The 64,155-nt window shown below is 35.9% G+C and overlaps 3 protein-coding genes, 1 long non-coding RNA gene and 1 pseudogene across 5 annotated transcripts; 3 read left to right on the top strand and 2 right to left on the bottom strand.

The window, feature by feature from the left end:
* Nucleotides 1–3,533: 3,533 nt before the first annotated feature.
* On the bottom strand, nt 3,534–10,517 carry LOC121257066 (phosphate transporter PHO1 homolog 10-like). 2 transcript variants are annotated; one of them, XM_041157935.1, is made up of 15 exons: nt 10,312–10,517; nt 8,853–10,131; nt 7,837–8,185; nt 7,680–7,728; nt 7,505–7,576; nt 7,045–7,174; nt 6,828–6,948; nt 6,462–6,720; nt 5,991–6,095; nt 5,872–5,916; nt 5,629–5,778; nt 4,677–4,955; nt 4,465–4,601; nt 3,915–4,130; nt 3,534–3,867 (listed from the first exon to the last, which is right to left on the bottom strand). In XM_041157935.1, exons 2-14 carry the CDS (start codon nt 9,439–9,441, stop codon nt 3,983–3,985), a joined length of 2,433 nt encoding a protein of 810 aa, XP_041013869.1. In that variant the 5' UTR covers nt 9,442–10,131; nt 10,312–10,517; the 3' UTR covers nt 3,534–3,867; nt 3,915–3,982. The 2 variants fall into 2 exon arrangements, with proteins under 2 accessions (XP_041013869.1, XP_041013870.1); XM_041157936.1 differs by lacking the exons at nt 3,534–3,867; nt 3,915–4,130; nt 4,465–4,601; nt 4,677–4,955 and adding an exon at nt 4,988–5,358.
* Nucleotides 10,518–12,657: 2,140 nt separating this feature from the next.
* Nucleotides 12,658–15,305, bottom strand: LOC121258473. Its single transcript, XM_041159997.1, has 3 exons — nt 14,919–15,305; nt 13,764–13,837; nt 12,658–12,956 (listed from the first exon to the last, which is right to left on the bottom strand). The coding sequence occupies exons 1-3, from the start codon at nt 15,177–15,179 to the stop codon at nt 12,869–12,871; spliced, it is 423 nt and encodes a 140-aa protein (XP_041015931.1). The 5' UTR covers nt 15,180–15,305; the 3' UTR covers nt 12,658–12,868.
* A 10,234-nt stretch (nt 15,306–25,539) lies between these two features.
* Nucleotides 25,540–27,323, top strand: LOC121258761 (annotated as a pseudogene).
* A 9,549-nt stretch (nt 27,324–36,872) lies between these two features.
* On the top strand, nt 36,873–38,751 carry LOC121256919. Its single transcript, XM_041157714.1, has one exon. The coding sequence runs from the start codon at nt 37,186–37,188 to the stop codon at nt 38,656–38,658; it is 1,473 nt and encodes a 490-aa protein (XP_041013648.1). The 5' UTR covers nt 36,873–37,185; the 3' UTR covers nt 38,659–38,751.
* Nucleotides 38,752–54,507: 15,756 nt separating this feature from the next.
* Nucleotides 54,508–58,775, top strand: LOC121257983. Its single transcript, XR_005939303.1, has 2 exons — nt 54,508–54,567; nt 58,290–58,775. It is a non-coding gene; the product is annotated as an uncharacterized LOC121257983 (long non-coding RNA).
* The last annotated feature ends 5,380 nt before the right edge of the window (nt 58,776–64,155 follow it).

Here is a 64,155-nt window from a genome sequence, read left to right as displayed (position 1 = left end):
TTCCGGGTTTCGGCCCTGATCAAATCCGGGTCGAAGTCCGGATTATAAAACCCGGACCTATACGGTCAGAATGCGAGTGTTTAAAGCGAGTTCTGGATTTCCAGAACTCGCATTTATACGATTCCATTTCTAATTTATTCGCTGTTTTCACTCTCTCTCTCTCTCTCAATTTGCCGTAGGAAGTTAGGTTATTGCCGTCCCTCTCTCACAATTTGCCTTAGGTCATCGTCGCCCCTCTCTGTCTCTCTCTCTCTCTCCTCTTCGAGTTTCTGTTTCTCATTGGCTTCGTCGTCTTCTTCTCTTCTCTCTTCGTTTCGAGTTTCTCACTTATGGGCCGTGGCTCTGTCGTCTTCTTCTCTCTCTCGTGCTGAAACCCTACCTCCTGTCACTTTTCCTCTGCCGATCGAAGATCTGTTTCTCATGATCGTCATCTTCTACTTGACAAAAACCAAATTAGATTATGTGTTAGTTCTTCTTGACAAACCGAAGGTTCGTATTTACACTTCCAAATCTCTTTTATTTATTTATTTATTTTTTTAACAGTGTTTTAGATCTGTAAGCATGTGGGAAATGATTAGGGTCTTTTTTGGGTTTGTTTTTAAACGTGGGTTATTTATTTATTTATTCGGGTCTGTTATATCCTGTTATTTTGCTAGATCTGCTATTTTTTCTAATCTTGGCTTGATTTCTTCGACTGGATTTTTGTTCTCTCTGTTGTTTTTTTGGTTTATTTTGATGTGAATGTTTGAATGAAGTAATCTTTGTGTAGTGTTTTTATGGTTTAGATCTAGATTTGTGAGACCTAGAAGGGAAAAGAGTGAAAATATCCATAACCACATAATCTTCTAATAATATCTGGATCTGGGTTTGTGAGATCTAGATCGTGGGCATAAGTTTTAGATTATGTTAAACCCATTTTCTTATAACAGATTTGATACTAAACTCGTATAGAATTTTATTTCTCTGTCTCTATTTTCTCCTACAAATACTGTTGAAATTGGTAATCCTAAGTTCTTTCTTTTATATTTCTCTGTTTCTGTTTTCTCTATTCTAATTATTCACAATAATTAAAGAGTTTAAGAGAGTGCTAACAATTTATGTCTGAAAATTCTTTATGTTAATACATTAATTGAAAAGGCATTAAGGAATGAGCCATTAATTGTCTACGACAATGGGAAGCAAACCAGGAGCTTCCAATACGTTTCGGATCTGGTAAGTGGTAATGCTTTTTTGTAAAATAATAATAATAATAATAAATAAATATCTATATATTGCAATATTCATATGGATATCCTCTTCAATATTTTTTGTAATGTGCATCATAAATTAGAAATTTGAATATGCACCATAAATTACAAAATTGAGAGGTCATATTGCAAAAAGCAGTCTTAAGTGATACGGTTTCATTAAACTTAAAATTATCCTTTCTCTCATGCCTGCCCATGAGCCAATTTTCTTTGCACGGATAGATTACCAGATTTAGAATTCGCAAATTAAAGATGTTATTCTTTTGATAGAAACAATAACGATGGCACTTATCACCTGTATGACATTTTTTATTTTTGTACTTTTGATTTCTGATTTTATGTTTGTAATTAGGTAACGTTTAAGGATCCCGATTCAGCCAAGAGAGCTTGTCAAGACTCAAAACCACCATCCTGTGATTGTTGGAAGAAGAGTTAATTGATGGAAAATTTTTTGATTTTTTGCATATAATTTGTTTAGAGTTTGATTAAAGTAATGCATGTGTTTTGTAATATTTTTAGCAAATTAGTTTAAATAATGTAGTATGTAGTGAGTTGTATGGCGCATGCATTTTATATGATGAATATTGAATTTTTTTTATACATGCATTTAGTTATAAAATTAATTAATTGTTTATAGACCTGTATTCAAGAGTTGAGTTTGCTCTGTTCCTTTAAAGGCCATTAACTGATTTTAATTCTCAGCCAAATGGAGACAAAATCTTTGGAACTAATAATAAATTATCATTTGTTAAAAAAAAAAAAAAAAAACCTGGTTAAAACCCAGAACCCGGATTTCCGGGTTTCAAAAACCCGGATTCATCCGGGTTTCGGCCCAGGCCTAACCCGGGATAACCCAGCCCGGGTTCCGGCCCGGATTTGGAATCCGGGTTCCGGTCTGGGTCTACCTGGGTTCCCGGGTCGGAATCCTGATGAACAGCCCTATAATCGATAAAGGATAATAATAGGTTTATTACTTCCTATCTAGGGATGTTATCCGCACCATACGGTGCGGGATAGCCCCCTTTTTGCCCCCGTCTACTTCAATAATAGACTACAAGTTCATTAGGTTCAAAATTATTTTTAGATCAAAAAGTGATAAAAACATATTTTTCGATCCAAATTATAATTTAAATTTACAATATGACTATAATTTAAAAATTATGAAACTTTTAAATTTGCTAGTTTATATTTTTAAATAAAGTTGTAAAATAATTATATAAAAGATTATAAACTTATCGTTTTTCGTAATTGTTTATGAAAACTCATATTCCCAAATCGATTTCTAGAATACACATAGTAAAGTACTTGTATAAAATAATTTGATTTAAAAGATAAATTTTAAAATTTGAATCTTAAAAATTGAATCTTAACATTTAAATGATGTAGATTGTATGTTTTACACACTAATTTAAAAATAAAATAACTCTCGATTAACAAGTCTTTTTTTTTAAAGATAAGAGTATGATATAACATATTTTTTAAATAAAAAATTATATTTATCATCATCACACCACACAACAAACACTACACATAATTATATATTACAGTGACAAATCATGGCTACAATCTATCACATTGGATGTTGCATCATAAATCAATAAATCATCAAAACCAAACTTATTCTTATATAAGAAAAAAATATTTATAATGAATATATTTGAATTGTTGCCCTCGAAGCTTCTCGCACCATATGTGGTAGGTCCTTCCAGTTCCAGCCATAGAAGATTTGAACCCTAGATTAGCCAAGCTATTTGCTACTACTTGATTAATCTCTCGAAATAATAAAGAATTATATTTACAAGCACGTGTCAGGATATACCCTCCACATCACTGAAAATTAAATTCTCTTATATATCAAATTACGGTATATCCCTATTGTAGAAAATGTATCTTCTACACTGACTTATAAATACTATTGCTTCGAAATAACACATCTTCTTTTAAGCGTTCCCATATCTCTTGGGAGTAATGTTACAAACTACGCTTTTATCTTACTTTCATTTTATTGTATAAAACGTGAAACTTTTAATCATCATTAGATCATCTTTTATGTTTTTAAAAGAAAAATTTAAAGATAATAAATGATATTTACAATTATGAAATGCGTAATTACGTAATTTTTTTGAAAGAAAAATAAATAAATACGAGATTCACATAAAAAATTTAATTTTTTAATAATAAACTCTACTATTTTTCAAAAAAATTATACGATATTTGTATACTCTACAATTGTCCTGAAAATTCTCAATCCCCGGGTGACTTGGTTGGTTGGCTTAAAGGAAAGATGATACTATTCCTGCGTTTACATATCTGCCAGAGACAATGTCCATTTATTGGGAGTTAGCAGTATTTAACACCCCCTCAGCCCTGAAAAAGGTTAAAGATTAGCATGCACTTTGACGATCCAAATAGGATTTTGTGCATTGATGAATGAAGAATCTGTGTACGGCTTTGTGAGGAACCATTGATACAAAACTTTCTCAAGCATTTTCTTCAACACCTTTTCAAGGTCAACCAACAAAAAAAAGAAAAAGAAAAAATGAAATGAAGCGATTTAGCCAGAGCCTGTGCAGTATTTGGACGAGCTAAGAACCACAGATCGTTCTGGCTTTTAGGGATTCTTCCTTCCAGTTCACCAGCATTATATCTTATGTAGTTTTCTAGGACTAGAGATCATTCCCAGAGCAAATGCATATTAGCTTCATGGCTTTGTATGTGTTCAATCAAGTTGATGCTTAATCATCCTTGTCATTGTTGTCATCATCATCATCCTCATCATCTTCTGTCTCATCACCATCTTCATTCTCATTGTAACTGAAAGGAAGTGGCACTGACTTGAATGCACGGTATTTGCCAACATTGTTTAGGTGCTCATTTTCCAACCTGATTGAATAAACCCCATGGTTTGAAGCACAAACAAATCAGGAACATAAACCTGGTTTGGCTATCCTTAAAAAGTGTAACCTATCAGTATGTCTGTCAATATTTTGTGCGAAATTGAATCATTGTATATATTAGTCCTTTAGCCATTTATCACTCCTGAGCTTAAGAGTAGTGGTTTAGATAATCTGTGTGTGCTTTAATGATGGCAACTCTTTGACCCTTTGGTATTTAGTATCCACCACATTCAAATTAAAACAAACTGATAACTTGGGATAACTTTAGATTAATGAAAGCATCCTCTACACATAAACACCCTGATCTTGGAGAAGGATACCTGAAGAAGCTCCAAATGCCTCGGCGAATAATTTCTAGGCATGACATTGTGGTTGTTATGGTCATCTTACGAAGGGAATGCAATCTGAATCCCAACACCAATTGCATCCAAGCAAGTCGCAGTACTATATTCAAGAACTGCAAAGAAAATTGGATTACTAGGAAATGACAAAAGAATTTACATATCTCTCACATCAAGAGACTTAACAATACCATAGCTGCAAAGTAGACACTCTTTCTGGAAATGAGAAGTTTATCTCTCAATAATCTGTTCCTTGATTGCCTTTGCAGAAGCCCCCAGTCAACAACTATATCCCAATATGTATTCATTGTTACTGCAATGGCAGAGCTGACTAGAGCAAACACCAACCAGGCTATTCTCTTCTTTAGCTCAAAAGCTGTTCTAATAATAACTGCAACAATGGTCAAGAAGTACTTCAAACCATTGTACCCGTGCATTGCATCTTTGTCTTCGTAGAATCGACGAATGCACTACAAAATGATGTTGACTATCTGTCAATATGTTGTCCATTTTTTTTAAAATGCAGTTAGTTGAATGTTACAATGTTGTAAAAAAAAAAAAAAAGTTTATAACTCTTCTAGTTATTTAGTCCTGAAATGCAAATGGATGCATGAGCACTACATAGTCGGATATAGATCCATTTTGACATCTGAATGAGATCATATTTTGAACAGTCTTTTATAACTTGGGGAGAAAAATGTTCTTAATTTGCTCCATCACCCTATTTATGTTTTCTAGGATTGAAATTATACAAGCTTCAATGGATACATGATTGATGCAATGATACTTGCAGTCTAAATCTGGATCATCAGATTGAGTGAATGAATGCACAAACCATTTAGGTCGCCAAAGGCCCAAACAGCAGTCCAGCCACTGTTAAGGACAAACAAACAAATTTGAATTGATGAAAGAAGCCAGTGGTGCAAGCTGAACAGAGAAATCAGCATGATGCAAGGATTTTCGTATCCCGGGAATAAAATTATCCTCTGAACTAGTCAGAAAATCACCAAAGTATGCTGAGAATAAATAGTACAGAAAGGAACTCAACAATAGTACTTATCCTAACCTCATAATTTTTGCAATCTCATGTACAGTTCCACCATACATGCTAAAAAACAAGGAAAAGAGTAAGTTTGATGTTACCTGTAGGAAGCGCAGCCAATATGGTATAACTGCAACAATGAAATAGAAGGTATTATAGACTTCATGACGGTGACACCTGTTTTGTCTTCTTGAGTATTCTCCCAATCCATAGTAACATATGTATAACTCAAAGCTCCTAAAGGCCTGAACCTGAGGTAAAACAACCACAAACAGCATAACAAAAATAGAAATTAATAGATCCTAAATTTTTGCAACCAATGAAATCATGGGAATGTAAAAAACCTGGCTGGTAAGCTGGTCTGCCAAGAGAAAATCTGGTAGGGTAACCTGCAAAGAAAGAAAATCAAGGATGGTGTCCAATTCATCTTAGCAATGTTATGAAGTTACTGACATTCTATTACCGGGTAGAGAGGGGCACATATACAGCGGAAAACACGTTTAATGAAGAAGAAGCGGCTTGAACGGTAGATAATGTTGAAAGGGCAGAAGGTGATCACAAGCACAAACTGCACACAGAAATTCTGAAGTTAAAATCTGAGGAAGTTTTATCTTATGCATGTAACTAGAGCATTAGGCTAAAATTTTGTAACGACCTAGCTAGAGAAAGTCCAAGCCACTTCTAGGCTTATACTCTAAAATGACTAGTTAATGTTATGATTTGAGCTTCTCAGAATCATTATAAACTGAAAAGCTCTTCACGCCTAGACAATGTGAGATCCTATTCACCACCATTTCCCTCCTATATAAGTATTACAAGTTTGGCGAGAAAGATATATAGGCAACAGTCATGTACTCTTGTAGCAGGAATTAGATGTAACAATCAAGTTCGAGGTACTCTAGAAGACAAAGCTTTTCTACTTTATAAATCTTACAGTGACCAAGCTCAGAGGAACCATTTTAGAGGCCGTCTTGTAGCCATGAGTACTTGAATCCATGTCCAGATGCAAGTTTGCTAGGAAACCAGCTGATGCAAGTACTGCAAGACCAGTGCTGAGGAGGAAAACTTCTCGGTAGCCCAACTCAGTCCCTCGCTTGAAACCAAATATAAATGGATAGTTGACATGATAACGCCTCCAGAAGTATATGTTTGCAGCATACATGAGCATATGTAGCACAGCATATGCAAATAAACTGCAAGCGAGGGAAAATGTATAGTGAGTAAAAATGTTTGAAATTTTTCTATGTTTGTTAAAATTTATGGATAAGTGAATAGACGTTTCAGGGAGGTCCTTGGTTACGTGTATAGTGGGAAAATGTTTTCCATGTACTGTGTTCCCTCCTCCTTATTCATCAGATTACCAGCGTCTATTCTTAAAGCAATAGCAACTAGTAGAGCAATTGAACAACCTGAAAAGAAGCCTAAAATAAACATGAAAAAAATAAAAGTTAGTCAATGCAGGCCGCAGAACCAGAACTACAAGTCATCCTTGCAAAATCATTTTTTGACAAACTTACCTGAAAGAAATGTCACACTGTGCTTTTCTCTTTTTGCTTTTGGCCTCAATGACTCCATGCCCTTTCTACGATTTGAGTTTGAAAAGTTCTTGATGAAGATACCTTCCGCCCTCTCCAGGAGACTAGTAACCTACAAGTAAATAAAGTGGTAACTCTATCCTTTGTAAATTGTTATTGAATTCTGCATGTGGATGTGAATTGATTAAACATTCTGTTCATGAAAGATATTCCAACCAGCAAGGACAAACTAAGGCAAAGCAAGATTTTTAACACCAGACCTAAATCCGTGGAATCAGTCAGTGGGCTATGCCTACTTTTCTCATTAATAAAGTTCTTCTTTACTGATAAAAAAAATTAGTGGAATGATCTGTGCATTCATTATGCATTTCAATATCTAATAAGTAGACATAGGCAAAAACGGGGGGAAAATGTTAGATGGAATAACTGAAATCCAAGAAACCTCATCAGAATTGCCAAGGTAAGAGTTATCCACTATTTTCATGTATGATCTGGCTGCTCTCCTTGATGTGATCTGCATCAATTCAATAAGTTAAACAGAAAACTAATTGTAATTGAAATGCAACCATAATTTTTAGTGTCTAAAAAAAAAGATACACTTTAAGTTTATGTCTGACCTTTTCGTACTTTTTCGTTATCTTGGAAAATGCTGAAAGGTTCATAAAACTGGTGCATCCATTTGAAAAAAAAAAATGAATAAGTACCTAAAATTGTACAACATAAAAGTCAAGAGTCAAGACCTTATCTTATGTGCCTGCACAAACAGTTTATCACCTGTAGTGCTTTAGAAGACGCAGCTTGTTGTAGAATTCAATGAACGCATGTCTCAGTTGTTCTTCAACTCTTCTTAGTTCCTCCTTATTAAAACTCAAGTCCTGTTCTTTGGAATCCTTGAAAACACCTCTTATGGTTGAAATTGGCGAGTCAAGTGTGTTGTTAATCTTCACGTGATCAAGAATTTTTAGAGGATCTTGTTGGTAGTCATGATTCCTCACCTGCTCTCCATGATCAGTACTACAACCGGTGGTGCGTGCTGAATTGAGTTCTTTCTCAGCAGTAGATTCGTCTTTTTTATGATCATAAATTGTATGTACTTCAGGAGTCAAACCCATATGCTCCTTTCCTGTACATTTGGCGGGCGGTAAGATTGTCCATTCAAAGAATCACATGATCTCTCAAGTAAACAGAGAGTTTATTGTGATTATGAATGAGAACTACATCACTACTAGAGCAAGTTTATTCTTCTAGCTGATGATTATTGCTCAAATGAACTCTCAGACTTATAGCCACAGGCCCAATTCACGTGCATTTGGCAGTAAATCGTGCAATAGGAATAACATGGCCTCCACACTTCACTCACAACGCTAGACGTTGTGACTTTCCAGACCAAGTTCACCAGTTTCGTAGGATGTGTAGCAGACTATAAAGAAGCAACAAGCTGCTTTTTAACTGCTCTGAATAAAGCACAATCCAAAGCTTTTGTGAACATGTAAACTTTGTCATGATATGTCAAACATCTTCCTAAAGGGATACCTATGTTACCTAATTGACGGTGTTCCCTAAACAGTACGATAGGTGTTGAACATATATCTTCCCCTTTAGGTACAAAACAGATTTCTTTATTTTACCAATTGATAATAACACACTTGCCGTGTAGAATCTTTCAATAGTGTTCCTCTTCTTTTTATTAATCCTAGAGATAAAATTGACATGGATCATGGATGTCTGTCTTCCATTAATATCTACGAGCAAAACATTCTCAGATGGTATTAGGACTGCATAGCATTTACCTGAACTCTTATCTCCCTTCGAAGTGATGTTAGTTGGGTGCATCCTCAAAGCAGCATTGGAAAGACTACGTCTGATCTTAAAATTAGAGCGATTAAGATGAGGTTTCCGCACCTTGATCCGCAATGCAATGAGAGCATCCATTTGTTTATTCAACAGTGTAGCTTCATGAATCAGAGCCTTCACCTTGTCCTTGTAGAAAGTGTTGACCTTGTTGAGCTGTTCATCAAGTTTTGCGAAAAACATCGTCTCGACATCTCTTCCATCCTCCGACCGACCGAGGAACATGGTCTTGTATATCTTTTTGGAACCATCTCGCTGTAACGTGTCAACATCTATAACTTGGTTCTCGACGTCCGTTTTACTTTGATTAAGATTGCTAGATTGCAGGTGTTGCGCACTGAAGGCAGTACTGTCCATGAATGTGATCTGCTTCTGCTGTGAGGCTCTTTTGTGCTTGAGTGCAGGATGCAGGAGGCTCTGCTTGTAACGCATTACCTCTCTTAGTATTCTTTTGAGGCCATTATAGTCCATATACGCTTCTGTCCACTCGGGCACCTTTTGTTTCTTGAACTCTTTCCCGAACTTCATCTCCTTTCTTGCAAGAGTTTGCTTTATTATCTCTGTTGAATTAAGAATATCCTTAATTCCCTTCAAACATCAATACAAAGAAATATATATTGATTGTCACGTACGTAAGAATCCACTTTAACAAAAGGAGAATCACGTGATGGTATCAAAGAAACTCTTTTTCCTGCACATTCAAACCAAATAATATTGAAAATTCTTGCAGAGAGTAGACGAACCAAGAACCCAAGAAAACGAGAGAGAGAGAGAGAGAGAGGTCTCAGTAGCGTCGGGGGAGTACCGTTTGGGAGTGTCTTTTTGTATGCATGCAGAAGAAGCACCCCTCTCTCAGTTAAGACAGCTACGCTGATTTTCGAGGTTGGTGATGCTAAAGAATCAAGTGATTCTGAGACCACGGCATGCTGGTAGTCTCTACCAATCCACGCTTTGGTTTGTTTACGAGATCCGTACATTTCTCCATCTCATCGGCAGGAACAGAGATATGCTCTGTAGGCTACTGAGCAGTGTATTTCATCCCGCATTTAGTGCTTGCGGTGTAGCACAGAACTACCAACGTAGGCTTGACGCGTGTCTTTCTTGAAAAAGAATATATATTTATATTAGGCGAAACGGTTATTGGTTGACCAGGTTTTCCGAAACGCTGCTGCTGCTGCCTCCGCCACGTATCCGCTGGGCTTACTTTGAAAGCTACATCTGTTAAAAGGTAACAAAAATGATAGACTTACCGCCTTATTTACAATTTATTTACAATTATGATATATTTTAAAATTAAGTTTGACTTTTGATTTGATATGATTTTTTAAATATTTAAAAAATATTATATTATTAATAGTAGTAATTTTAATTTAGGTAAATGGTGAATCTAGATCTTACCCTACTTCTCTACTACATAGTGCCTACGTGGGTTTTTTTTTTTTTTTCCCTTCTGCCTTTTGCACTCTTGAGGAACAAGTCTTGTCTTTGAGCTCTCCTCCGCGCCCAAAGCCCTCTCTCTCTCTCTCTCTCTCTCTCTCTCTTTAGAAAGGTGAAGAAGCAATCAATGTCTTTCGCAACTCCCCACTTGACCCATTCTTCTGATTCTTCGAAACAATCAAGAAAAAGAAAAATAGCAAATGCCCAGATTCAAACTCGATCCTGATTCCTTCATGTCCTTAGTCTCATGAATTATCAGACCCATTTGATCTGTTTTTCTAAATCCTCGATTTAAGAAATCAACCACTTACCCATTTTACTCGGTTGATTTTGCGACACCAAATCAGACTGACCCAATTTAGAAAACAATTTCAATGTTCAGACCTTAGCTCTTTGGTAGGCAAAGCTCCTAGATTCAGAGCTAAAAAAGAGATGGAACAAGGCTTGGGAATTCCTAATCCAAGTCCCAATTAATAAAAATTTATTTTTTCTTCCCGTAGGTTTTGTTCTTCTTGTTGTTCCATGGAACAACCATTACCAGCCTTGGTGCACCAAATCTTTGGCTTTGTCGTTCGTCGCTTTTGGGTGCGGAGGGAAGAGCTCGGGCGCGGAGGGGAGAGCTTCGGGTTGGGTGGGCGCGAAGGGGAAATGAGTCTGCTTGTGATTTTGAATCTCAACTGATAATAAAATGCAAGAAGTCAGAAGAAAGAACAAATAAAATAGAGCCACGTGAACTGAGCAGTAAACAAAATGTAATTACGCCGGTTTGGATGAGATAAGAAAGATTTTTAGATAAAAGTTAAATAAAATATTATATTTTTAATATTATTAATATTTTGATATTTAAAAAAGTTAAATTATTTATTATATTTTGTGTATAAATTTAAAAAAATTATAATAATAAAATGAATTGAGATTCCTTCCTAATCCAAAACTAAATGTTCAAGCTATATTGGCTTAATTTTCCTAGAGTCAAATTTGAATTTATCGTCAAGTTGCATTGTATAGTCATATAAGTTGGTAAGTTCACAAAGTGAAAATAGTAAGAATAAATTTAACTCGTTCGCTGTAGTAGTAGGAATGGAACCAAAAGAAGCCTAACAATTTATGATTACTACCAAGTTTTCGACAGGTCCCGTTTGGTTTGATTTTACAGATAGTTTCAATTTATTTTATATCATTTTATTTCATTTTAACATTTAAATACAAATATTTTTTAATTTTAATTTTTCAAATGAATAATGCTAGAGCCACATTGGGGACTCTCTCTAGACTCTAGCATATGTTTTTTTAATTCTTTTTTTATAAAGATTTTTTTAACAATTTTAAATATTTAAAAAAGAATTCACAACAGTATTAAAAAATATAACCACAAAGTAAAATAAAAAATTTTAAAATAAAAAAATATTTATTTTTTTACTTCATAATTAAGGAAGTGTTTTTTAATAATTTTTTTTTACTTTATTATTAAGGATGTGTTTTTTTTAATGATGTTCTAAATTTATTTTATTCTTTTAAAAATATTTAAAAGTATTAAAAAAATCTATATAAAAAATAACTTAAAAAAACACATGTTAGAGCCAGCAAGAGCCGCAAGCGGTGGCTCTACTCTTGTTCTTTTCAAATTTTTCATTTAATCATTATCTAATCACTACAACTTTTTCAAACTTCTAAACAAAACATAAAAAATAATTTAAGATTTTCAAATCTCAAAACAAAAATAATCTTAAAAAATGATATTATAATAATATCTTAATTTTATAATATTTTTATTTAATTTTTTTCTTTAATTTCTCAAAACCCCATAAAACATCTTAATTCAAATCAATTCACTACTATTCAAAAACTATCTCACTACTATTCATAGATTTTTCATATCATCTCATTTCATATCATCCGTGTAACCAAACGAGTCTTAAACCCCTTGAATTTTCCCGGATCCAAGAATTATTAAGTCTCTCCAGTTCAGCTTGAGTCATTTGCAAAAGATCATGATTTTCACTGGGCTTTTAATTCAAATGCTTTCTATAATTTAGAGATATTCAAATGTCTTTCTATAATTTAGAGATATAGACACAAGTGAATCCTATTATATTAATATTTGGACCCAAACTTTATGTCGACAACATTTAATATTGTAGAATCTGCAAAATCTGTCTATTTTTGTCTAAATTTAAAAGTGCTCCTAGTGTGAGTGCATATATATATATATATATGCACTCACACTAGGAGCACTTTTAGAGGGCACATTTGGAGGGCAACCAAATTTTATAAAAATACCCTCTATTTAAAAAAAAAAAAAATTGTAAAAACGGTTGTCTCTATCACAACTCATTGAATTATCCAGTCCCATATTCACCGGATGAGGTTCTCAGGATAATAAAAACATTTAGACGGGGGGTAAAAAAAAAGAACCGGCTCAATATAATCTGCATAACTACGAGAAGGAAGTATAAAAATCCAACCACTCCACTCCATTGGAAACTGGAAAAGGTTAAAACACCGGCTGAGAATTTGATCATCTGGTTGCATCATTTTGCTCATCGACACTTCCTCTATTTCCACTGCAACAGTAGAAGTGGGGCAGCTTGACCCGACCACAGCCCCTGCGACGGAGCATTATAAATTGGGAAAAATAAAAAGATGGATCGTCAATACAAACATACTTATTACATATCAAGCTCAGTTTATATTTACTTATTTAATTTGTCAGTAAGTGTTGGTCCAAGACAAGCATCAGGTGGCCGATTTACATAAGCACCTACGAAACTTCTACTGTTAATGTTATATTTGATCTATTGCTTATGTAAATAAAGGAAAAGGGGGGTGCACCACGTCTGTCCATATTACATATTTTCAAATTCATGTAAATAAAGGCGAAGGCTTTCAAGAAATGATTAGCTTGAGCTGATTTCCTTCTTCTTTATAATCAATGACCCCTCTCTGTTTTGTTGTGAACACCATGTCTCTGCCTCTCTATTCTAACATACAGAAAAACCATGCTAACCAAATGCTTTGTCAGCTCACTGTAGTGCTGCAAACTTAATCTGGATAAAAGTTAATAATTCATTTACTCACGTTGAGGCTTCTCAAGTTCAAAGACAAACCATATGAGGCTAAAAAATGGATGACGAAGCCAAGAATGTTCCTTAATTTAATCTTATCTAACCATAAAAAAAAAAAAAAAAAAAAAAAAAAAAAAAAAAAAAAAGCTCCTTAATGTAAGCATAACAGGACCTGAGGGAGAGACTAACTGCTGTGCCATAGCTCTAAATTATAACAAAACCTTGAAACTGCAGCCAGAAGGCAATTCCCAAGAAGATTAATTTGTTCAAGCAGAAAGGCAAGCAAACCTAATATTTATCCAAATATGACACAAATATTCACCAAAGTTAATCACATAAAATACTTACTTGCACCGTATTATCACAGGAATAGGTTTCAAAGCCTTTGGTCCATTTCTTATGCCTCTCTTATGGGGAGAAACCTGCATAATATACAAAGCCTTTTACACATCGTGTTCATACACACAAAAAAGAAGAAGCATTCCTTACATAAAAATCTCTATATGCAAACTAACGCAGTGAACACTAGCATTAAAGGAAGAGATACCTCAAACTAGTCAAGCACAAAAACCTACCAACCATCATGAATTGGAACCCAAGAACATGAAAATTGTGAAAGGACATATTCAACAGGCAAATTAGAATCATATAATTGTTCAGAGAAAGTATCATGAATAGTCTTCGCTTCAAAGAAAATTATTGGTAGTCCTTACTCCAATGCACACAAAGTTGTAGAAAGAGACTGATGAATCAAATGCCACTCATGCAGAACATATTGCACAAGCGAAATTGAATGTAGCCATAAAAAAAATTGCCATTGCCAAGATATTTCTGTCAGCAAATATTGCAAATACTAAAAACAAAGATAAAATGGTCAATACTTCCCCAAATACTCAGAAACAAAACACACTATCAGCAAAATTCATCTATATTGAAAAAATACGTGCACTATTAAAGCACATTAATGTAGAAAGAAAGCACACAATAAAATTTGAAGATTAGCAAAACACCTAATTGAAAGCTTGTCATAATTATGAACAACATCTATAAGTTATCACCTGAATTTCCACATAATTTAATTGTAGCTCTTAAAAGTTAAAACACATCGAAGACATACCCGATTGGAAACTGAACCTCAATGTTAAAGACATCTAAAAAGGTTGGATACTAATTTGGTTAAGCCTTTAACCCTCGAGATCATAACACTCAATACCGATGAGAGGGCTAGGGACGGCAAATAAACAATTCGTAGACAAATCATTCAGTCAGAAAGTAGTCGCTCAGATTGCTGAACTCAAATTAATCCATCCGAAACTCCATCCGAAGTCCAAAGATGAATTGAATGAAAAAGGGGGTTTATTATTAAAAAGAAAATAGTACTACCCAAAACCCGTCTTCAATTCTAACACCCTAAACTCCAAACAGACCCATACGGAATTCCAAAGGAAGGACTCGAAGGAGAAGAAAATGTAGTGATGCTGATAACTGTAAGTAAGAAGATACCTTCCTCTTGGGGACAGCCATCAGCTCCATAGATCCAGCATAAGTAAAATTTGGGAACTCGAACCCGATGCTGTTGTTGTTGTCGTCGTCTCGATCCCGATCGAACTCCGGCAAAACGAACGGTTGCGATGTGACCCCACGGTCGACGACCCCATCCAGTGGCGGAGGAAAAGCCATGATGTGGCTCAACCTCCGAAGCCCTAACGTGCACCCCATGTTACCCCCGGCGCTCCTCAGCATCGCCGCCATTTTCATGGCCATTACTATAGTTGCTCGGCCCCTTAACCAACCAGTAGGCGGAAAAGAGAAAGGGGCATAGGTTTAATAGCTGATCATAAACGGTGTCGTTGATGATGGGAATGGCTTGAGGTTTAGTTCATGGACAATGCTTGCTGGGCTGCCCCATTTGATTTTTTTAATATTTTTAATTATTAAGAAAAAATACATAATTTTATTAATAATTATTTCTTTAACCATTAAAAAAGTTAAAATACTCGAACCATAATTTTGTGAGGCCAAGTACCATTTTCCTTAGTTCATTGAATGAGATTAGATGATAGGATGCTGCAGGTGCCTCTCAAGTTGAGTTTGAGTTGTGGCTTATACCACAATCCCATAACGAAGGATTTGGATCTAGGACTCAATACTTGCCAAATCATTTAGGAATAATCCAAACACAAAAAATAATATCACATTTGGGGGTATTCCGACTTCGACTAAGTCGGTTCTCACCCTTAAAGGCTACATAGATTTATCCTAATAAGATAGGAAGGACAGAAAAAATAGAAACCAAAGAAAATAAGAAAGATTACTCCATATATATATATATATACACGTGCGTGTGCGGGCGCGTAAATGATGTTTTAGAAATGGAAAATGATAGAATTATTATCCTCTTACTACTCATTTTATATTTATTTATTTTTTTACTTAATGATTAAGGAAGTGATTATTAGTAAAATTATATATTTTTTTAATTTTTTCTTAATGGTTAAAGATGTTAAAAAAATATTTAAAAGAAAATGACAAAAAAATAAAAAACTTGAAATGAATTATGAGTAATAAATGGGTAGTAATAACCTTTAGGAATATAACTCCATATGTTCTTGGTTTAAAATAATAAGTGTTTTAGTCATAAATAAATTTTATAAAATTAAACTTACAAACTAATGTGACTTGATATAGTACGTTAAATTGTAAAATTATTTTTATTATAAAATGAGTCTAATATATTGTATAAAATCATATCAATCTATAGATTTATTTTTATAAAATTTATTTATTTGTAACACTTTACCAATGAATGGTATAAGAGTTATGGGGCTTCTATTTGTTTGATATGCCTCATCTTTTCTAGAAAGAGTAACTTTTCCTTTGCTCTACCCTTCGCTACAGTCTCATTTTCTCTAAGTTTATTATTTTTCTTTTTTATAATCGTAACCCAATTCCAAACTCCAAACCCCGACTCAACAAGTTTCTCCAAATAATCTGGAAATATAGTTATTTATGAATTATTTAAAATTGTATATTTTACAACACACACTGGATCTAAATATAACACGTAATATTATTGATATGATAGACAATCAAACTAATATATTTTTATGATTAATGTCACAACTTTCCTGTCATGTCAGTACCGTTACACATGTATTAAATTTGGGGAGTAGCAAATAAAAAGACTTGCGAAGGTGTCACCATTTCATTGTATCTTGAACTTACAATTCATACGTAACCCAATCCACTTCCATTGAGCTCCTCATCCATCAGTAGCCATGGATGCAGCCTCAATAGGAGCTTCATCCATGAAAACCTTGAAGTCCCTAACAGTTTCAACCATAGAAAGAATTATTGGCCCAACTACCTTAACCCCTCCATGGTTGCTTTCAACCAAACCTTGTTAGGGTGGAGATTGGTTTTAGAGCTAAAAATAGAGAAACAGAGAGCTTGTTTGACATGCGCTCGATAGTGGGCTCGAGCGAAACTCAATCCGTGAGTTCACTCGATAGTTGGCTCGAGGTAGACACAAACTCTAGTGTTCGCTTGAGCCCTGCTTGAGCCAATGTTGATTGGTTGTTTGCTCGATGTGTGCTCGACACGCCGCTCGAGGGAAGAACGTAGTTTTTGCTAGATTAGGGTTTCTAACGGCATTTACTATAAATATGTTATATTTGACTTATTTTGTATGACTGTCAGCATATTTTAAGATAAAACAATTGTCAAGTGAATGCATATTATGTGAGAGAGAGCAAGACCCTAAAGAGTGTGAGTTGTGATTGAGTGATTATAATCTTCTCTGGTTAATAAAATTTCTATAGCTATGGACGTAGGCAATTTGTCGAACCACGTATATTGTGTGTCGTGTGGTTAATTGTGCTTACTTTTACTTTATTTGTCATCGTTGGTGTGTGTGTGTTTTGCACAACAACTGGTATCAAGAGCCAAGGTCGGATCTGAAGGAGAACGATGGCTGGAGATCAAGTGAAAGCACCTAGGATCGAAAAGTTTGACGGCCCTAATTTTAGGTACTGGAAAATGCAGATCGAGAACTATCTTTATGGGAAAAGGCTCCATCTTCCACTGTTGGGAAAGAAGTCGGAGAGCATGGATGATGCTGAGTGGACCTTGTTAGATCGACAGGTTCTGGGGATTGTTCGACTGACCTTATTCAGAATAGTGGCACACAATGTTAATAAGGAGAGAACCACGGTGGATCTCATGACGACTTTGTCAAGTATGTATGAAAAATCGTCAACGAATTATAAAGTGGACTTGATTAAGAAATTGTTTAATCTGAAAATGTCAGAAGGTATGTATATGGTCCAACACTTAAATGAATTTAATACGATCACAAATCAATTATTTTCTGTAGAGATTGAGTTCGATGATGAGATCAAAGTGTTGATTCTGCTGGCACCACTACCAAATAGTTGGGAGGCCATGAGGATTGCTGTGAGTAGTTCAACCGGCAAGATGAAACCGAACTACGACAACGTATGTGACATGATCCTTGTTGAAGAGGTACGCAAAATAGACTCGGGTGAGTTCTCGGGTTCAGGATCAGCCCTGAATGTTAACAATCGGGGCAGAGGACATGACAGATCAAGCTCCAAGAGCAAGACAAGATCTGGATAGCAGATCACGTGCTGGAGTTGTGGCAAGTCGGACCACATTAAGAAAAACTGCAGGAATCAAGAAAGTGCTGATAATGATGATGTGAATGTAGTGGCAGAAGAAATTCATGATGCCTTACTTTTTGTAGTGCACAATCCGATTGATGATTGAGTGTTGGATTTAAGGGTTTTATTCCATAGCACCTCATATTGAAAAATCATGCAGAATTATGTTGCTGGTGATTTTGGAAATATGTATGCGGCTGATGGAGAGGCACTATATGTAGTGGAAGTAGGTGATATGCACATCACACTTCCAAACTGGGGGCATATCGACTTTATAACAAGCCAGACACGTTCCAGATTTGAAGAAAAACCTTATCTCTGTAGGATAGCTTGATGACAGGGTTATGCAGTAACGTTCTCTGGAGGAGCTTGGAAGATCATTAAGGGTGCGCTGGTCTTAGCGCATGGTAAGAGATCTAACTCTTTGTATTTGACATCAGGGTCCAATGATGTGCAGGGAAATATAAGAGTACAAAAAGACACACTTGATCGCGTAAAACATATGAGGAAGCCAAAGGGAATCAGTTTTGCCTTTCCTTATGAAAACATGAGAAAGTTGGCTGAGGTTTCCAAGATCGATTCGAGACTGGATACTCATAGTGTAATGGGAGTTGTGAATTGCCCAATGGACGTACTAACTAAGGGTGATGTACGTGGAAGTTTGAAGTCAGGCTTGACTTCAGCTCATTTTCTGGCTTGAAGACGAGAGTTGTGAGCTGCAGAGATGATATGGCTTGGCTGGAAACAGTGGCTGGCATGTGGAGACACAATCTCCAAGTGAGAGATTGTTGGGGTGTGTGGCGCCCCCAATCCCCCTTATATAAATACACAGGGATCGAGACGCCAGGATGGTGACAACACGGTCACACATCCCAACGAAGTGCCAGTGTGTGTACATGCAACAGTGTACAAATATAATAACGCAGCGGATAGTCAACTAAGTACCAGAATTTAAATACAAATATTTAAAACAATTTATCTTTAAAAAAATTATACAGTCATCCCAAATATAATACAAAAGGTGAATACATAAACTGATAAAAACACATAACTCACTAAACAGGAGCAATCCCAGATCACTCCTCCAACGGAGCCAAGCTAAGGCTCGTCATCATCGTCTGCATCAAAATCTGCGATACCATAAAATGGTACCACAGGTAAGTATAAACCAAACAACTCTCGGGATAAAAATACATTAATGCAACCAACAATATAGCAAAATACAGTTAGCCATAAAATACCATTTTTTTCCAGAAAAATGATTATTCCAACACACGCCAAAAATCCCATTTTGGCCCAAAATGTCCGTAACACATTTTCCCATAAAATGATTCACACAAACAATCCATTTATCGGACACTGTAGGCGGGAATCGCAGGCGGGACTCTACCACCGTCCCTGCTTACCACCATCCCTACCGCGTGCACCGTAGGCGGGAATCACAGGCGGGACACAACCACCATCCCTGCTTACCACCATCCCTAACGCGTGCACCGTAGGCGGGAATCACAGGCGGGACTCTACCACCATCCCTGCTTACCACCATCCCTACAGTTCCTTTACACACAATAAATACTTAACAGAGCACTGTAGGCGGGAATCACAGGCGGGACACAACCACCATCCCTGCTTACCACCATCCCTACAGTCTCCTTTCCTTTTACTCACATGAAAATCCAAATCCAATAAATACATAAACATGTATGCAATACACGAAAACCCAGTTTTCTTTACAAACATGATCATGCATGCAATATGCGATGTACGTGAACAAGTCATAACCAACAACCACAATTCACAATGCAAACAAACACAACTCCGTCCACAATCCATCCGACCCCCGAAACTCCTCGGACTCAGTCCGGCAAAACAACCCAATTCACAGATAATATGCGTTAGTGCAAAAATATATTTAAATCACGAAAGTTCTTTAAGGAAAATACTTACAGTGCAATATAATAATTTCCGGAGGATCTCGAAGTTGCAAGCGGTGATTTCTGAGCAACACCACAGTGTAAAATACACTGTGGCCGTGGGTCACAGATACCCACTTTTCAACGAGGACAAACGAAGACCCAAGATTGATAGGGTAGGGCCTAGGGAGGTCGGTGAAGCCAATGGTGGTGGTGGTTTGCCGTGGGTGGCGGCGGAATGGGCGGTAGAAGACCAAAATGCCCAAATCGGAAATGTAGTTGGTGGAGCTTCACCGGTGACGGATCGGAGGTGGGGTTGGGTCCAATGGGTTGCCAAGAGGTCAGGGATGAAGTGGTAGGAAGATGGTGGCCAATGGTGGTGCGACGGCGGCGCAACGGCGGAAGGAGTGCCGCGGCTTCGAAGAGCTACTGGTGGTTAACGGCGGCACGGATGGAGGTGAGATTGGTGGGGTGAGGTCGCCGGCGGCTGGGGAAGCTAATGGGCTGGGCGGTGAGGGCCACCGCCGGCTCACGGCGGCGCTGGCGTGAAGGTGGCCCGCGGCTTCGTGGGGGGCGTGTGGGCTACCGGCGGCGAGGTAGGGGCTGAGGTTTGGGAGGTGAGGTCGCCGGAGGGAGGGGAAGCTGGTCGGCTGGGCGGTGTCGCGCACGGCGGCGCGACGGCGGCGCTGGGAGGAGACGAAGGAAACGGGCGGAGGAGAGGAGAGAGAGAGATCGCGCGGGAAGGAGAGGAAAATAAGGAAGAAAAAGAAAAGAAAGAAAAGAAAAGGAAGGAAAGAAAAAAATGAGGGAAAAGAAATGAGGTCCAATCCTCATAACTTGGGTCACAAAAAAGATCCAACGGAGACGATTTTAAAACCACAAGTTAAATAAAATAATTTAAACGTAATGGTAAAGTCAAATTGAAATAATTAAATCCCACGGTAATTAATTTAAATATTAAAAGCAATTTAAATGCATAATAATAAATAAATATTTGGAAAGCACAAAAAAATAATTTTCACCAAATAAAAATCATAGAAATAAACTTACTAAAAATCCAACCAATTTTAAAATAAGAGGATAAATTTTTGAACAGTCAAAAATAATCCTTCAGTAAAAATACACTGAAATACGGGGTGTTACATCCTCCCCCCTTAAAATAAAATTTCGTCCTCGAAATTTGTAGGGCCAATCATCACTCTAAGGCAGGATACCAAATACAACCAGAACACTCTTAAGAATATCACACAACCTCCAACACCCAACGGGCATGGATACAGCTTGCATAACTTTCCAAAACCCAAGAATAAACCACACATGGCATCCATTACGAAAGGTAAGATTAGACCCATACCTGCCGTAACTCCAGCGTCCTGAGTCCCTGGAATCTCGTCGCTAGCACTACCAGGAGTCACTGCATACACCCGAGCCTGAACTAGTTGCCTCTGATTAGTCCTACCACCGCGATGACCACCCTGATTTCCTTGGGTCCAATTAGGGCACTCACGAGCAAAGTGTCCTGTCTGACCACACTCAAAGCACTGGTTCCAACCCTGACGACACTCGCCCTCGTGGGCTCTATTACATCTACCACAAACTGGAGCTCGACCCCCAATACGTATACCGGAAGCTGCCTGCGCTCTGGCCCCGATCCTTTGCACAAACTTCTGTGGCGACCCGGAGCTGCTCCCTTCACCATCAACGTTCAGTCGCTTCTTACCCGGAGGGGAACCTACCACAGCACCTCGCTCTCGCTCAGCAATTGAGGCCACATTGACCAACCTCTGAAAGTTCTGGATTTCCAAGCATGCGACCTGCCTGCGGATTTGAGGGCGCAACCCTTCTTGGAAACGTTCAGCCCGCATCTCTTCCGTAGCAATGAGGTGAGGAGCGAACCGTCCAAGCTCCATAAATTTCCTTGCATACTGCTCGACAGTCATGTCTCCTTGAACCAAATTATTGAAATCCCGAGCCAATTGCCGTCTCACCGAAACAGGAAAGAATCGATCATCAAATTCTTTCTTAAAACGCTGCCAAGACACAGCAGCCAAGGATCCCAACTCCATCTCTAAAAGTGACCGCTTGGTCTCCCACCAATTCGCCGCTTCACCTTGCAGCATATAACTCCCATATAATACCCTCTGGGCCTCAGTGCATCCACAGACTTCAAACGTTCTTTCCAGATCTTGAATCCACCTTCTAGCCCGTAATGGATCCTCTTCACCAGAAAAAGCAGGGGTCCTATGCGCTAAGAAGCGCTCATAGGTGCACCCGGCCTGCATCGCCCTGAACTGCTCTCCTTGCTGTGGACGAAAATTCTGCTGAAGAAACTCCGTCATCCTATTCAACGCCCTCGCCATGGCATAATTTCCATCACCCCTCGGTAATTCATCCTCGGGCTCATTAGCTTGCCTTCTTGGTCGTACCATTTTCCTGCCATAGCGTAACCCTTAACCCCACTATCAGCTTAAAACAAACTAAAAAAAATATAACTATAGTAAAATAAATTAAAATACAACCATATCACATAAAATAAAATAAAACCAACAAAATAAAATATCATAAGACAAAAGGAATAAAACAAAAGAAATAGTATACAAGAAAATAATTGAAACAAGTAAAATTGCCTGCCATAAAATAAGATAACTAAATAAACTAAAATAACAAAAATAAGATAAATAACAAACAATTAACGTACAATTAAAATAAATAAATTAGATTAAAATAATGTACTCCCAACAAAATAATTTCAAATCAAAATTTTAAAATTTTCTGGTACTACACTTATGGGACATGTGGTTTTACCCAGAGCCGAACTGCTCTGATACCACCTGTGGCGCCCCCAATCCCCCTTATATAAATACACAGGGATCGAGACGCCAGGATGGTGACAACACGGTCACACATCCCAACGAAGTGCCAGTGTGTGTACATGCAACAGTGTACAAATATAATAACGCAGCGGATAGTCAACTAAGTACCAGAATTTAAATACAAATATTTAAAACAATTTATCTTTAAAAAAATTATACAGTCATCCCAAATATAATACAAAAGGTGAATACATAAACTGATAAAAACACATAACTCACTAAACAGGAGCAATCCCAGATCACTCCTCCAACGGAGCCAAGCTAAGGCTCGTCATCATCGTCTGCATCAAAATCTGCGATACCATAAAATGGTACCACAGGTAAGTATAAACCAAACAACTCTCGGGATAAAAATACATTAATGCAACCAACAATATAGCAAAATACAGTTAGCCATAAAATACCATTTTTTTCCAGAAAAATGATTATTCCAACACACGCCAAAAATCCCATTTTGGCCCAAAATGTCCGTAACACATTTTCCCATAAAATGATTCACACAAACAATCCATTTATCGGACACTGTAGGCGGGAATCGCAGGCGGGACTCTACCACCGTCCCTGCTTACCACCATCCCTACCGCGTGCACCGTAGGCGGGAATCACAGGCGGGACACAACCACCATCCCTGCTTACCACCATCCCTAACGCGTGCACCGTAGGCGGGAATCACAGGCGGGACTCTACCACCATCCCTGCTTACCACCATCCCTACAGTTCCTTTACACACAATAAATACTTAACAGAGCACTGTAGGCGGGAATCACAGGCGGGACACAACCACCATCCCTGCTTACCACCATCCCTACAGTCTCCTTTCCTTTTACTCACATGAAAATCCAAATCCAATAAATACATAAACATGTATGCAATACACGAAAACCCAGTTTTCTTTACAAACATGATCATGCATGCAATATGCGATGTACGTGAACAAGTCATAACCAACAACCACAATTTACAATGCAAACAAACACAACTCCGTCCACAATCCATCCGACCCCCGAAACTCCTCGGACTCAGTCCGGCAAAACAACCCAATTCACAGATAATATGCGTTAGTGCAAAAATATATTTAAATCACGAAAGTTCTTTAAGGAAAATACTTACAGTGCAATATAATAATTTCCGGAGGATCTCGAAGTTGCAAGCGGTGATTTCTGAGCAACACCACAGTGTAAAATACACTGTGGCCGTGGGTCACAGATACCCACTTTTCAACGAGGACAAACGAAGACCCAAGATTGATAGGGTAGGGCCTAGGGAGGTCGGTGAAGCCAATGGTGGTGGTGGTTTGCCGTGGGTGGCGGCGGAATGGGCGGTAGAAGACCAAAATGCCCAAATCGGAAATGTAGTTGGTGGAGCTTCACCGGTGACGGATCGGAGGTGGGGTTGGGTCCAATGGGTTGCCAAGAGGTCGGGGATGAAGTGGTAGGAAGATGGTGGCCAATGGTGGTGCGACGGCGGCGCAACAGCGGAAGGAGTGCCGCGGCTTCGAAGAGCTACTGGTGGTTAACGGCGGCACGGATGGAGGTGAGATTGGTGGGGTGAGGTCGCCGGCGGCTGGGGAAGCTAATGGGCTGGGCGGTGAGGGCCACCGCCGGCTCACGGCGGCGCTGGCGTGAAGGTGGCCCGCGGCTTCGTGGGGGGCGTGTGGGCTACCGGCGGCGAGGTAGGGGCTGAGGTTTGGGAGGTGAGGTCGCCGGAGGGAGGGGAAGCTGGTCGGCTGGGCGGTGTCGCGCACGGCGGCGCGACGGCGGCGCTGGGAGGAGACGAAGGAAACGGGCGGAGGAGAGGAGAGAGAGAGATCGCGCGGGAAGGAGAGGAAAATAAGGAAGAAAAAGAAAAGAAAGAAAAGAAAAGGAAGGAAAGAAAAAAATGAGGGAAAAGAAATGAGGTCCAATCCTCATAACTTGGGTCACAAAAAAGATCCAACGGAGACGATTTTAAAACCACAAGTTAAATAAAATAATTTAAACGTAATGGTAAAGTCAAATTGAAATAATTAAATCCCACGGTAATTAATTTAAATATTAAAAGCAATTTAAATGCATAATAATAAATAAATATTTGGAAAGCACAAAAAAATAATTTTCACCAAATAAAAATCATAGAAATAAACTTACTAAAAATCCAACCAATTTTAAAATAAGAGGATAAATTTTTGAACAGTCAAAAATAATCCTTCAGTAAAAATACACTGAAATACGGGGTGTTACAGGGTGGAGACTGGTTTTGGAGCTGAAAATCGAGAAACATAGAGTTTGCACGATGTGCACTCGACAATGGGCTTGAGCGAAACTCAACCCATGAGTTTGCTCGAGTCTCGCGTGACAATGGGCTCGAGTGAGACACAAACCCTAATGTTTGCTTGAGGCCCGTTGCTCGAGCCAATATTGATTGGTTGTTCGCTCGATGTGCGCTCGACACACAGCTTGAACGAAAAACGTATTTTTTTCCAAATTAGGGTTTCCAGTGCCGTTTACCATAAATATGTTATATTTTACTTATTTTGTACAAATTTCAGCATATTTTGAGAGAGAACAATTGTCAAGTGAGTGCATATTGTGTGAGAGAGAACAAAAATGCCCTAGAGAGTGTGAGTTGAGATTGAGTGATTGTAATCTCCTCTGGTTAATAAGATTTCTGCAGTTTTATGGACGCAGGTAATTTGTCGAATCACGTATATTGTGTGTCATGTGCTTGATCGTACTTGCTTTTATTTTATTTGTCATCGTTGATGTGTGTGTTTTGCACAACAAACCTAACATGCTCACTCTTTGTGCCTCAACATCTTACCCAAGGAACACTGTTCTTTATCTCGCTTGTTGCTCCACGAAACCACACACCAGCACAGACAATGAAGCAGACCAAAGTTCAACTGTTGAACCTATCTCAAATTTAAAAACTTTGAATCCTTCGACACCTATTTGAAATGAAGCACTTTCTTCATCATCATCATCATTAATACCATCATCTTCGGATTCATTTAGAGGGTTGGTGTTTGGTTTAGGTTCCAATAACTCATGGGACGGTGCAGAAATTGGGTCATCGATTGTGAAAAGGTTCTTCAGTGATGAGGAAGAGAGGTGGTACATGTGGTACCATGGAAAATCTAATGGAAACCCAGGTTCGGACTCGATAGGCTTAGCGGTTTCGAGGAATGGAATTCACTAGGAGAGAGGTGGAGGAGTTGCTGCATCGAACGGGGAAGCTAGTTTGGTGATGAATTGTAGTACGGATTTGTGGGCCTTCGACACAGAGGGTATTAGGCCATGTGAGGTGGCAGTTATGTCCAATGCAAAGGTTAGAGTTGTCAGTGCTGTTTACTGGATTTACTACATTGGATACAGTCCCTAGAAGGCAAAGATTTCTGATAATTCTTTTAGACTCAATTTGGGAAACCCAGAAAGATTTTGCATTGATGAGGTGAATGATGAGAAGGGTGAAATTGGGAAAATTTCAAAGTCTTTGTGATGTAGGATAGAAATGAGAAGAGAAGTAGGATAACAACGGAAAGAGAAGAAGAGAAACCAGAAGATAAGAGAGGGAGAATAAAGCAAAGAGAAAGGGGGTTGGAAGGAGGTGGTTGTAACAAGCGCTTAATTGTTAATTCAAAACCTATTGTTCCAATGTTTCCTTACAAGGCCTTAAATAGTAGGGTAATACAAAACCTAAATAAAGTAAATAAAATATTAATAAAATAACAATAATAGAAGATGTCATTAAATAGTAGGATAATACAAACCCTATATAAAATAAATAAAACATTAATAAAATAATAATAATAGGTGATGTTCTCATCACTTTGCCTAGTTTGGCAATCAGTCGGGATGGGAGGCACTGGGCTAGAATTGAAGGTGAGCATCATAGTAGAGCTTTGTTTGATGTGGGGTCTGAAAGAGAGTGGGATTCTTCGTTTATTGCCTGTCCGCAGGTTGTATTTCATGCCATGGGTGATCTTAGAATTTATTACCATTCATTTGATGTGGAAAATGGGGAATTCGGTATTGACATTGCGAGGTCAAAGGATGGTATTAGGTGGGTGAAGTTGAGGAAGACAATGGGAGGAGGAGGAAGTAGTTCTTTTGATGAATTTGGGGTGATGAATGCCTGAGTAGTGAGAAACCGGGAAGATGGTACTTATGTGATGGCATATGAAGGTATTGTTGTTGATGGGAGGAGGAGCATTGGGTTGGCTGTGTCTTCAAATGGTTTCATGTTCATGATGAGGCAGCTCTAAGGCCATCAGTGGAAGACGAGTGGGATAATGAAGGAGTAGGATCCCCATGCTTGGTTCAAATGGATGGGGATGTAGACGAGTGGAGGTTGTATTATAGAGGTGTTGGAAATGGGGGAAGAACTGGGATTGGAATGGCAGTTTCTGCAAGAAGTGATATTAGAAGCTTTACAAGATGGTCTGGATTTCAGATATTATGACCTATTGTTGCCAAAAAGGTGAAAAAAAAAAACACAAAGAAAGAACCCTTTTTGTACTGTCTAATTGCAATATGGATACTCAATTTCAAATTATTAGTTCTAGTGAAGATGAGCTCTGATTCTCTGAATGTTTATCCCACGTATTTTGTCATTTAGTTTTATAATAATTCTAAATAGAGATGATTTGTACAAATTTAAATAGACAAATCTTACATAAGTCTTCATAAAAAAGTAGATCTAAAAATAATAATTTTTTTAATGAAATTTATTTTTTTATAAAAGATGTACGCAAGACTTGTATATCTAGACTGACGACAATTTCAACATATTGAAATAAGCTCTGCAGACTGCAAAATAACTCCCAACAGGCTCATCTTGTTAAAACATTGGCCTGTAGTGCAGAATTTTGTTGGGAGAAACAAGGCTGTAGATCTTTTCACTTCCTCTTGGCCCCAAAACAATTAGGACTTCATAAATAGTCACTGTTATTGAGCTTATTGCCATAATAATAATAAGGGAACGTTTGTACAGTAAGTTGAGTTAAGATGAAATGATATGAGATTAAAGTTAAAAAATAGAATAAAATATTATTAAAATATTATTTTTATTTTAGTTAAAAGTTGAATTGTTTATTATATTTTGTATAAAAATTTATAAAAATTATAATGAATTAGATGAGATGAAATAAAAGTTTAAACATTTCTTGAAAGAAAAAGGGCTTAACGTTTCATGATGCTTCTCATGATCTGATCAACGTAGCTGGATTCTTGAGAGTTTCAGTTGGTTCTATCAATAAAGTTTCAGTTCTCCTCCCAATTTGAACTATGAGTACAATAGACTCTCTATAATTACGATTAGGAGATTGTTGTTGCGTCATGTCATTTGAATACAGAATACTTTAGTCACAAATGAATTAAATAAATAAATAAAAATAATCATATAAATTGATGTGATTTTATTTGATTCGTCAGATTAAATTATTGTTATTGTAAAGTAAATCTAACGGATCACATGAAACTATGTCAGTTTGTGTGATTATTTTTACACATGTCAGTTTGTGTGATTGTTTTTGTATAATTTCTTTGTGACTATAAGAGTCCTCTTTGTTATTTAGGTTTTTAAAACTTAAAGATTGTATCTAATGAGGGTGTAAATTACAATTTATATTTTGAATTAGACCTAAAATTAGTTTAGACAGCACTTTCATTTATTTATTAAAATTAAATTTGTTGACCAACCCAAAGTAATTGACCCACCCTGCATTCTATTAAGGAAAATGCTGCATTCACCGAGTAGCACTGCAAAAGTTACCGATTCATATTTTATTTTATATTTTATTTTACTTAATTGTTAAGAAAATATTTTAAAATGAGTGTAATTTTTTTTAAAAATATTTAAAAGAATTTAAAAAATGCTTGTAAACAAAAATACAAAAAAAAAAAAAATAATACATTTTACAATAGGATTTCTCGAATCCTCGGTTGTCCCTTCTATTAAACGGTGGTACTTATCTCGAGTACTAGTTTTTCAAGGTATCGTTTAATACAAAAATACTCTCAATTTATTTAATTTCATTTCATCGTTATAATTTTTTTAGATTTTTATATAAAATATAATAAAAAATTTAATTTTTTTCAAATCTTAAAATAATAAAAATATTAAAAAATAAATATTATAATAATATTTTATTTAACTCATAAATTTATCTTATCTCATCTTACTATCCAAACTAACCCTATAACCTTCTGCCACCACAAGCGCTGAAAAATTATGGAGCCAAGTCCTAAACAACTTTCGTTTGAAAAAAAGTGCGAATATCTTTCCATTATTTTAATTTTTATTTTAAAAATTTGTATATTTTAACAATCAATTCTAAATTAAAGATTTAAATTATGAAAAAATATTGGTAATTTAGGGTCAATTTTTATTTTGATAGTTTAAGAATGCAATATTGTAAAAAAAAAAAAAAAAAAAAAATTAATAAATCAAGAGTACAGAGCTGTATACTTTCTTACATTTGGAAAACGTCCTGATCATATGGAAATTTCTAAACCAGCATTTTATGTAATATTGTCAATATCTTTTCTTAATGTTTTCTTTTCCCCATAAATGCTAGCCAGTGATTCTGTGTTTTTTTTTTTTTGACTTAATTATTTATTTTATGCCGTTGTGCCTTTTGTATTAATAAAAAAGTTATATAAAAATAAATTATATAATTTCATATATATATATATATAATATGACACAATATATTTATTATAAAACAATAATTTTACAATTTTAAGTATTTTGTCAAGTCACGTTACTTTTTAATTAAGATATTTTTTATTAATAAATGTAGACTATTGAAACTACGTAATTGATTTGATACCCAATATCTTTTTCTTTCTTCCTTTTGAAATCATTATTGGTACTATGTAGCTAGGCTGCTGCTTCAGTGCTTTAACGCTGCGTTTAGTTGTCGAATTTAGTTGACTTTAGTCTAATTTTAAATTGAATCTAATATTAAAGTATCAAATTCTCAAATTATTAAATTCATTCTAACTCAAAATCTTTTTACACGTGGAATCTACACTTTCTTTCAATCTTTCATAAAAAATATTAAATTCATCTTAACATCTAAACACATTTAAATTCAATTTAAATGAATTTCATATAACTCTACTGCTACTTAATTCACTACTATTTATAAAAAATTTAATTCAATTAAATTAAATTCAACATTCAAATACAACCCAAGGCTTTGACCACCACACAACTTGAAACGTTTCTAGAATCTCCGATCTCAGATCTATCATTTTATTAATTACGGATAAATAATAAATTAATCAATACGAATATAAAAATAAATTACAAAATTAAAGCTCGTAAAAGTACATGATTAACAACGGAAGTTATTAACCGCTTAAAAAAAAAAAAAAAAACGGAAGTTATTAACCACGGAAGTTTAGGTACCAACAATGTTGAACTTTTGACGGGAATGGGACGACTATCGGCTGTACTACTTCTACCGATCGGTCGCTATTATATATATATATATATATATATATATATAGTAATGCAAAGAATAAATTTTAAATATACAAATTCTATACAAATTTTTTATAAAAAAGTAGATTCTACTAATAAATAATAAAGAATAGATTTTTTCACACTTTTTTTAAATGGAGTCTATTTTTTTATAAAAATTAGTATATGACTTGTCTATTTAAAATTTATACAGATTATTTATAGAAAATGATATTCGCACATAGTGGGTTACGAGAAAACTTATAGAATGTTATTTATTTATTTATTTATTTTATTTAATAGTTAAAGAAGTATTTTTTAATGAATTTGAAATTTTTTTAAAAAATATGTAAGGGGTTTAAAAAAATATTTGAAAGAAAAAAGAAAAAAACAATTGCACTATCTGACAATAAATAAGCATTTTTCGAAAGAAAACTCAATTATTTGACAATTAGATTCAACCGAATGTCTTCGTTTCGGAATCCTGATCATCATGATGATATTGATCATCTTGTATTTGTCACGTCCCAGAATTACAGTTAGCTGCCAGCCTCTCGAAGATATTTTAATGATTCACCAGATAATTAATTTCATTCCTCGCATGAACTTCAGTTGGCCGATCGACAATATATATAATCTAGTGTTTAATAATTAAGTTTGATGGTGATCAGATCTTTATATATATATATATATATATATATATATATATATATATATATGCAGTATGTATATATGTATAATATGGTCCAGAATCAAATTTCATGCAACATGGCATGGATAAAAAATTAAAATCATACGATATTCATGCATGCATAAATATCCATCGTGTTTTTGTTAAAATAAATTGAAGAAAAAAGAGGATAATACTAAATATAGTACTATATATAAGTCTTTACACTACAACAAAAATTTGTTTTTCGGACAATTTTTGTTTGGGATGAAATGAAAATTATCATCCCAATGCAGAAACGTTCGAACGATATATATGCCGTTCGAATGGTAAAAGAAGTTTTATAATTTTTTATGGCAACACAATACCTTACTTAATTATGGACAAATATTTAATTTATATAAGAAATTAGCAATTAAATAATATCTATAATAGAAACAATAATTAATTTAAAAAACAAAAAATATTATCTATATAAAAAACAAAAAAAAAATGCAAATAAAAGATATAGACTACTACGATCCTAGTTCTCTACACACATCTTCGACTGCAGCTAGGCGTGCCACTAACTATGTCAGTTAAGTACTGATCGTGACCTGAGTCGTAGACATAACATCAATTTCTATATGTAAGTCAGAGATGCTAACATTAATCTCTGTACATAAGTCAGGGATGGCACTACGGATCTCCGCACGCACTGCATCAATCACCACTTATGTTTGTCTGCGGATCTTTGCATGCACTATATCTGCCATCTCCTTATGAGTAGATGTGCATGATGCCTCGGCCTGCATTGATGTCTCACCGATCGATACTCCATGATCTCTCGGGTGTGCATCTCCTTGAGTATCGACCAGCTATGAAATAGGACTATGAAGACGAAATCTCAAGTGACCCGTGCTTCATGACAGAGTGGAGGATTTGATCGGTCCAATCATCTCCCGAACATGCTTTGCAATATTTGGTAGGACCCCGGCATGGAGCATAAATGGTGTGATTAGGATCCCAAATAGCAGTATATATGTTGTAATGTACTAGGCCTCTGATCGAATCCTAATGAATATATAACCCACTAGATCGATAGGCACCCCACGAGCAATGCGTATTATAAACTTCACTCGATCCTTGCCAACCTCTGTCTTGTGCTGCTGAGGATCAATGTTGTTAGCGATGATCAAGTTCATGATCTTAAAGAAACCAGATAGATCTGCATGTTTGATGCTCTTAGTCCCATCATAGGGCAGAGCTGAGCCAACAATCAACTGCCTCACCTTATGATGAGAGAGGCCATCGAGTATATCTCTATCAGAGCCTTCGTCCTCAGCTGTCTCCCCATCACCTGTAGCTAAAGACTCATTGGGCATCACATTTGGATACGTTGCGTGCAATCATGGGATACCAATGAAATCGGCTAGTCTGTCTGTTGAAAATGTAACTGAGGCTCCACAGACTGAAAAAATGTATGCATCATCGTCATCATCGTTGGAACGACTAAGCTCTATAAAAATTTGAGACGATGTCGATATAGGAAATAAGATCCCATGCTTCGTTCTTCTGGTCGAGGATTGATGTCCAACCACGTTTGAGAAAAACAACTAGCGAGGAACAACCCTCCTAGAGAAGATCCTGAAACTTAGAGATTTTCACCAGACGTCCCAACAAAACAGTTCTCTCTCGAACTGCTTTGTTGGAGGGTTGTCCTGATTTGTCACGCTTTCGTCTCCTATAAGACATTGTCAACCTAAAATTTAAAATATAAAATTAAGAAAATTAGTTATAAAATATCAAATATAAACCTCACAAAATTATATACTAATTAATGTAATTTAAAAATGTTTTGTGTTATATCATTCAAACAATTAATTAAGTGTTCGAACGGTAAAATTTCAAACGGTTACACCATTGTTCAAACATTATTGAAAACATAAAAAGCGTTTGAACATTGAACATACGTGTTTGAACGCTTTCGATCGGTTAGTCAACCGTTCGAGACATGAGTCACACCCGTTTGAACTAATAAACCATCGTTTGAATGGTTTTTGGATCGAGCTTAGCAATGGCCAAATCAACTTGATGGCCGTTGAAACGAAAGGAATCCACCGATTCCTTTCGTTCTTCCACAAATAATACACATACAAGGCTGAGACTTATATGTGTATTATTTGTATTAGTAATATACAAATATATATTAGTAAATTTATATATTAGTAAATTAATACTAAATTTATATATATATATATCTTTATTTTTTCTTAATGGTTAAAGATGTTTAAAAAATATTTGAAGAGAAAGAAAAGAAAAAGAAAAAAAGTCATTTGCACTAGTTTGGAGTGCACATTTTGGTGTGCACCCTAGCATTGTCCGTGCAGCTAAATCGACCGAAACTTGGGTCCTCATGGTGTCTACCGACCCATCTTTTGTTTAAAAAAACCAACAGCTTGGCTTGCATCGCATGTGGGTGTTCTTACACGAACTTATCCACCTTTGGTTATGAGTTTATGGCAGAAAGTCTTCTAAAATGTGAAAGAGTTTATTAAGAAGCATTGTTTGGTAATATTCGAATAATTTATTTAAAATGTATGCAAAATATAGAAATGCAAGTGATAATTTCTTTGTGTATATATTTTTTCAATGATGACTTCGAACTAAATTTTGGTGAAAAGAGGATCGTAAAACTATCTATGAGCTTATGTGTAATGCATTCCACAAATATAAGATGAGGTGTCATAAGCTTTATAATAAGTTCGAAAAAAAGGAACAAACACGGCAACATTCTTTCCAGAATGTCTGACCTTCCAATTGGAAAAAAATTTGTAACATATTTGAGGATCTATCATATAAGGTAAATAAAATGAACTGTTTTACATGTCCTATTTATAATTTTCACTTTCTAGTATTTACAACTTCTATGCAGGAGCGAATTTCTATAAACAAAACAAATAGATCGAAGTTGAAGATTCATTATCATGCAGACTCAAGATCTTTCCATCGCCTTTCTAAGAAATTGATAATGCTATTTTATATTTTTTATTGTATAAAGTTTGTTATTTGGATGTATTGTAATGATTTGATATCTCAACAAATGTCTCCTGTAGCAAGAGTCAGATACCAATTATGATCTGACGAAATTATATGCTACATCACATACTGATCGTAATGAAGAATGAACTCATCTCAATATCCGTGAAAATTATGTAAGTATTATTATCTATTTTAATTAAACATATTTGAATATTTGTTGCGATATTAATTCTTTCTCTTGTGTATAGGAAAAAATGGTTGCCATACATGCTGAATCTGGGTTAGATCAAGATTCCTCAACAAGTGATGTTGGCATTTTTACAGAAGTTTTGGGTCTACATTCAGGATATTTGAAGGGTTTGAGTCACTGTGTAAAGCATTCTAGCTTTTTCTCATCGTCCGAGTATGCCTCCAACACATTTAGAGCCTTACAAGAAGCGAATTCTAATATCGAGGAATTGAGAACAAGGCAACATGAGTTAAAGGCTCAATTGACGAAACAAACAAACATGAAAATATGCATGAAACAACAAGAACAAGAAAAAGAAGAATTTAAGAGAGAGATGCAACTCAAAATGCAGATACTTATGCAATAGTTTAAGTCTCCAAGCAACTGATTTGTATTAGACGTAAAGATTTTGGGATCTATTTTTGTATGAAGAACGCTAGTATTACTATTTTATTTATTTAGTTTGCACTTGTGAGATTACTTTTATGGGTATTAAATAAATTGAAATGTATTTTTTTAAAAAATATTATGTATGTTTATTTGATTTTTCATTATTAGGTAAAATAAAATAGTTACTGTTCAAACGATCTAAAACCGTTCAAACAAAATTAGTAAAAACCATTCGAACATTGATACAGAATATTCGAATGTAATCGTTATTAAACATTCAAACAACACTGGGAACCGTTTGAATGTCATCCCATAGCAAATCGTTCGATCATATCATAGTCCGATCGAACGTTTTACTCAATACGTTCAAACATATTTTACTGTTCGACTATCAAATTTTGTGTTCGAACGTTTTCCTATGTTAATTTGATTGAACAGACTGGTATCGATTGACCACTCATGAAGGACGTGTTCGAACAAAATGGACGATCGAATGTAATGTTTGTATTGTTCAAATGTGATTTTGGGACGAAATTCAGTCGTCCCAAAACAATATGTTTCATTCGAATGCAATCGAATAATTTTGTTCAATTTCATCTAAAAAGATATTTTTTGAGACAAAATTGATATTTTTGTCCTAAAATATATTTTTATGCCAAAATATCTTTTGGGACACTGTTATTAAAACGACCTTGAGATATTTTTTTATATCTCAAAAAATATTTTGAGATGAAATCACAATTTTTTAGGATAAAAATTTTCATCCCAAAAAACCACTTCCGTTGTAGAGTACGATCTGAGTTGATAGTTGATTGGGAGTACTGCATCACCAATTTAATTAACAAATATAATTTCATATATAGTAAAACTTATAGTGTCTTTAGTATTAGTAAAGAAAATAGGGAGAATAGAGTAATAACTAATAATTATGTGTTTCGGTGATCTAGAGAGAGAGAGAGAGAGATTTATTTTATAAAAAAAACTACTACTTTTATAATCCAATCACATTATTTTTTTTTAAAAATCATCCTAATAAACAGCTCTATAAGATAAGGGCTACTATCGACATTATTTATTATGGCCATTTATTTTTAGAGAATTTCATGGGGTTTATTATTCATTTATTAAGGGGTCCTAGGAGCCCTAAATGTAAAGGATTTGAGTGCGACCTTCTTTGGAAATTTAGAATATTTATAAATATTAGTGAAATGGTTTGAGTTAAAATATTTTATTAAAGTTTAGAAAATGAGAGAGAAAAAGTTCAATAAAAATATTATAAAGTTAAAATATTATTAAAATATACTTTTCTAATACAATTTTTGTTTTGAAGTTTGAAAAAATTGTATTGCTTTTTGCATTTTTTTTAGAAATTTTGAAAAATTGTATTGAGTTTTGTATTGGGATAATAATTAGGCAATGATTAGACAAAAAAGTTAAATATTTGAAATTAAAAAAGATTTTATGTTTAAATAATGTTTAAAAATGAAATATTTGAAAATATATGAGAAACATGAGAATACGAGCTTGTTACACAAACAAGGCCTAAAAGGATCCAAAATAGTTTATGTTTGTCTCAAAAATAGTTTTCACAATTAGGAAAAAGATAGACAAAACACATGGATCCAATGACATTTTTTCTTCCAGTTGAAAAAAATGTTAAGAGGCAAATGATTGATGAAATTTGAAAAGGGCATTTGAATAGTAGATGGTGTACCAGTAGGGGAAGTAATTTGGACAGAACTTGTTTCAGATTTCTACATCATGTGCTCTTTACCAATCTTTCAGTGAACTAGTCTTAAATGATTCACAGTCCTCCTGCGCGGTACGGTGAAGGTCTAATCGACTCACATGAAAGTTAGGTTCAACATCATTCCTCAAGTCTTGCCTCCTGTGCCATTTGAAGGTTAGAAGCTGCACCAATGATGGGTTAGCACCATTTGACAGCTGCCTCCTGTGCCATTTGACAGTTAGGAGGCCAATATTAATTATCAAGTTGAATGGGGTTGGGAAGGGAGGAATAGGGGGTACGGAAATCAATGGGAAGAATAGTAGTTATAGTGAGTACAGAGAACGAGAATGATACATAAACAAAATTTACTTTCTCCCCCTTGAGATATTTGTGAATAACCCATAGCATCTAGGCATTTTTTGGACATCATTTACAGAATTTATAGTTTGATCTGCTCCAATATTCACCCTTGGAAAATTTTAAAGTTTCCACGTTGAGCTAGCTAGCTGCTCGATCTAGGTCAATGTTTGCTGCATGTTTAATATGGTATACTTTTCACCCTGCAGACTTTCAGGTTACAAGAGATATACAAGTACTATTATTCATGCATGCTTTAGAGGTCAATAATTGAGAGGTGTTGTTTTTAGGTAGAGAAAATCATGGGGCAAGATTTTAAGCAAGTCCAAAAAGAAATTCTCTAGCTACTTCATATAAAAGCCACGCGTATGTGGTACCAATCCATTTGCATCTCTTCTAGTTCTATCTCTGATATCAAATCCCATTTCGTTTCTGCTCTGGATCTTGAAGTCCTACAATGGACAACGCAGCAGCAGTCACAGGGTTCAGAGCAGTAAGTTTCCTTGCATCTTACAGCGCAGGAAGAATGACGAATTCAACAAATCTAATCCAATCTCCTTGGCCTTCTGCACAAGCACAAACCCTTGTTCTTCGTTCCTCTGGCACATCTTGGTGCAGGAACTCTCCAAGCCACCGAAGAGGTCCATGTTCTAACTCTAGAAACAGCTCCCTCTTTCTTACTCAGTGCTCCTCGAAACCAAGCATTGACAGCAACAGTGCAACAAATAAGAATCCTGCCATTGAACTAGATTCAAATTCCAAGTCTCAAAGTTTGGCAACTCCCACGCCAAATCAGGCACTCACATCTACTTGTTCTAATGGTCTGGTGCTGGACTTGGGCCCAAAAAACTCCTGGGATAGTGCAGAAATCGGCTCACCAGTTGTGAAAAGATTCATCGGAGATAATGAAGAAAGATGGTACATGTGGTATCATGGAAGATCTGACGCTGAAAACACTTCCGATTCCGTTGGGTTAGCAGTTTCAAGCAATGGAATCCATTGGTCACGAGGAGCAGACCATGTTAGATCGTGTGGGGACGTGGGATTGGTGATGAACTGCAGCCATAATTGGTGGGCTTTTGACACAAAGGGCATCAGGCCTTCTGAGATGGTTATTATGTCCAGCCCAATGTACAGTGCCGTTTACTGGCTTTATTACACAGGATATGGTTCTGAAGACGTCAACTTGTCAGGAGACCCAAACGGCACATTACAAAACCCAGAAAGAGTTCACAGCAGAGATGAGAAAGATGATTGTCATAGCATTGGAAAAATGATCAAGTCTCTACCAGGCCTGGCATGCAGCCAAGATGGCAGGCACTGGGCCAGAATCGAAGGGGATGATCATAGTGGAGCCTTGTTTGATGTGGGGTCAGACAAGGAGTGGGATTCATTGTTTATTGCTGCACCACAGGTGGTGGTGCATAGCAACGATGATCTCAGAATGTATTATCATTCATTTGATGCAGAAAAGGGGCAGTTTGCTATTGGAATTGCAAGATCCAGAGATGGGATCAGATGGGTGAAGCTGGGGAAGATCATGGGAGGAGGATCAAGCAGTTCTTTTGATGAGCTTGGGGTGAAGAATGCATGCGTGGTGAGAAACCGCAAAAATGGAAACTATTTGATGGCATATGAGGGTATTTCTGCAAATGGGGAGAGAAGCATTGGGTTGGCAGTGTCTCCAGATGGGCTGAAGAATTGGGAGAGGTTTCAAGAAGATCCTATTATTAAGCCCTCGGAAAAAGATGGATGGGATAATAAAGGAGTTGGTTCTCCATGTCTCATTCAGATGGAGGACAATGCAGATAAATGGAGATTGTATTATGCAGGTGTTGGGCATGGAGGAAAGACGGGGATTGGATTGGCAGTTTCAGAAGGCAGCAACGTTAGAAATTTCAGAAGACGGGTGGGATCTCATCAATTGTAAGATAAAATGTAGATAAATGATATTTATAGTCATAAATGCATAAATGTTGTGTATTATTTTAAAAAAATGTGAGTAAATATAAGATTTTCATGAAAAAAATTAATTTTTTAATAATAAATTTTATTTTTTTTTAAAAAAGAATGCACATCGTTTACACAATTCATAACTATATCTAACATTACTCTAAATTGTACAGCATTAGTGTATGTCAATATATCTCAATATGCATTCAATCAAACTATATATTTTAACTCTAATATCATAACGACATGACTTTCCAACTGATAAATGGCCTAAAGTGACCAATGCGTCATTGTCATGGTGCAAAGAGATTTTGAAGTTACTCGTGGGCTAAGACAAAGTTTCTGTCCCAACACTTTGATATCAATCAATTAAATTTATGATTGGAAATGGGGTGGCCAGCCTGTCTACCACTTGAGGCGAGTGGGGGCAGCCCACTCGAGGCTTGAGGCGAGAGGGGGCAGCCCACTCGAGGCTTGAGGCGAGAGGGGGCAGTTTGGCCGCACCAGACGAGCGGACGAGCTGGCGTCAACCTCGGTAAAACGGCATATTTAAAAAAATTACATAGAACGATGTCGTTTTGTTTTAGGGTAAAATAAAACTGATTCTGTCACCCACTTCTTTGTCTTGACTCTCTCTCTCTCCGTCGCAACTTGGTCTCTCGGACTCTCTCTCTCTCCATGCTATACCAGTGAACATGGGTGGGTGGATGACAGGTAGGCTAATCCGCTCGCCCGGCATCCGGGCTGGGTCCCGGTCACCCATCCATGCAGGATAGGTCTGGAGCGGGGTGGCTGGCTGTTCATCCACTGGAAGCGAGGTGAGTAGCAGGCCTACTTGGAAACCAATTTGATCTAGGTTTATACTTTGCACCAATTGAATGGTATATTTAAGTAACTTCGTAAGTCAACTACTTAAAAAAATACTTAAACATACAACACATCACGAAATAAATAAAAATAATAATGTTTCTCTTATATATTTGATTCAAGTAACCTATATATTTTATCACCCAATTCCTTGCCCGCATTTATCACTCTAAAGTAGACCCAAACTGTTCCCACTTATGCACCAGACATTAGACTAGATCTAGCTATTGCAGACTCCATATATATATATAAATATATATATCAGAGCCTTGAACCCAGTATTAGCCTTGATAAAATTTTGAAAAGATTTAATAAAGATAAATTCAAAAAATTTCTATTAGTGATCTCTAACTTGAAATTGTTTTTATTAAAAAAGAAATTGTTGATCGAACTCAAGAATGAGCTGATCAACAATATCAAAACTGATAATAACTCTCTAAAACAAGAATTATTACTTTTAAAAATTGATAAACATTTCGAATAATGATGAGCAAGATAATGGTAAATATATTTGATTATTTTCATGGTCTTTTTTCGTAATTACCTTTATATATAATTTCTTAACTATTTAAGTGTAAGCTTGTTAATAAAAAAATATTCCCCCTGTGGGCAAAGTTTTTATTGCTTTATTAGATTTTGGTTTTGATACTCTAATCATCAGTTGGATACTTTTATTTGTTAAGATTTTTAAATTCCAATGTATTTGGTTGAAACACCTATTCATCCCATTCATTGTATTCGAGATATTATAGTCCACTATTTTTGTAGCATCTCTAGCAACTTAAAAACAACAGCTAGTACATAATATGTGAGTCTATACCTATTCTCTATAGATAAATAGACATTTTGTTTTCTTGATACTTGATGGACGAAATCACCCTCCAACTTGTGGTTTGGTTGTAGTTCATTCATTGTCCTTTTGGTAATTTTCCCATCACTTGGATGAACGGAAAAGGCTGAAATTATATATAAACATGCATGCAATTACATACCAAGGGCGATGGCTCAACGGTCCTTAAATTATTCTTAAGTGGCATGGCAAACACTAAGTATCGTTTGGATTCGAAGATGAGTTGAGATGAGTTGAGATGGGTTGTGAATAGTAGTGAGATAAGTTGTGAATAGTAGTGAAATTTGTGAGTTAAAGTTGATGAATAATAATGAATAGTAGTGAGATGACTTGAGATGACTTGCGAATACAAACTGAGCCGCATTATTGTTTAGTTACACAGTTCAGATAAAAAATTTGTGAATAGTAGTGAGATAATTTGTGAATAGTAATAAAATTGTTTGAGTTAAAATTTATTTTTATGGAATTTTGAAAAATGAGAAAAAAAGTTGAATAAAAAAATTATAAAGTTAAAATATGGTTAAAATATAATTTTTTAATATAATATTTATTTTGAGATTTGAAAATTTTGAATTGTTTTTTGTGTTTTGTTTGAAAGTTTGGAAAAGTTATAATAATTAGGTAATGATTAGATGGAAAAGGTGAAAAATTGAAATTAAAAAATGTTTGTGTTTGAATGGTGATTAGATGCTGAGATGAGATTAGATGAGATGGAATAAGATAATTCGAAAGGTTTGTGAAACAAAACCAGACCTAAGTCCTATGTTCAAATTTGAATATAGATTTACCTTTGACTATTAATATTAGCCACCTAAGGATTTATTAATATTAATAGCCACCTTTGACTCAAACTTAATTTGCACTACTTGAAATCAATTAGAGATCATTGAATATCCTAATCAAAGTTGTTTTAGAAATCAGGAACGTACATATGGATGCATGGGACTCGATCATGATTATAGAGGAGAAATTGATGCAAGGGATCCGAGTCTGATAATGTAGATTTAACAGATTCTACGTGGATAGCTTTAGATCACTATCTTGAGAAGCCAAATTAGTATAAATATGGCAAGAAACGGTAAAACTTTCTCGAATTAGGATAATACTTTCTTGATCACGTATCAATATTTTGGTCATAACTTTTGTTATGAGTATTAGAATTGTGCATAATAGCCCAATTTAGAAAACTCTATTTGGTGCATATGTCGTGGTCCCCATGCTACACCTACTGGTCCATGTTTTGACCACAAAATCAACTATTTCCCTTTAAATCATTGATTTAAGTTACTTTTTATCTTTTATAAAAGAGAAGTGCTACGGAAACAAAGAGATTACACACAAGTAAACCCACAAACTGACTTATCTTCATGTGATTCATTAGATCTATTTTATAATATAAGTAACTTTACAATCTGACATACTGTATCAAATCACGTTAGATTGTGTGTTTACTTTTATATAATCCCTTTGGGACTAAATATTTTTCAAAAAATATCTTAGTTTTACTTTTATAGACCAGGTCCTGATTACGATCTGACTAGATTTTTTTGTAAGAGTTTTGTCTTTTATAGAAATATTTTGTTATGTGTTTTATTTTAGGATGTCCATAGCTAATTGAGCCCTTCTTATAGGCTTTAGAACTTGATTTCGAAATTTTATCAATAAACTTTCGCTTTCAGTTTCTCTCAGTTTTGTATCTTTCAATAGTTTTAGTCTTTGATTATATTGATTAACTAGCCATCAGAATAATTATAATTATGTTCTACGTTTGAAATATGTTCATAGGATATTACCCTCCCTTCGGATATATATCTTAACATGTTCATAGGAGGGTGAGATATGTCCTTCCGATATTACAATAGGAATGAGTCCCACCTTTCGGAGCTGATCAAAGAGTCTACTCGTCGCTGCCCCACAACCTCACTTCATTGATGGTGGCACTGAAAATAAAACACATACCAATGCTATATACACACACTTATATACACATCCCTACATATATTTATTGTCAATCGAGGATAATACCCTTATTGTAATTGAGAAATATATATATATATATAAATATTTATATATTTGGCCCCACGCCCCCCCCCCCCCCCCCATCATATATAGAGAGAGGACCAGATAACTAGAAGTAATGATAATGGTAGAAATGAACTAAAAGTAAGTAAATGAAAGTAACTACAAAAATAATAGTTGTTTTTTCAAAGTAAAACAAGTTACGAAATATTTTTAGAGTAGTTGGGGAAGTAGAGTTACAATATGAAGCAAGAATGAGAGGGGATTGAATTATTAGGAGAAGCTCTCAGGCATTCTAAGAGATGCCCTCCTATGAAGCTAGGCACCCCTTTTATAGACAAAGGAAGAGCTTCTATAATTATTTGTAAACAATACATGACATTAGGGATGTACACAATTCGGCTGGACCGACTGCCGCCGACGTAGACTGACCACTGGACTCAGGAATCGATCGAAACTAGCAGAGAACCGGTCGGCCGACGGTAGCAAATTAACAAAATTGACGTCGGCCGGTTCTGTCTGCGGTTCAAGACCCTGTCTAAACCGAAGAACCGACCGACATCTTATATATTTATTTTTAAAACATATTTCTTATACAAAACGACGCTGTTTCACATGAAACGGCATCGTTTTGTTCTTAAACATTTGCAAATAAATAAATGCGAAATGACACCATTTGGTCTAAACCAAATGATGTTGTTTTTGGGCAGGGTTAGGAGTTTGAATCCTCCCCCCTGGTTTCTCCCTCATTCCTTCATTTGGTTCTTTGCAAGTTCGCAGCCGTCCCCACTCCCAGACTCCCTCTCCTTCTCCCCGGACCCAGTGACCTGCACTCTCTCCCTCTCCCTCTCCGTGACCTGCACCATCAGACTATCCTCTCTAGTCGCCAATGACCCGCACTCCCCACAGCTCTTTCTCCTCTCTAGTCACTGACGACCCACACGACCCACATCCCTACTGTAGGTTTTATAATTTCCTTTGTATTTCATCTTTGCAGGGTTCTATTTTTTTGTTAGTTGTTATTGTTAATTTCTCTGAGGAATTTTTTGGGAAGAGGAAATGTCAAATCTAATCTCTGTTTTTGCCTTAGTAAAAATATTATGATTTGTGATATTGTGTCGTGTGTGATGGAGCAATGCTTAGTAGCTTACAGTAAAAACATTGTGGTTTCAACTTTCACTGGTTTATGCCGAAATGAGCTTATGCCTAAATGCTTACAGTGTGACAGACAATGTGTGATAATTTGTGTGTGTGTGTGTCTATGATAGACTTGTGGGCTGTGTTTGGAAATTTTATTTTCTTACCAGTCTTTGAATCAATGAATTTAAAGCATGAAATGTGATGAGTGAACTAAACTTAGATTAGAGTCTTAGACTTGTGATGTTTGCCATGTTGCAAACTAGCTGCTGTGTAATACTAATTACTGCTTTGTTTTATAATGTACGTGATAACGTGTAACATTTATGTTTTGTTTTATAATTAGATGGATTCTTCGTTGTCTCCGATTGATGTTGATGCATCAACACCAACCATTAACTTGGGAGATGATTTGAGAGAGACCCAGTCATCAAAACCCCCTAATGCCCCTACTAGTACTACTTGTCCATTAGTTAAGAAATGAGAAGGGAAGGATCCATTGATTGTTTGGGATCATTTTACGAAGGTGAAGAGTTGTACTATAGATGATCTGAAAGCGAAATGTAATTATTGTGGCAAGACGTATGTTTGCCACTCGAAGAGGAACGAGACTTCAACAATGCAAAATCATTTGTCTTCATGTCCTAAAAATTCTCATAAATGTGGGCTTTTAGATAGCTTTCAAAAAATATTAACAGGTGAGGCAATACCTGAGAAAGGGGTTGGAAAGAGTGATGGTATGTTAAGGAGTCATGTAACCCAGAAATATAGTGAAGAGGTTGTGAGGTTGTCGATTGCAGAGATGGTAATTATCGATGAGTTACCATTTAGAGTTGTTGAAGGACATAGATTTAGGAAAGTGTGTTGGTCTCTTGAACCTCGGTTTAAAGTGCCATGTTGTGTCACAGTGGCAATAAATTGTATGAAATTGTATGAAAGTGAAAATGTGAAACTTAAAAAAGTGTTAAAAAATGGTGGCATGAGAATTTCATTGACGACCGATACATGGACATTAGTATAAAATTTCAATTATATGTGTCTAACTGCACACTTCATTGATAAAGATTGGAAATTGTAGAAAATAATCATTAACTTTTGTTTAATCCCTAATCATCAAGGGAAAGCTATTAGGAGATATGTTGAGTCATGCTTGCTTGATTGGGGGCATTGATAGAATATTTATTGTGACTGTTGATAATGCAAGTTCAAATGATACTGCAATTTCATGACATGTGCTTTGTCAACCTAGGGATTACCACTCTCTTTTTACTCATTCCAAAGTGACAAAAGAGTTCCACTAGAATAATTCCACATCCTAGTATTTGAGGTCGTGACAAAATTCATTTTTATGCTATGCTTAAAAAAATGTATTTCATGACATTATGTAGCAAGTTTTTCTTATGAAAATGACATTTATATATAATATGCTAAAAAATGGTGAAAATCTCCCATGTCATGTAAACAAGTAATCAAATGCTCAATGATGTATCATATGATATTTCATGCTCAAAATGACATTTAATATGAATGTGGTGTTTACACAAGAATCATAAATAAATTATCTAAGAGTAAGTTAGAAGATAACTTATAAACTATCCGAAGTTAGAGAATCAAAACGGCTGTATACAAAGTTATGCTAAGTTAGAACTTGAACCTCTAAGAAAGATGTTCATAATCAAATGGTTAAAAAATTTAGTATTTACAAAATTACCCCTATACTTAGCAAAATTTCCACTAAGGCTCTAAATATTCACTATTTGCAATTAGGCCCCAAAACTAACCAAACTTCACAAACTCCATATTTTATGTGTACTAAATCTATATATGACCTTATAATTTAAAAAAATTAAATCACAACTATGCCAAAACTCATCAACCCGTGGCATGCATCAATCTGGGTTTATTTGTGATTTCAAGCCTATAGCTTCTATGGATGCATGTGTGATCAATTTTCATCAGACATAAATCCATAAAACTGATCTTGGAACATGTTTGCAACTTAGAAAAATGCCACACGAGTTCATCCCAACATTTAGACATTGAATAACACCAAATCATCCAAAAACTTCAAACCGTGTGTATGCATGATATTTCTAGATTTTCTTTGTCAATGCAAGTTTTAAAACCTAAAAAAATCATGCATTTAAATGCCTGACATGATGAGAATTGGTTTCTAATGGTTTATAAGACCATCCTTGAGGAAATAGAACATGATATGCCAAGATCATTCTCATACAAATGCAAACCGAATACTTAGATGATCAACACAAGTTATGGATTTATAAACCTATCATGGCATGCTATTTTCCTCAAATTTAAACCTTCCATAAGTATCTCAAGAAATTATTAAAACAAATAAAATCATATCAAGATATTTCATGCTTAAAATTTCATCCTAAAACAATTTATTCAATCAAGACTCCAAATCTGAAACGATATGCAACACCTTGAGCAAAACCTCACTTAACTCATTCAAAATTTCATTCTCATGTCATGATTCAAAACCTAACATGTTAATCTAACACTCAATAAGAGATAAGGCAAGAATACTTAACAAAATTTGTGGCCCTTGAGCTCTCAAAACTCAACTCACTTCAAGACCTCACTTAAGCTACTCGGTTTCAACCCTTTGTCACATTGTGAATGCTTTGCTCTCAAGAACACCAAAAGAAAGCTAGAGAGAGTTGTGTGAAGAAGTGAGGGATGATGGGAGGTATTTATAGGACTCAATGGAGGGTGAGAGGCAAGGGGGGCGTTGGTTTTGGCTCAAAGGAAGTGAATGTGAGTGGTGGAGGTGGGAGGTGGAGTGCTTGAGTGCAAAATGCAAGGGGTGACATCAATTGGTTCAGTTCAATAGTGAAATAAAGTATCATAATTTCATCATGGAAGAGATCTATAAGACGTGCATAGGTGCAGGGGCTGCATGATTCAGATTTTTGAAACAAAAATTCACAAGACAAGCAAACCATGGCTTATGATTTTCGGTTTCCTTCAAAGCTGTCCAAATTTTGTATTCTCTTTTGTCCCATCCTCTTGGTGTAATTTGGGGGAATTATGACCATCATTTGAAAGTTTTTTCAGGTGAGGAATAAAGGCATAAGTGGCTGCTAAGTGGTCATGCTTGGGCAGAAAAAGAAGGGGCGAAATAGGTGATGCAGTTTCAACCAAGTGACTTCAATTGAGTGCCTCTCTTTGAGCCAATCAGTTGAGCTGCCTTTGGGAGGTAAGCTTTCACTTGAGTGCTTTGAAGCACTTCCAAGGGGCAAAAAAACAAGGGAGGTGGCGTGGGAAAGTGAGGTAGAAAGGTGCAGAAAATTCTTGAAGAGAGTATGGGCAATTTAGTTTTGTTCCAATTAGATTTCCTAAGGAAATGGTTGGATTTTGGTTTGGTTTCTTGGATCCATTTTGTCCAATGCTAGAACTGAACTAGGAGGGTTAAGGTGAGGTGTAAATGATGAAACTCTCCTTGAGAAAATGGTGCAAAAGGCATGGGCTAGGGATAGATTTGGTGCAATGCCCATGAGGGTGCACCTAGGTGCTAATTGGTGGTGATTTGGATATCGGCATAGCTTTGCTTCTATTAGCATGCGTTGAGCCAAGGCTAAACTTCTAAATTAGTCTAATAAAAATTCAAATCAATACTAAAATCAATAAATTTCAGATAAAAAAATGTGAGAAATAATTTGGAGAAGAATTAAGCTTAACACATGGTTTAGAGGTCACTAATCATGTGTAAGTTGATTAATGCCTTAATTCATGTTAGAAGTTTAATTATGGTCAAGTGGGAACCTTAGGGCCACGTGGCACATCTTGGGATTGAGGAAAACCAATGGTATCACGTATGTGAGCTCCAATTGGAAGAATAAAATAAAAGACAAGGTGTTGGGCTTCAAGGGTTGGGCTTTGTTTGGGCCAAAAGTGCAAGCCTTAGATGTGGGCATTGGAGTGGGTTATTATATGAATCTTATGTCCAGATTTGTGGGGCCTATCCATTTACTCAAGGAACTACTAGGTTGGGTCCTAATCTTTGAGTGTTTCCTCAATTAGGCCGAAGTTTTGAATCTTACTAAGTTAGACCCAATAACCTTATGCTTACTAAGCTGGGCCTAATATGTTGGGTCTAATAATTTAGGCCCATAGTCTTGTGTCCAATAAGTGAGGTCTTAAATTTTGTATTTCAAGTTGGGCCTAAGGCCTTCATTCTTACTAAGTTAGGCCCAATGGGTTTATGTCTTTTACATTTGGCCTATTTTTTAGTGTCCTCCAAGAAAGGCTAGCTTAAAACTTTATATCTCCCAAGTTGCGCCACATCTTATCCTTAGCCCATCACATACTTAGTGCATTAGGACCCTAAAGTCCTATGTTCATCAAGTATGGCCTAAAGTCTTATTGACTCTCCTAAGCCTTTATACCCAAAAAGCTTGGGTCGTTAGTAAACTACTCTTTGAGTCTTCTCCAATTCCATCAAATATTTAACCCAAATTATTTAGCTCATTAATGTGGCAACCCGCCAATATGCCATGTCTCTTATGGGCTTCTTGGTTTTTTATCCTCAAAACTAATAAAATACTAAAAGTTCTCCAAAATAATATTTCTAACCAATCAAATTCAAAAAAAAAAATAATAATAATTTTCTTCAAAATCAATATTGCACTAGAATCTTCTAATAATTCTACTAAATTTAAAATATACGGCCCTTTTGCCAACTCGAGCATCCAAAATTGCTCTTATTCTCAAATAGTTCAACTCCTAATTAACTAGGATTTAGGTTACTAAGGTCAAGACCTAAGGAGTTTTTTAGGCAAGATGTTACACTCTCCCTTACAACAGACGGGCGTCTCCAGTCTTCATCCGTATCCGATGATGTCATTGGATTTAAACTATTTTGACCATATAAGCATCTTGTAGGCAATGCATATGGAACTTTACTCTCTGGCCCCCTGCCACTCTCATCTGATATCCTCTTCCAGTGTTTTTGCCAAGTCTTCCATGACTACGTACCATCCTCAATGTCGTTTGATCGAACCCGTACTAATACTGCCATTGCAACATATATACATTATAAAAACAAAAAAGCTACGGTCTTCATGTCTTTTTCCGAACAACGTCAACATGATTAGCCTAAATTATATATAAAAGAAAATGACGGCCTCCCTCAAGTACTACCCCCTCTAAGTAAACATGTCTTTATCTCCTTTTCAAATGTCATCATACTTTGTTTCTCACACCTCAAGCTTTAAGGATGCATATTCGTACATTGTTTACAACTATTCCGGCCCACAGTTTGTTTATTTTTTAGCCATTTCCAAAATATTTGCTGTGATATGTGCCATATTTGTAAGTAACACCTCATTTAGAAAACTAACCCCCGTTGATTTCCAAGGCTTGGTCTGGCTTCTAGGCACGTATCATACATAACCTTAAACAACACCACAAACCTAACAAGTAGCACGACACATAGTGGAGTACTCAACACTACTACCACATTTTCAGCCCTTGATATTTTTTGAAAAAAAGTCAATAAACAATGTGTTGATGACGGGTGTGTATATACATGATCTGCAAGTGATCATGAGGTTTCATTTATAGCCCATGGGCGGAGATCTTCGCACCTAAGCACTACCAAAAGCTAGTGTTTCTGCTGGATGGTTCTAGTTCTTAACATGATGCATGTGTGGAAAGATTAGATTTTCCCTTATACGTGCATGTGATGATAGAACCTTCCTGCTAAATTTCTTTCGCGCGGCATAAAAAAGATGCTCTCCCTGGCTAGCTGATGGTACCATGCGTCATGGGTTAGTTTGATGTCTAGTAGTGTTCGGATTAAGGAACTTTCCTGGGTAACTTAAAAAATACTATTATAATATTTTGATATCTTCTAGTACAATTCTCGTTGTGCTAGCTAGGCTTTGTCCCACTCCTATAAAAAAAATTATATTTGTAGTTATAGAATATGTAAATGCCGCACATTCATTTTAAAAATAATGAAGTACTTATGAACCCACATAAAAAAAGACTAATTTTTTCATGGTAAATTTCATTCTTTTTTAAAATAAGTATACGATCTTGACACAATCTATAACTGTATTTAGTATTAGTCTGATTTTAATCCACTTTTTTGAACTATCAACCATGATGTTTTAGGTCTGGAATATAACTAGGTTTGTACTTTTGACCACTGCGTACCGGCCAGTTAGGGTTAGTGACGCTCAAATGATCATCCGTATCTATTCACATCTGGACAAATGGAACTTGGTATTGCACTCACAAGTTACTTGTATTGGGTGTCCCTTAATAACTAAGTGATCTAGCCTTCACATCTCCATGCCTCGTATGGAGTTGCTCATTCAATAAGTATTTTTAATAAAAAAAAATTTTCTAATCAGTCACTTTTTACTATTCCACATCTTACATTTTATGAAAAACTCTTACATTCTATGAAATACACTCACATACCTTATAAAAGAGTTATAAGTGTGAGGTGTGGAAATGAATAGTAGATAATGCATATCATTCCTCTTCTCAATATTATGCCTTGAAGATGACTCGAACCTCCACGCTCTTTAGCAAGAGATTTTGAGTCTCATGTGTCTACCATTTCACCACCCTTTAAATATGTCTTATAATTCATTTTAATTTTTTTAATATTAAAAAAACACATGCAAATTCAATAGTAAATTTTTTAAACATGATTTAAAAAATCTGCAGAAAAAAAATTTAAAACAAAATAAAATGGACTAGGGACATACTTGGGAATATATTTGGAATATAAGCAGTGCTACTCTGTTGCCTAAGTAGCAACGCTCCAAGTTACGGCTAGGCCAAATTGGTATTTTTTTTTCAATTTTTTTTCCATATTTTTTTATCATTTTAAAACAATTTTAAAAAATATAAAAAAAAATATCAATATACTAATAGTCATTTCCTTAATTGTTAAGTAAAGAAAAAAATTAAAAAAAATTAAAATATATATGGTGTCAAAATGAGGGGCCAAGTTGAGTGGGCAAAGTAGCATTTTTCTTTAGAGTATACCTGGGCAATTTCCTTCGTTAATAATATAGGATATATAGAACTAGGGGTGTACACTGATGGTTTCAACGTTGGTTTCAGCGCCAAACCGAGACCCCATCGACATCTGCCATGGGAACTCAGCACCTATCGAAACTGCTCAATCAGGGAGAAAAAATCGATATTATCGATCTCGACGTGGCATGGTTTGATTGTTCAGTCTGCCTTCGACGTCTCTGTGACAGAGGAGGGATGCCGCGTCCATTGTCGAGTGAGAGTAAATGGCTTAGGGTTTAAGATTACAGAGGAAAAAGAAGATGCTAAGGAAGAAGAAGACGCGAGGAAGAAGAAGATGGGAGGGTTAATGAAACCTAATTCTAAACCGCGCCGTTTCAAACGGCGCCATTCTATATGTTTTTTTTTCAACTTCCACTTAAAAAAAGGACATCGTTTCACTCATTTAAGTGAAACGACACCGTTATATATATATATATATATATATATATATATTCAAAAAAAAAAAGAGAAAGGGTCGGTCGGTTCAGCAGTTTTCTAGGGGTTCAAATAGGTGTCGAACCGCCAATATCAGTTTTTCCTCAAATCATCTCACCCGCCGACCTGTTCTTCACCAGTTTCGGCCGGTTCCTGAATCCGACGGCTAGTCTACATCGAAAACGGTCAGTCCGGCCGGTTCTTGTACAGCCCTATATAGAACTGATTAGCCTACCTCAACTATTTTCGTACGGTAGGCTCACCTGGTATCCTAACACACAGAAATGATCTCATAGCGACCATTTCTAGATCAAATTGGATGCTCGGCTTCATCACTGTTCAATAATTTGTGATACGATTCCAGCCAGCTTTACCCTTCCCACCATCCAGTCTTCTCTTTAATCGGCACCCCACCGGCCTCACAAAAATTCCTGTCACTAGTTCATACTCTTCTTCTCGAAATCGAATTCTCTATTCTTCAACATCAGCAAAAATCTTCCTCTGTGCGGCCGTTCCAGTTTTCCCTCTGCTCATTGACGCAACACCCCACTGTTCATCACAGAACCAGTGTACGTCTCCTGTTATGCGTGGTGTATAGTCCCGAACCCGTGAGATTGCCACTGTGAGTGCACCTGTGCTCCTTCTGCAATCCGCATGCTCATAAAAGGGCCTGCGAATCTATGCAAAGTAAGGTGGCACCTCTCTGAACCCACTATGATATGGCCGCGGTTGTATGTTAAATTGAGTTGAGTTGAGATGAAAATTAAAAATTAATTAAAATATTATTTTTTAATATTATTATTGTTTTAAATTTTAAAAAAAATTAAATTATTTATTATATTTTGTGTTAGAATTTAAGAAAACTGTAATGATTAGATAAAATAAGTTGAGATGAGTTTGAGTTTAAAATCCAAACGTCACCATTGAATGCTACTGTAACAACATTGGAATTGTAGGGATTCCCCTGAGAAGTCTGGATTGTTCGAACCGGGTTGCTATTATCTATCAATCCAGCATTGACAGATCAGCAATCATAAATCGCTCCCCTCCCTGCAAGCGTCGCTCCTCCACGGTGAAGTTGGACCACAGAAGTTGCGGATTCAAGAGATCAGCAAACACCGCTCCAATGACGCGCTCCTTACGGGCAACCAACACTCGAGTCCCATTTCGGTTTTTGTACACCGTAGGACAAACTCTTATAACTTGTCTACAGAATTATGTTTAGATCCCTGAATGAATCTTGCTTGTTGAATGAAATTATTTCCTTACCAATTCTTTGAGTGAACAGGAAGGGGAATTGGCATTTAAATGTGGTTTAACTATTGAATTTTATTTCTTGTTTTATCATACAAATGGTTGTTGAATCGTAGATGGTATGAGATATCTACTATTCTGATTTTGTCAGAGCATATATCGATTCGTGTTTCACCCACATTTTCATCTTGGCTAATGATCCAACTCCATGAGCTGTAGCTGCACTGTTACATGGCTTATGTTTTAATGTGTTGCGTTCTTGGTTGCACAACGATTAAATAAATTATTTTATACTAATAGTTATCAGGACAAAAGTCACTTTCTCAATCTGGGGTGCAAGTTTGACATTTTTCAACAGAGTTTTTCATAATGAGAGAGATTTGTCTTCCCTCTGTAGTGGATATTGAGAGTAACTTCATGTGGATGATAAAAATTTCCTCAATGCGTGATTCTGGTGTTGTTCATAAATATTGTTGATCCATCAACTATCTGGAGACAGAGACATATATTTTGTACCATTTTCTTTCTCATTAGCTCTTAAACGTCAATATTTGAATCCGTCTTTTTTTCCTCATAAGCTCTAAAACATTTTGAAACTGGTTCGATTTTCATGATAATCAAGCAGTACTTGTTCTAATAGTACTCACTATGTTTATAAAATTATTCCACTGCTGTTAAATTGTTTTGTTCGATAAACAGTAAACTTATGTTAATTGTTGTCTTTAATTTGAGCCAATACTTCCTACGCTCATTTGGTGGTTCCTCTCGGGAGGTATGACTAGTTGTTCCCTATAAGTTATAACCTTTACAATACCTAGTCGAGAGCATTCTCAATGAATTAGTCAAAGTTAAAGGACATTTTTTTATGAATAGAAGAGAAATTTAATTTTTGACTATTCCATTTACATAAATCTCTACATTGGAATATATATTTTTTCATTATATAACAATAAAATAATATAAGATGAATTTGGTTTTGGTTATTCACATCAAATCTCGACATTGGATTATCTATTTTTTCATTATATAATAATGAGTAACTAATAATTTTAAAAATATTTTATTTTTTTAATTTTGTCATATTTTACTATTCTACCTATTATATATTAATTAATAACATATTCTAATTAAATTAATATATCACTAACTCAAATTAATATATCAATTGTGATAAAATACATGATAAAATGAAAGGGAGAGAGAAATAATTGATAAAATATGTATACGATGTATGTATAGTAACCTTCAAATTTGGAAAAACTTTTGAAAGTCACTGTAGCTAAATTCCAATTATTTGAAATTTAGCTAATCCATTGTTAGCATATTTTGCTCTCTAATAGCTAAATATTCAATAAATTTAATTTTTAGTTAATCCATTGAGGATGCTCTAATTAAAACACCATATACAATATTCCATGTTAGAATATTATGTACGACGTTATTACTACCCATGGACGATAGCAGCTGATCATTTGATATTCTCGGTTTGGATATAGAGTTCATCTCATCTCTGCTTGTACAGAGAACTGATCTCTTATCCAAACGCTTGCTGAAGAGGGACTTGAGACAGTTTCATGTGTTTTCAAATAAGAAAAAAGGCCACTCAAGTGATCGTTGGATTGAGAATGATTTTCAGAAGCCCAGTGCTTTTTAGAAAAGCTTCACAGGCTGAGTAATGAGAAATTCACTGCCCCTCATCCACTCCTTAACATCTACGCATAGAAGGTCTTTAGGGCAGACCCACCCTGTGCTTCAAATCCACAACACCATTGCCCCTATCAATCCATTGCATCTTGATTCTGCACCCAAACGAGGAGCATTTGAAGCACCCCTACAATTGCCGTACAGATCATTCAACATCATGGTTGGAAGGCAACGGCTCCTGCAAATGCATTGACACCCACGGCTCAGCAACCCAAGTCCTTTGAACGCGTACTTGGTAATTCCCTTTGACCTAGCTCTTCCAAGACTGCCCCCATTTCGATACACTCACATCATCTTGTCTAGCCAAAGATTCCCCTACCTTTGACCCAAAGTCTGCTCAGTAGCCATTAGGGTTTTGAGATTCTCGATCTCAAAACATTGTAGAAATTAGAGTGTTATACACCACATTTCATTACAAATTCATACATGCCGACACAAATGAAACCTGGCATTCTAGCTCTTTGCAAGCACCGAACCTCAATTCAGAGATTTAACCATAAACTCAGACGGGCACATTCTATCACCACTACGGCTCCAAGGACACGATGCTTTCAAGTATGTGAATTTAACTTCGATAAAATTCTTGTTAACTTGCGCAATGCTCAAATATGTTGGATGTCTATGCTTAACCCCAAGGGGTTAGCCCAAGTGGTGAAGGTCTTGGTCTTAAGGTATCACTCCCTTCAAGACCCAAGGTTCAACACCTCATGGGTGCAAACAATGATTTGGGGCCACACCCCTGGTGAAAAGCCAGCAATTTAGCTAGTTCCGTGTAAGGAAACTTTCGAGAGTGCGGTGTACGGGACCGAGATTTACTGTGTAAGGATGGGTTTGTCTTGCCTTGGAGACGTTCCTGACATAAATAGAGAACATTTCTTTTATTAGAGTCTACCTCCAAAATGTACATTCATAATTTCAAATTAGAGAACCCACAATGTCTTGAAAAGGAGCTAGAAACAAGTTAAGAATATTGAGTAGAGAGCCCCTAAAACTTTTTTTTAACCAGCCTAAAATCCAAAACTATACAAGAATATTGATTAGAGAGCCCCTAAAACTATAGAAAGGCATAGTTAGAGTATAAAGAGGGGTATATCACAAATACATATGATGACAGAAAGAAAAGAGTAAATAACTGGGTTGACAAAATATTTTTCTTCTTGCACATACTCAGAAATCACAAAAGAGTAAACTTCTTGCTTCCTTATCCACAAAAGATTTGCCTTCTTGCACATACTCAGAAACATAGGATTTCCATCACACACTTGAAAACAAATAACTGAGTTGATTCGGCCCTAACTACAGCGAATCACTTTTATTACAACCAACATAAATGTTTAGCAAATAAACCTCAAGGAAAAATAAAATGTAAATGCTTTTAAATCAACTTCAATCCAAACATCTTTTAAACACAAAAAAAATCTCTCCAAAATACAAATTCATCTAATCATTTGCCTAAGTTTTGGTTAAAGAAAAAACACAAAAACCAAAAACAAAAAAAACACATCTCACAAAGATTTTTATCTATACAACTTTTCAAGATCTTCCCACTTTCACATACACCAATGTAAACTACATTACAAAAGTCTTATCCATAAAACTTCTCTACCCTCTTTCATAAAACCTAAAACAAATCTCAAAATCTTTTCAAGAATGTTAATAAATTACTAAAATTTTCATTTGGAAGGAAGATATAATTTTCATCTATCGGGTAATGAGAAAGCTTACCAGGCTGCGTTTGGATCGTTAGGCTCTAGGCAGAAAGGAGGCTCACTTTGTGATCTTTTCTCGTAGCACTCATCAGAAATAGGCTTCTTAAATGTAGCTACACCTACTTCATTTACCGTATCCTTGTTGATCGAAACTAGTTCCCAGCATATTGCTTTTGTTAGATCCTTCATCGTTGCTAAAATTTCCCACAAAATGGATAAGTTAGATTCTGTCAATCAACTCAAGCTATGCCGGGGATTCAGAAATAACCTACCACTCCATATTTCAACATCTTTAAAAGTCTTCCAATAAACTAGAGTAGCAGACCAGACAAAGAAACCACCAGGACGCAACACACGTTTCAGCTCCAAAAGAAGTTTAGCACCTGCATAGTGTAATTAGAAGTTAACTTACAAATGACTATATCAAGTGGCCCATAGAGTATCAAAGCAGAGGTGGTTTCAAGATTCCAAAACATGAAAGTATAATTAAACAAGATTTCAAGTTTAGAGTGTGAAAAAATATAAAAACACCATTAACAAATATCCCAAGCTTGAGTTGATCTCATTTAATCTCCACTATCAAATTAAAACATTGGAATACCTTCTATGTGCCATGGAACTCTACATCGTGCACAATGGAAAATATAAAAAACAAGACCGGGAAATGGAAGTCTCTTTGTGCCCATCACAACACACATAGTAGGAATTACTGTTCCAAGTGCAAATTGCACTTGGGCTGCTCATCCTTTGGAACAAATGACATGGTGAGTACATCTCTATCAAAGAGATAGCTTCCAAAGCTAGCAACTCCACATCCAACATCTAATATCACACGGGGGCATTTTCCCCAGGCAACATCAGGCACAGACTGCATAAAGCATGAGAAATACAACTATGTGCAAGAAGACAAATCTTTTGTGGATAAGAAATCATAGAAATTAAAGCTAGAGAGACAGAGTGGCTGCCATCCACTCGTAAAGTGTATTAAACTAGAACAACTATTAGGTAATCTATTATTCTCAGAGTCTTGAAAACTCTAATTATTCATTTCCCTCCATATGCACCACATCAAACAACGTTGGATCATCTTCCCCAAGGTCATTCCACATAACATATGAAGTATAAAATATGTTAAGACTCATGTATTAGTTTTTCGTGTTGACTGGCTTTAGTAATAGGTTGACAATTGCAAATTATGCCTAACTAAGTCTCGAAATGATTTCAGTGAAACCTTCATTGTGTTTACCCCCTCATATTATTAGGGAAAGTGTCATTGCTTAGTAGCCAGCAACTCCTCTCACATAGAGCTTTTGATTAGTAGGTAGCCCTTGAATCCTATTTTTTATTCCTTATTGTTTTTATATGTACTTTTGAATTAGTTTATATTAAACTTAATACACTTTGGTCTTTTCTGTTCTAATAGCGGTCCTAGTGACACTCATCTCCATCACTGCGTGCAACGCAACGGGTATGAACTATGTTCACTCTACACCTATTACTTGTATTAGTTCTTTATAATACATTTTCTGATTTCAGTACTACTTGCTATGTTGTTTTACATGTATGAACTTTTTTTTTTTTTTTTTGGCATGCACACTTGAATGTGGCTTTTTTTTTTTTTTTTTCGTACTTGAATGTCGCTGCTATTATGAGTAAACTTATGTCTAGTGAAATAGAGGGGATGTAATGTGACTGGTCTTAGAAAATGTTGCCTGAAAACCTTCTTTTTTTTTTTTATTAGAATGTATGACTGTTGACTTGATTTTACCAATTTTGGATACCCTCTCTATTTGTTAAACCAAATAGCTTTCTATTTATAGCCAAGTGTAGCACCTAGGTCAAAATTTGTTGTGATGAATTAGGAAATTTTAATTGATTTGGCATTGCTATATATAAATCCCAGAGCCTACTGAGCCACAGCTCAAGCTGTTTTTCTATATTTAGCACAGAAAAAACATATAGGCAGTTAGAAACCGTGGTCTTTTGCAAAAATATGGATCTATGTGAGATTTTTGGTAGCTTGAGGGACAGTTGATTGGCAGCTTGATTTTTGCATTTTCTAGTGCCTTTTTGTAGTTGATAAAGATGATTTGTAGTTGGCTGTTTTTTTATACTTTAAATTAGTTAAAGGGTTTACTTTTTGGAGGACAGTTCGTAACTTTGCCCGTCAAGTTTTATACATTAGAATGAGAGAGGGAATTTTATGCATTACTTAAAAACAACCAAAATATGATGGTCCTAATTAGTCAGCGTCGTTGTCAAGTTTATCCTGTTTACTCATAATTTTTTTTCATGGCCCATGTAGTTGGTTGTCGCTGTGAGTTTAATTTACTTAATACTGTTTTCTTCTTATTTTAGTTTGATTGAGGAAGACATACGTAATTAATGCATTGCTTTAGTACCCAACTTATTATGATGTTCAACAAAGAACATCATAATATATTATTGTAAGTAATATTTCTGTTTTTCACGTCTACCCTACCAAAAAAACTATTCTACTTGACATGAGGTTATAATTTTGCATATTTTACGATAATTACTTGCTTTGTCATATTATCAATTTCTTAGCTATTAAACATGGATGATCTGAAAACACGAGTAGTGATCGTGAAATTTGGGGCGATGGCATGGAGAAGGTATTCATTGACATGCTTTACCAAGATGCCATTCATGGTAGATTAATAACTGGCAATATCATGTGTAGAGAGCATACCACTTATGCTGAGCGGCTCACCGCTGTTGGTGTGAGGGTGTTGGACGCAAGCCAAATTCGGGGCAAAATCCAGAGCTTGAAGGCCCAACAACATCTGTTTACCGATCTAATGAGCCAAATTGGGATGGGTTGGATCCTAAAAGGAAGACGGTAGTGGGGAGTGATGAGGCCTGGGAAAATGCCAACAGGGTAAGGCAATTAACTTGTGCCCTTATTATCTAATTTTTCATGTGTCCAACTTTATTATTGACATGTGTGTATTATGAAAATTTCAGATAAAAAATAAATGAGGGAGGGAGGTTTCAGACATTTGGCCTACCAAAGTTCGAGGAGTCGTGAACTATATTCAGTGCTTTAGTTGCATATAGGACCTTGCTACACGCCTAAACTCAACTGCCCCCAGATAGTGACGAGGAGTGGCAGCTTGATTTGGAGACGCGAGCTCGGCGTGCTCCTGCATTGGGCAGTTGATAGGGATCGTGCATTGAGGTTGATGACATCGATGTTTTGATGGGGATGAGGTCACACTCACGCGGTGTAGATGCACATTCATCACGTAGGCGTAAAGAGAAAATAAACTTGCTCGATCAAAAAATCTTGGCATGCCTGGATGAGGTTAAACGCACGCAAATCTCGGGACGTAAGCGGTATGAGGATGGGGAAGCTATGGGTTCAGTGAAGCGCAGCAAAGGATCACAGCCTAATGAGGGCAGCGATGGAGGTTACAATTCGATTAGTCCTTATATGACATTGCTCATTGCTCAGCGAGATTTTCCCGAGACTGGAAGGCCCACAATGGTATCATGCAATAAAGGAATTTTTTGAACCTAATATGAGGCAGTGCTTCTTGTCGTTGGATCCCGTCAAGAGGGAATTTGGGCCCGGAATTGTTGATGAGCATGCATGATAATTGTCTTATCATCTATTTATTTCTACTCCAGCAACTTGTATTTCCGTGACTGCTACTTTATTTTCGTGTTTATTACTTTATCTCCATGACTACTACTTTATTTGTTTCATGAGACAATTATGTATTAATTTGACGAGTTTATGTCATTGATAATTGTGTTGTGTTAAACTCCTTCCATGATCGTTGGGACGTGGTATTAAGTGCGATATTTATTACTAATATTTTTTCTTGCCAAATATATGTTGGATGGTTGATGAGAATTTAAAAATAAAAGAGTAATGCTTTATGTATTAAAATATAATGTTGTCAACATATGAAATTCTAATACCTAACTATTTTGGCCAGACATCATAATAGAACGTGGTAGAGCATGCATACTGCAAATTGGTCAGCAGGAACCTCTTCGATGGACGTGAACCTCGATGCGTATGACATCTTCCCTGATGTTGGTGCGACTGATAGTAGTGATGAATTTGCAGAAGACACGGTTGGGATCATGGACCTCGTTGGGAATCTAGTCGTCAATAGAGACAGAATCTTAGACAGCCACAACATAATATCGGCCTGCAGGGACATCAATATATTTTGAAAGTTTTGAATGGAAATCTGGAGAATTGTCATGGGTTATTCCGAATGGAGGTTGATGCCTTCCACGCATTATGCTCCTTGTTACAGAACAATGGATTTTTTAGAGATTCTAGAAAAGGGGTGACCATCGAGGAACAAATAGGCATATTTAGTTCGATAATGGCACTTGGAGAGGAACAACGCATTGTGGCTCAAAGATTTTAACATTCAACATAAACCATTAACTGGCACGTAAGGAAAGTCGCACGGGCCCTGTGTAGGCTTAGGACATATCTTATTCACTCAACACATATCCGGGATGCACCCAACAATCGCAACAAACCCGAGAAATCATCATTAGTTTGAGGTAAGTACTTTATCGTACATATAAATTATAATAAGGGTTATGTAGTAGTTTTGCTTAAGTTATTTATTTGAACGTAACCAGGGATGATTTATTCGTTTGCAGCGATGCGTTGGTGCGATTGATAGAACCATGATCGATGCCACTGTACCTGAAGAGGTACGCGAGGCATTTCTCAACCAGCATGGACGAGTTGCCCAAAATTTCTTGTGTGTATATGATTTAGATATGAAGTTCACATTTCTGTACATTGATTGGGAGGGAACCGCGCATGATGCTCGCATATTCATTGATGCATTCAGTCAGGCCTGCAACTAATTTCCATGGCATTTGGATGTTAAACATCTAATATTATTTAATTGTTTTTATTAAAATATTATTTGTCTTTATGTGTATTTAGTTATATCTCTGGGAATGGTTGGTAAGTAACTGGTTTTTTTATTGTTAATGAGTTAATAGATCATTATTATCTAGTCAATTCGGCGTTCCCATGTACTCAAGGATTTATGCCCCATGTCCAAGAGAAAGATATCAAAGAAGTGACCGTCAGAGTCAGCAGAGATCAAAGAAGGATTTATGCCCCATGTCATTCAATCATTTATAACGTAATAGAACGTGCATTTGGGGTGTAGTTTGATTATTCGAACCATTTAACTCGAGGTATGACTGCAATCAGATATGACATTGTCACTTCTATGTGGGCAGCCAGGAGCGGTTAGTGAATGGTAAATTGCTCATGATGACATGACTATCATAAATATTATAATTGTAAGGGTGTAGTTTGATTATTCGAACTTTTTAAAATTTTCAAGTACATTTTGATTTATTGAAATTTATGTAATATTTCTCCTCAAATTTTGATGATATATGAGGTTTAAAATTTTATTTTACTGTGGGTGTTGTGATAGATTACTTATTCTTCCAATTCTATATGCAAATTTCTTTTAATAAATTATTGCTCGATATGTAATTTTTATAATAATAAAAATATAAAATAAATTGATTTTATAAATATTTCATAATTATTTAAGAATGTTGTAAATAAAATATATTTTTATTTGATATTTTTTTTTATAGAATTTGATTTTATAAAAATATTGTCATCTTATAATATTATTATGAATTATATTGTAAAACAAAATTGGGTATGTCATTTAAAAAATTATTATTACTTATTTATAAATATATTTATAAATAAAATAAAATCATTACAAATACTATGCAATCATTTGTGGAGCCCTCATCTATCTCCTCTCCAATAACTTAAAACCATCTCATCTAACTTACAATCCAAATACACAATTTTCAAAAACCATCTCAACTTATCTCAACTCACAAATCTTACTTCTATTCACGAAGCATCTTATCTCGTATATCAATTCAAATGGGGCCTATGTTTTTGGTTTGAAGTGCTTTGTGTATTGTAGATTCTCATATTTCATTAAGTAGCACATGATGGATGATCCCGATATCTAGCGTAATCTCGAGCTCTAGGCTAATGGGTTAGAGGACATGTTCATAGACATGCTCTATCAAGAAACGATGGAGGGTACATTGGTCGAATAAAAAATACCACGCGGCTTACTGCAATTGGTATGAAGGCAGTTGATGTGTGGCAAGCTAAGGGCAAAATCACTCATCTGAAGAAGAGACAACGACAATTCACCGATTTGCTGGGCTAAACTGGTATGGGTTGGAACCCAAAGACCAAAACTTGCATTTCCATGGAAGAACATTGGGGTAATGCAATACGGATAGGCTTTATCTTCTCATATAACGTACATTTTACCTTTTATGCATTATCTGTGAAATTCATTACGTACTTAAGTCGTTGCTCTAACCAATTACGTTAGGGGCTAATTAAATTATTGCGTTGTGTTCTGTACATTGTTCTTCCCAGATGAATTATTTTTTGTTATTAATATCATTTCATTCTTTTTGCATTTCTTAGGTGCGCTCCCAATTTTGACATTTCAGGACACATGGATGTCCAAAGTACAATTTCCTCTACTCAATATTCGATTAGTCCCTGGCCACAAGGGTGCTCCATCACGCCTCACGCCACAGGGTTGACGAGCACCTCCTTGAGGTGGAGTTGAGGGCTCGGGGTCCTGTATTCTGCACGAGCATAGGGGAACTGATGGTAGTGGATGATGTGGACGTTTTGGGCCTAGTTGGGAGACGGTTATTGTAGGCAAGGAGTAGTCATCAACGACGGAGGGAGTTGTCCATCATTGCAATGTCACCAGAAATGAGCAAGGCTTTGGAAACAATTGCCGCCAGTGTTGCAGCGAGGACATAATTGGATAATCTTATGTACGCAGAATGCTGTGGGAAGTGGAGTAAAGGCGACACTTCCATGTCATCGGATGCCAAAGATAGCACTGCCAAGAAGTGTGTTCAATTTTTGGATGCACTTAGCCCTGCGCTACCACCTAAGCAATATAGTCGTACAGTTTTGAGAATGATGAATCTACATGCTCAAGAAATGTTCATCCTGATGTGCCTAGAGCTTAAACTACAGTGTGTGTGGTCGTTAGATTGACCAATCATATCGGACCCCTTTTATTCTAGATAATTTCGGCTACATTTTAGTGGAATAGTTTTCGATGCTCATATAAATGGCAACCTTTTCCTTTATTTTATTTGCTTAAGTTAATTTTGATGACAGTATTATGATGAGATGCTAATTATTTGCTAACCATTTGTTTCGAACAATGTCATATTTTAGTTCATTTGTGTGGCGAATACAACTCCTCTCCGCATGATCATAATATGATTATATGTTATTCCTATTGAGGATATCAAGATATTTTCGAACGTTATCTTTTTGAAAAGCACAGAATCGGCAATGACAATGGATCGAATGATGAGATAGACATAGGACTCTGTGATCACAATTTGTAAGACAAGATCGCCTTTCTTACCACTGCGGACTCCACTCAGCAATCTCCAGAAGCACTAGCTAGTAGAATGCTGCAACATAACAATGGTTTATGTGGAAGGGATACAAATTGTTATGATATTTTTTGAATGAAGGTATATGCATTTTGTGCTTTATGCGAGATGTTACGCGCTGATGTCGATTTGGAATCCACAAGAGAGGTTTCAATAGAGGAAGCCTTAGCAATGTTTTGCTACACAGTCAGCCATGCGGATGTTCAGCGAGTGACGAGAGACCGGTTTCAACATTCGATTGAAACTGTCAATTGACATGTGTATGTAGTCATGTTGGCACTACGTCGCCTTCGAACATGGGTGATTGCACCATTGCTGGGGTGGCGCCTTATATTCAATGCAATTCTAGAGATTATCCCTAGTTTTAGGTAATTATTTTTCAGTCATACAAATCAGAGCTTATTGATTGCTTTACCCTTTTATGGCAGCTAATTCCATAAAAAGTATTTGAATGATGCAAAATTGATAATATTATGGTAGAAATGTCTTGGTGCAATGGACAAGACTTTCATCGACGCATGGGCGCCCGCTAAAGTCACTAATGCATGTCAAAATCGTTTCACCAAATTGCCCAAAATGTGTTGGCATTATGTGATTTCAATATGAAATTCATATTTGTATACGTCGGGTGGGAGGGCACTGCCCATGATATTCGCATATTACTCGATGTGCTGAGTCGTCCTGGGAACTACTTTCCATGGCCTTCCAAGGGTAATTATTATACATTATTTAATTCTTCAAATATGACTATTATTTTTATCTTTGAACAAAATGGTTTGTTTGGAAAAAGTTTTCATCTCATTTCATCCCATCTCCTTCCCAACATCACTCAAAGACAAATACTTTCAAACTAATCATTAAAACTTTTCCAAACTTTCAAATAAAAAATAATTCAACTTTTTCAAATATCCAAACAAAAATA

This window comes from Juglans microcarpa x Juglans regia, chromosome 3S (genome assembly GCF_004785595.1).
Source record: "Juglans microcarpa x Juglans regia isolate MS1-56 chromosome 3S, Jm3101_v1.0, whole genome shotgun sequence".
In the NCBI taxonomy this organism is placed as follows: Eukaryota; Viridiplantae; Streptophyta; class Magnoliopsida; order Fagales; family Juglandaceae; genus Juglans; species Juglans microcarpa x Juglans regia.
The sequence above is the reverse complement of the archived record's forward strand: the minus strand, read 5'-3'. Positions and strand labels throughout refer to the sequence as shown.

Coding starts and splice junctions, on each gene's coding strand:
- LOC121257066 (XM_041157935.1), bottom strand. CDS start 9,441: ATGAAGTTCGGGAAAGAGTTCAAGAAACAAAAGGTGCCCGAGTGGACA. Junction 7,729..7,836: donor CGTCTTCTAAAGCACTACAG/GTGATAAACTGT, acceptor TGGATGCACCAG/TTTTATGAACCTTTCAGCAT. Junction 5,917..5,990: donor TATGTGCCCCTCTCTACCCG/GTAATAGAATGT, acceptor CTTTCTTTGCAG/GTTACCCTACCAGATTTTCT.
- LOC121258473 (XM_041159997.1), bottom strand. CDS start 15,179: ATGGCCATGAAAATGGCGGCGATGCTGAGGAGCGCCGGGGGTAACATG. Junction 13,838..14,918: donor TGGCTGTCCCCAAGAGGAAG/GTATCTTCTTAC, acceptor TATATTATGCAG/GTTTCTCCCCATAAGAGAGG. Junction 12,957..13,763: donor CCTGTGATAATACGGTGCAA/GTAAGTATTTTA, acceptor GCTCCGTCGCAG/GGGCTGTGGTCGGGTCAAGC.
- LOC121256919 (XM_041157714.1), top strand. CDS start 37,186: ATGGACAACGCAGCAGCAGTCACAGGGTTCAGAGCAGTAAGTTTCCTT.